This window comes from Hydra vulgaris, chromosome 09 (genome assembly GCF_038396675.1).
Source record: "Hydra vulgaris chromosome 09, alternate assembly HydraT2T_AEP".
Classification (NCBI taxonomy): Eukaryota; Metazoa; Cnidaria; class Hydrozoa; order Anthoathecata; family Hydridae; genus Hydra; species Hydra vulgaris.
The window spans coordinates 64,383,770-64,455,858 of record NC_088928.1 but is presented as its reverse complement, the minus strand read 5'-3'; the positions used below and the strand labels follow the sequence as shown (position 1 = coordinate 64,455,858).

Below are 72,089 nucleotides of genomic sequence, written 5' to 3'. Positions count from 1 at the left end.
CCCGGAATACGGGTTATGAGTTATTAAACCATTAATAACAATAAAAACACATTAATAACTTGATATATTATCTAAAATATCAAATACAAATTTATCTATAAATATTTTCACTTTGACTCCCTATCAGCAACGTCATTGCTTATAGTTAACGACGAAGACCGCATTAACATCAGTTGAGTTCTTTTTAAAATCTGTCACAACACAGGTACCAGAAATGGAAAGTCAAGTAAAGCCTGCAAATACCTAAAAAATGAAATTAAAAAAAAAATTACAATTTTTAATTACAAAAGTACTATTTGCATTTTATTGTTAGTAGAATTAGGATAATAATAACAGAAAATATTTATTCCGTGACTACAGAATAATTAAAAAAGGTTATAAAAGGCTAGACAAAACAATGTAGTAACACCGGCAAATAACACCACAACTTAATAAGATATTTTATTAACTTAAATACTTGAAGTAAAAAGATTTTATTTATTACAATATTTGAACAATCAAGGGACAATTATAGTTAAACAATTTGAGCATCTATATCATAAAATAGCAAGCAACTCGTAAAATATTTCTTATAAATGGTCATTATCATTTGTGGTATTAAGAAATACGTAAGAGCTCAGTAATTACATAAGTTTTATTAAATCTCCCTCTCATCTAAGAGAGAGAGAGAGAGAGAGAGAGAGAGAGAGAGAGAGAGAGAGAGAGAGAGAGAAAGAGAGAGAGAGAAAGTGTTTCCATAGCAGCATGTTAACAAATGTAAAAAAGCACGGAATAAATACTAGTAACTGGTTTTATTATGTTACCAGTAAACAAAATTATTTTTACCTTGATTAAAAGTTAATTTCCAGCATTTCTTAATTAAGCACCAGCTTCTCTCTAACTGTTGACTAATGATTAATAGAGTAAATTTCACATCATACTAAATTTAAAAAATTAAAACCATGTTTTAACAGTTAGCTAACTAATCAAAAGATGACAAAGGGAAGACAAACTAAAAAAAAAAATGAAAAAAAGAACATTATGACAGAAATTATGATAGAAATTATAAAAAAAAATTATTTAGATTTAAAAGTGTTAATTGTTACTATAAATAGTTAAACTCATACTTTGCTTTGTTCTGAAGTGTCTAAAGTAAAATCAAATTAACAGACATTACCACTGCTTGACACTGACTTCTGTCAAGTAAGTTTTCTGCACGCCGAGTTGCATTTCTTACATTTCAACAACGATTAATTTCATCCTGCCTAGATCTATTTTTTTCATTTGACAACTATTTTCAAGTTGCCTATTAGCATTTTACATTAATAACTTCGTTGAGCCTAATACTATCTATTTCAATTTCACTGTTTTCATTAAACATATTACCAGTAATCTTACTATTGTTACAATTGAATAAATGAATGTAAAAAAATCTTACAAATTGTAATCTTTTCTAATCAAAGACTTTATTAAAACTTAAGATTTATTAAAATCCATATCTTTTTATATGTTTATATACATAAGTCGTTTATCAAAAATATTAGGCAATATTTATTTACATCAATTATTTTTAATTTAACAAAGAATCTACAATGCACAAAATTATTTTTACCTTAATGAACAAAAATAATAAATGCACAATCTTGTATAAAAAATTGAAGCAATTTCAGTCAGTATATTTTTCTCTAAAGTAATTATTTTTATATATATATATATATATATATATATATATATATATATATATATATATATATATAAATTAGTAAAAAACACTTATCTAACTTTTTTCTTCTACTTGAAGTTTCACCATTGCTGGATCATCAGGAGGAGTTCAATCAGATCGATCCAGCAATGGTCAAATTGATCCAGCAATGGTGAAACTTCAAGTAGAAGAAAAAAGTTAGATAAGTGTTTTTTACTAATTTGTTATTGCTCTATTCTTTAAGAACATTGAGCACTCTATTTGTAAAATACACTAATGTAATTTATATATATATATATATATATACATATATATATATATATATATATATATATATATATATATATATATATATATATATATATATATATATATATATATATATATATATATATACATATATGTATATATACATATATATATATATATATGCATATATATATATATATATATATATATATATATTTACATATATATATATATTTACATATATATATATATATATATATATATATATATATATATATATATATATATATATATTTACATTTATATATATATTTACATATATATATATATATATATATATATATATATATATATATATATATATATATATATATAAATATACTGAAATATAGGCAGATTTAAGTTTATAAACTTTCGTGTCAACAAATTACAGTCAGTTTTCCATGTTAAATACACAAAATATATATCTAATATAATATATATCAAATATAAAATAAATCCAATATAAAATAAAACAAAATAGTAAACTTACTCAAACCAGTATCAGTTACACCGTGTGAAGTAACTAAAAAACACTTCAGTTCTTTTCAATCACTCTAAAAAATAACTTTCAGCTCTTTCCAATAGCACTAAAAAATAAAACAAAACTTGCTTAGCTGAGTTGCCTAGTTTATAAGAATCTGAAAACAGATGAGTAAAAAACCAAGAACAAAGATGTATTTGTTAGAACTACTATATTTAAACAAATTAAATTAAACAAAGAATAATGCCAATTCTCCTTAAAAGCTAAAAAAAAATTTTCAGCTCAAATTTGCTTGCAGACCTTGCTTGTAAAACCATGTTTATAAGAAACACATTTAGAAAAGCCTAAAAAAAATTCATAAAAATTTACATACCTTTGTTTATTTATATTGCATAAATCCATCATATGATAAATCTGAAATTAAAAAATTGGATAAGTAAATACAAAGAAAAACATCATATATGAATCGAAAATCAATATATCTGATAGAGATAAGATGTCATGATAAGAGAGTAGTAGTTGTTAAATATTGTTATTTCATGTTAGCTTTTAGAAAACAAATCATGTTGGTACTTCATGGTTCTAAAAATTCAAATTGAGATATAAACTAAATGTTTATATGGCAAAATGATTTTTCTTGAGTGGCTTTTAGTGAATGATTAAAAGCAGTGAGTTTCAATAATAAAACCACTTATAATTTTTAACAATAGACACCAACATAAAGGTAAGCCAAATGTAACAACATTAGTAACATAAATAACAACTTTACGCTAACTCTTGCTCAACACGTTTGCCAAGTCGCACACTTTGAAAACATGGAAACAACGTAATATAAACATATATAATAACTATAAAACACAATATGTCTATTTAACTTTATATAACATATATAAACACCTCATATAATATTTATATACACAATAGATACATTTTATACTATTTTAATGACACATTTATAAAACAATTACATAACACATATTACCACATACATATATTTATCAAAAACTTTTTAACTTTGAACATAATATAAACATATATGCAAACTATAAACATATATAACTTGAATTGTACGAACAAAAAATTTAAAAATAACATGAATAAATCTAAAAAGATTCATATATATATATTCATATATAAAAACAAAAATCTCGCAATAAAATATCAAATTATAATCATATTTAATTTAAATCAAATACTTATTGAATAAAGAGCAAAAAACAGATAGGAGAACTGCAATCCTTATAACAAAATTTAACGTTTAGCAATAATAAAATGTCAGTGTTGGCTCGAAATATTAATTTATTCTTCTAAATTTTCTAAAACAGTACAAAAAAAAGGTAATAGCATAACAGAAATGTCAATAAAATAATAATCAACATAATAAAATAAGCATGGTATGAAATGATAGGATTTATAATATATTTGAATTGTATTAATTTAGGACTTAATAAAACTAAATAAATTTACAAGTAGTAATAAATATTTTTATGATAAAGTTTTAGTAACTTTTTTAGTACAAAAAAGTACTGTAACTGTATTGGAGATATGCGATACTGCTTTAGCAGAACGATATCTCTTCATACAACTTTTCATGTATTCCTGACTATTCCTTTTCATTCAAGACAAACTTTTTTCTAAATTTCTCAAGAGAAAACTTTTTAATTTAAATTTTGCTTTCACAATTTCAGTTTAAGCATGCGCTTTAAAGCAATGATTTTCGTTTTTCCGTTTTATGTTGATATTTGATCAAAATTGGGTACGATATCGTATCCGATTTTGATCAAATATTAAATAATACGTATTTTTGATAAATAAGTGGTATTGAACTCGAATTCGAAACTTAAAACTAAATGCGTATTTTTCTGGTATCAACAGCGGTATATTATACGTGATCAATACTCCGAGTATTTTCAATACTAGATATGCCGACTGGGTATGTATATTGAGAAATTTGTGCATATAATGTGTAAAATTTCATGTTATTTCAAAACATCGTTGTTCATAAAATATTATGTAATGTAAATCTATCCCCAAAAATGCCTTTTACTAGATACTATTTAAGAGCTTCTGAAATAAAACTGAAACGCCGAAACACCCTTTTGCTGCAATCTATGTAAAAATGGCATACCCAAGTAAACTCAAGGTTTGTCACTTATAGAAAATAGGAAATGACCATAAAACTATTATATAAAACCATAAAGATAATTATTATAAAAATAAAAAAAGAATAAATAACAAAGTAAAAGGTATTATAACTAAGTAATAATTATGCCGTAGTGGTTAAAGTAAGTGGTTAAAAAAATCTCTAGCTTCCAAAGCAAAAAATCAAGAGTTTGAAGCGAGCTCCGGGCATATTTTTGCGTTATTGGTAAGAGAAAGAGGTGTGAACGCCCTAGTTAAATGCTCCCCCGTGCTCTGTGGCAAGACCGTTAGGTCTTCTTGGGGCACTAAAACAAAAATTCAACATCTGAAAAATAAAACAAAATAAAAAATATTCTATAGAGGATATATCCGTTTAGTGATGGAAAAATGCAATATTAACGAAAATTAAAAAAAAATCATATTTTTTGTGAGGGGAACCAGAGTTTTCAAAACACCAGAGCTCTGGATAATAGATTATAGCTCTGAACAATGGATATAAGCTCGGATTCCTTAACATATCCCATATATTAAAAAATTTTAGGGTTTAGCTGAAACATGGTAATAAAAAATGTTTAACAAAAATGGAATATTTTAACAACATACAAAAAAAAACTAAAAATAGGTTTTGCTCTCAATTAAAACTAAAAAAAGCGAAAACAAAAAAACTTAACTCTTGGATTTTAAAAATATAACGGATATTAAAGATTTGTTAAACGCAACATGTAGTTTATTCAAATTCCTTCTAATGAAAGAATTTCAAAAACTATACACCAGTATTTTATAAAGAGAATAAAAAATTTGTAGAGGTAGAGACTGGAATCAGAAAATGAACGTTAATAGAATCAAAAGGTGGAGAACGGACGGTAGGTAAAAGCAAATTTAGCAAACTCTAACTTTTCAATTTATTGTATTAATGGTTTTTATAAGAGGTCAGTAGCGAATAATAATCTAAGAAGAGTTTTGTTTGAGTAACAATTCACAAGGCACTACAAGCCCCAATCTGGTACAGAAGTGAGATTAGATTCGAGATCGGCTGCTTATTCTAATGGGTTGAAAAGCGTAGACTTTTTGTAAAGACAGGATTATAAAATTAAGTTTTCAGGAAAGAGAGCCACTTTAGACTTAAGATTTTCATGAAGAAAATTTATGGCCTGTAAAAAATGCTATTAACCCCAAAATTTACAACAAAAATTATCGATGAATTTGAAATAAAAAAAATATTTTGTGACACAATTTTTAGGAGTGGTTCTTTACGAGAGCATTACATGGAAACCACATTTTGATTATATACAAAATGTGGCTTAAATGATATGTTCAAAAACATCTAAAGTTAATGGAGTGATTAATAATTCCTGATTATATCAAACAAAAAAATCTTAACCTAAACTTATCACTCATTTATTCACAGCCATACAAATTATGCAAATATAGCATGGTAAAACACTGAAAAAACTAAAGTACTAAATGCCTCTACTGCCTTTAAAAGCATACGATTCGCTTGAATTATTTTGCGGATCGTTTTACTCTTTCCAAACCATTACTAATGGAGATGAAAACCAATCTTTAAAGATCTTTTTTCTCTACACTCAGTTAATAAATATACACTTAGAATTTACAGCTTTTTTAATGAAAAGTTTGCAGATCAAAGTTCAACAGATTTTGCATTAGATGATTTGCACAGATTTGCAACCACATCTCGGAAATAAAATTGTTAAATATAATTTTGATATATTTGTTAACTGTATTTACTTTCAGGGCTGTTCCGAGGAGGGGGCGTAGGGGGGTGTCTAGCCCCCCAACAAATTTCTTTAGTTCTTTAGTCGGCAAATTGGACGCTGGAGTCTGCAAAATTATTGGTCAACAAGAACAAAAATGTCGGCCAACGAGGACCCTATTTTTTTTCAGATAAGTTAGTCGAAAATTTTTTTTTGGCTTTAGTCGGCAAAAAACAGATACATCACCTCACCCCCTCACCCCCTAAAACCCACCCCACTCTTCGGGATGGCCCTGTTTACTGTATTTAATTTTTGTACGTATTTATATATTTAATTTATATGATGTTTGCGCGTTTATAGGTTCTAACAATAAGATCCTACTTTTTAACTACATATAACATTTGGTATCCTCTTAAGATTTATATTTTTAATTCGAAAAATGATTTATTGCAATTTTTATTCTTGTTTATGTTCTCATGTAAAGAAGTTTTAAACTGGTAAAAGATTCTGATGATAAGACCATTATGATCTTATTTCAGAAGCGTTTTTTTTTTTTTTTTTTTTGTAAATGATGACAAATGTAAACAAGCCAAAAGATAAAAAAAAAAAAAACTCATTTATTCTTAAAGCATCGTAAAGCTCAACTTTCTATCGTTAGGACTAAGAGATTGATAATTTATGCTATAAAAAATTTACATTGGTTAAAAAAATGGCAAAGACCGGATGCTGTGTTCAATATATTTGATGAACAATAGGTGTTAGATCCAAAAATTTGCCAACACTATTTACCTTACATATATAAAACTTTATTAAAAACTTTCTCTATTTAATCATAAATACGAAACAAGACACTCAATAAGTAATTACTACATTCAATTTTGAATTAAATATGTATATGTATATATCGATTTGTAAATTGTATATATCGACTTGTAATTTTTTATATTTACGTTATACAATACGTCATTTTTATATTTAATTTATATTGCGTTACGTATAAATAACGATTTTTATTTTTTAAACTTTAAACGATTAAATTTATTAACTTTACAACTTTTTTTTCAAACTTTTTAACTTTTAAGTTATTTTATTTCTTTGTAGATTCACTCTTTTGTATAATATTACAACTTGTCAAATTATATATTTCTCTGTTTCACGAAGGGGCTTGATGATAAGACATTTTGTCTTCAACTTGCCCAGGTTAGATTGTATTTATATATATTTATTAGATCTAAAGGACAACATTGTAAAATGTGTGCTAATTGGCGATATAAAACTAACTACTACTAGTGTTTTAAAAAATAATAAAATTTCATAGGATATGAATATGAAGTGTTATAAATTTTATAGTTTAATAGTTTAATAAATTTAAAACTATTAAAATGTCATTATGCCATGAATAAAGTAACTTAAAGCTTCTAGCGATTTCTATGATTACTTCGACGCAAAACGATAAAATATTTACCATATTGTCACCGTCATCTGCCATAACCTAAGACACCGTTTTGTAATCAAGCAAACTTCTCACGCTGTTTTAACTTTGGTTGCCTTTTAAATGCCATCTCATCAGCTTTCTATGCTATTTCAACAGCGTTATCTGCTGTTTTAATATCAATTTGCGATGATGTTAAATACTATTTATTTCATAAACAGTTTGGCAGTATTAAACCTTTTTTAAATTAAGTTTTTTTTACCTAAGTTTTCACAAATGTTGTCATATATATATTTATATTTTACGTTTTTGTGAAAGATGTTTTAAGTAGTGAACAATATTAAAACTAAATTTGCCTTTTTTCTCTAACGATTGATTTTGTTATATGTAAATAAAATATGTATAAAAATTTGTTGATAAAAATGTTTTTTATCAACAAAATAAGAATAAAAAAATCATAAAATTAACAAGTATTTATCTTATTAAAACGTTTAAAATTTTATTAAAGAATTAAAGAAAAGTTATTTAAAGTGGAAAGCGTACTAATTAATAACAATAAAGTCCCTAGCCCAGTTTTATATTAAATCATAAACGCAGCATCCAGTTAGGTTTTTTTTTGTTCAAGAATCTTATTTAGTGTATTTAAACCACAAAGGATTTTGCAGAAGTTTTTTCTCACTCTCTTATTCTTTATTTTTGACTTCACGCGATTCAAAGCATATATTGTAGTCTTACCTGTATTGTAACCCTAACCCTGACTGAAAGCATATATTGTAATCACTAGTTGGGTAATTAAAAAAACAATACGTATAAGCAATTTGTATTATATTCTTTTAGATTAAGTCAATAAGAAACTCAAAGCTCCAATATAGTAAACCATTTTCACGTGAGTAGGTAAAATGACTTACATTATTTTTAATTGAAGTGTCATATTTCATATGATGAGTTTTTTACCTTTAATAGTAAAAATCTTTATTATTATTTAATGAAAAATCAAACATACTTTGTATTTTCGACAAATAAAAACATCTAAATAAATAAAGGTTTGTTTTCAGGTATTAAATACTTCATATAGTTTCATTTTTCAAAGTTGAAAACGTTTATTTCAAATAATTTCGAATGTTGAAAAGTTTATATATATATATAGAGAGAAAGAGAGAAATTTTATATACATATATAAAGATATAAAGTTTTTTTACTCATTTTTGTTTGTGAAGATTAAAAACGGGGGATCTTTCATTTTGTTTAATACTATGTAATATTCACATTTGATATATATATATAATTTTAATTATTTATATGTTTTTTTTTTATCTAACTTTAAAATACTCATTAATACTTAATTATAACCTTTTAGAATAACGACTGTACAAATTTAAATGGAACCAAACCATTTTTTAACTCTTTCTTTCAATGATACTTAGTGATTGTAGTAGTAGTAGTAGTAGTAGTAGTAGTAGTAGTAGTAGTAGTAGTAGTAGTAGTAGTAGTAGTAGTAGTAGTAATACTTTACTACTACTACTACTACTACTACTGTCTTAATACTTTATTTTAGGGATAAATTTTGTTTTACATGGAAGATATTAATTATATAAACTAGATCTATATCCATTCAGTCTCTTAAATACGCTATTTACCCCAAAATTCAGCCAAATTTTTATTGATGATATTGAAATAAAAAGTGATGTTGTTACAAAGCATTTAGGAGTGGTTTATCGACAAGTACAATAAATGGAAACCACTCATTGAAAATATTTGCTCAAAAAAATTCAATTGTAACGGAGTCTTACACAAATCATATCATAGAAAGCAGCCGTGGCGCAGTGGTTGGAGTTCTGGCTCAGAACCCAGAGGTCCAAGGTTCAAAAGCCTCTAGCTCAATAAGCGACATTGGTAAGGAAGGAGGTGTGAATAGATATGATTTACTTTTTAATCACAAACAAGCACAGGTAAGCACAATTGCTTATTTATGTTTGCTCGTGGATATCTTTATCATTGTAAACTAGGAAATTGTCATATAAACCTCAGAGAACTTATATTGGCAGACCCAAAAGTTGCAGAGCAGATTTTATCAACTGTGGTTTCAGGCAAAGATGCATCATCGAGAAAAACAGTTCGGATCAAAATGTAAATAAGATAATTTTAACTTATAATGTAGTTTTTAGGGTCATCAGCTTCCCAGTAACTTTTTTTTGGTCCTTTGAGTGTTTAAAATATGATTTTAATCCAAGAGAACATGGGGTTTTCAAATACCGGAATTAGAAAACTTGGATTTGCTCTCAACCAGATTAGCCTGGTAAGGCTAGTTGAAACTAACTTTCAGCAAAAGGCATTAAGAGACTACTTCACCATAAGAACTTGCTGCCAGCTCAGAAGATAGCCAGTTGGTGTGGAAAAATCTTACTTTTTCCACATCAATTGCTCTCTCAGCGCCTTAATTATTGCTATCTAAGCTCGTTGTTTTTCATTTATTTCATTCGGTTATGTTTTGAAAATCAAAGATTTCTAATCCAGTTTTCAGCTTCAAATTTTTGTCACTCTAAAGGATTATGCTGTTTTTCATCATGTTCAACAGTTTATTAAGGTGAAAAAAATTAGCCTGGGACTGTATAGTAAAAAGCCACAAAAGCTTTACATTCTTGTTTCAAAACTAATTGGGAAAGATACCAAAGAGATGCTTCTCATCCCAATTACTCTCATCAGTTCCTAAACTGTGTTATTGATTACAATAGTAAAAAGGTATGAACCAACTGCGCGTAACTGGAGAAAGATGCAAAAAAGTCAAATAAGAATAATCTGACAAACGTTGGGTTGTTAGAATGCTTTATTGAAAAGAGTTTTTTTTTGCCAAAATGTTTGTCAATAAGAAAAAAGAATAATAAAATAATTCAGAAATTCTGTGTATTTCTATTTAATATTTAGACTTTTTTGAATAAAATAACTTTTTTTCGGAGAAGTCGTAAGTTGTTATAACTTGAGATAAATATCAGTTGTAGAAAAACGTTAATAACTCTGTTGGATTTCAATATAAATTTTTGAAATTTTATTATGGATACTTTATGGTATACAGTATCACCACTTCAAAGGATTTTGGTGGGATTTTCCATCAGCGTTAGGGTCTCAAATTTCCAGGGTGCCATTCTGCTTTTTTGATATAAATTAAACAAACGGTACTTCTGCAGTGTTTATGGTATTTAGCAAAAATAGGCACGATGGAAAAAAATTTTTGGCGCGCGGAAATAAAATTTTTTTTGCATTGACGTAAACAATAAGTTTGTGATAGGGATGTGCTGAGTGAACTCTCTAAGCTCAAAAAAATCGATTGAAACTCCAAAAAAGCTTTTTATAAGTACCTAAACAAAATTTAGTGTAATTAAATATCAATTTGAAAATTAAAAACTTGTAAAATGCATTTTTAAGAAATGTATCTATCATTAAATAACGGTCAAGTTTAACTTTCTGTACGAAATATTCAAATTAAAATAACACTATTGGATTTCAAACTATGATTTCAATTTTTGGGGTTATGAGAACCTTATAACATACACAATTATTAGTTAAAAGGACTTTGATGGGATATTTTTTCAGCATTAAGTCACAGATTTGCATGGTGTGTTGTATGTATATATATAGAAAAAAAAACTTTCCCCTACCATTTTTTTATAATACCTGAAACATTACAACAAATACGATATTAGAAACATTACTTTTTGCCATTTTGAGCCATTTAGTCAAATAAATATTATTCAATTATTCAATGCTTATAGTGGACCCTTCTATGGAATAATACTGTTTTGCGGAATTTTTATCTAAATACCTTTCACATTTTTAAACTCAACCTTAGAAAAAAAAAGAATTCTTTAACTTGATATGTGCTCAGATACTTCTAATATTATGAAAGTTGTTATACAACTAGGGTTTTAGTAATTTTTTTTTAATATACTTTTCTTCTCTTTATTTCATTTGTTTATAATTTATAAGGTTCGGACTTTTATATTTATAAAGCTCAAGATCTTATAATTGTCTTTCAGATCCTAATACTTAGATAGTTAAAAATATTTATCTAAATATCTTCAACAGTCGGTTTCCCCATCAGCATGTTCATTAGGAAGCTGCTAAACCTGTTGAAAGGAAACAGACCGTAGAAGATATCTTGATAAGTGTTTTTACTAAATTATTATTTTTTCTGTTCTTTAAGAACATTCAGTACTCTATTTGTTTCAATACTATATAGGGAAAAAATTAAAATTAAATAGTTAAATAACTATAGTATTTTTTTTAGTCAAATTTACTTTTTTGGAAATATTTTTATTTTATTTTTCAATTAATAAGAAAAAATTATTACTTTCGTGGTAGTAATAAATGCTACAAAACAGTTACTTTTGAACAGCTATTAACGTTTTGTACGTTTTATTTGCATAATCACAACTATGACTTTCTAAGAGATAAATTCCACACGAAGGAATTCTCAAAAGATTTTTTTACTGTGCGACACAGTTATAAGCAAAGTAAACCAATCACCTTCAAGATGAAGGTGAGGCCTAAAAATCAATCGGGTGCAATCTGTTATCATACATGTTATAACATGAAATAACATCTAAAAATTCTTTTGTTTTGATTGTGCAGATAAAACACACAATTTACCACACATACCACATTGCGCAAAGCTCTGTCTATTCTGAGCCTGTATATATACAGGCTCAGAATAGACAGAGCTTTGCGCAATGTGGTTATTTGATTTTGAAATAGAGGCATGCGCGCGTTTATTGAAACTAAAACAAATGTCAAAGATTCTATTGAATAACAAAAGAGAATTAAAATAATTAAACAATGTTTATACCCGTTGGCCACTTTATTAATCCAGCTCTGAGCTATACAATAAAAATGTGCTTACCTAGGGCCACCTCGTAAAAAAAAAATCTATCGATGTGGTATGTATGTTAGCCATTTTAGCGTATCGAACACGCATTAGAAATATGCATTAGATGCGTATAAAGACAAATATACAATACGACGCCAACTGAGTATCAAACTCGCATTTGAAACTCTTGTAAATACTTGTTATTAAATATTTAATAACTCACAACCCGTAATACGGGTTATGAGTTATTAAATCATTAATAACAATAAAAACACATTATTAACTTGATATATTATCTAAAAAAATAAATACAAATTTATCTATAAATATTTTAACTTTGACTCCCTATCAGCAACGTCATTGCTTATAGTTAACGACATAAAGACCGCATTAACATCAGTTGAGTTCTTTTTAAAATCTGTCACAACACAGGTACCAGAAAAGGAAAGTCAAGTAAAGCCTTCAAATACCTAAAAAATGAAATTAAAAAAAAAATTACAACTTTTAATTACAAAAGTACTATTTGCATTTTATTTTTAGTAGAATTAGGATAATAATAACAGAAAATATATATTCTGTGACTACAGAATAATTAAAAAACTGGCAAATAATATCACAACTTAATAAAATATTTTATTAACTTAAATACTTGGACTGAAAAGATTTTATTTATTACAATATTTGAACAATCGAGGGACAATTATAGTTAAACAATTTAAACAATTATACCATAAAATAGCAAGCAAATCGTAAAATATTTCTTAGAAATGGTCATTATCAATTGTGGTATTAAGAAATACGTAAGAGCTCAGTAATTACATAGGTTTTATTGAATCTCCCGCTCATCTAAGAGAGAAAGGGAGAGAAAGAAAGTGTTTCCAACGCAGCATGTTAACAAAAGTAAAAAAAACACGGAATAAATAGTAGTAATTGATTTTTTTATGTTACCATTAAACAAAATTATTTTTACCTCGATTAAAAGCTAATTTCCAGCATTTCTTAATTAAGCTCCAGCTCTCTAACTGTTGACTAATGAGTAGTAGAGTAAAATTAAAACCATGTTTCAACTGTAAGCTAATTAATCAAGAGATGACAAAGGGAAAACTAACTAAAAAAAAAAAAAATGAAAAAAAGAACATAATTATGGTAGAAATTATAAAAAAAATTAAAATTATTTAAATTTAAAAGTGTTAATTGATACTATAAATAGTTAAACTCATACTTTGCTTTGTTCTAAAGTAAAATCAAATTAACAGACATTAACACTGCTTGACACTGAATTCTGTCAAATTTTCTGCTTGCTGAGCAACATTTCTAACATTTCAACAATGATTAATTTTATCCTGCCTAGATCTATTTTTTTCATTTAACTACTATTTTCAAGTTGCCTGTAAGCATTTACATTAATAACTTCGTTGAGCCTAATACTATCAATTTCAATTTAACTATTATCATTAAACATATTACAAGTAATCTTACTATTGCTACAACTGAATAAATGAACGTAAAAGAATCTTACAAATTGTGATCTTTTCTAATCAAAGACTTTATTTAAACATAAGATTTATTGAAATCCATATCTTTTTATATGTTTACATACATTAGCCGTTTATCAAAAATATTAAACAATATTTATTTACATCAATTATTTTTTATTGAAAAAGAATCTAGACTACAATGCACAAAATTATTTTTACCTTAATGCACAAAAATAATAAATGCACTATCTTGCATAAAAAAGCAATGTCAGTCAGTATATTTTACTCTAAATTAATTATTTAAATATATATATATATATATATATATATATATATATATATATATATATATATATATATATATATATATATATATATATATATATATATATATATATATATATATATACAGTATTGGCCAATAATAACATTCCATCATGTTATTTAAGTATGGATATAAGTTTGAAATTACATATTTTAAGAATTAAAAGAGATTTTTTATTCAATTTTTTTTTATTCAAATAAATCAAATAATTACTATATAAATTTATTATAAAGTAATAATAAATTTAAAAAATTAAAAACTGAAATATTGAAATGAAAACAAGTGTTCATATGCATCAAAAAAAAAATGTGGCCGAAATAAACAAACCACATCAATAAAATTAACTAACTATAAGAACAAAAAAAATTATAATACACAAAAAATGAAAAAAAAACAAAATTAATATTTTGTTGAAAATCCTCTAGCTTTTATGCATTCATTGATCCGTTTCGGCATGGAATTCACTAAATTCTTAGTAATATCTTTTGGAACATTATTTAGTAATTTTGTTACTTCTTCTTTCAGCTGGTCCAGATCTTTTATTTCAATTTTACCAAGATTGTGGTCTAACCAAGACCACAAATTCTCTATGCAATTGAGATCTGGGCTATTGGCAGGCCAAGACATGACTTTAATGTTGTTTTCTTTAAACCATTGCTTGAAAATCTTAGCAGTATGACATGGAGCGTTATCTTGTTGGAAGATAATTCCAGTGTCTTTTCGGAAAATGTCAATAGAAGGCATCAAATAATTATCCAATATGTCTAAATATCTTTGAGAATCAAGCCTGCCATCAAATAGTTTGAAGCAACCAACACCCTCGTAGTTCATGCAGGCCCAGATGCCTATACTGCCACTACCTTGTTTTTTTCTATACATAGAACAATCTGGGCGCATTCTTTCATGTGGCATTCTTCTCAGCATTACTCGGTTTTTTCTGGAATCAACCTCAATGTTCATTTTATCGCTAAAAAGAACGTTGTGCCACATGCACTTAGGGGTCGTCCATAAAGTACGTACGCCAAAAATTTTGAAATTTGACCCCCCCCCTCCCCCTGTTGTTATGCGTACTTTTATGTCCCCACCCCCCCTTAAAAGTACGTACGTTTCTCAAATACCCCCCCCCCTCAAATATTCCCCCCATCCCTCCTTTTTTTTTTTTTCTTAATTAAAAAGTTTAATTAAAAAAAAAAAAGACGGAGGGTACCTTAGATACTTTATACTACCCCAAAGCTTTTTGCTTACGCATTTTAAAAACGTCTTTAAGTATAAATGCAAACAATAATTTAAATAAATTTAAAATTGGTAAATGTAAGTGTGTATTTGGGCGAAAGGTTTGTGCGGCCTCAATAGTCCACGGAGATCTAGGTTCGATTCTCGGTGAAATCTAGGAAAACTTTTTTTGTTTTTTAACGAATCAAATGTAAATAAACTATACTTAAGGTGGACGTTTTTTTCAGGCACCCCTCTTTAGTAGGTAAAAAACGAGTCTAAGGTGAGATCAGTAATATTGAAAACAAAGGGTAAAACCCAGTGGGAGGGAGCAACAGCAAATTTTGTGCCCTTTTGCTATTTTAAGAAGCTTTTTATTTTAGCAAAACCTAGCGGTCTTTGAGACGCCATTGACACGTTTTTTTTGGGGTGACTCCGTCCCATCAACCACGGCCCTCAGGTCTTACTCAGGGCCAGTATATAAGGGCGGGCATGTGTGCATGGGCCCCCTCAGGATTTTTTGATGTTTTGATTTTTGATGATAGAACACTTTCACACAACGTGCAAACTTAAGTTTGTTAATATGCCAAATGAGGTGGCCTTGCAAAAAATTTGGATGGCGGAGGCCATCCAAATTTTTTTCCAAATCTAAAAGTTATAACCATGCAAAATTTACACCCCTCTCATTTTGGGGGTCGGGAGGGTAAGCGTTTTAAGGCTTTTTGTTCACAGGCCTCCGCCATCCCGATATTTTGCAAGGCCTCCTCATTTGGCATAGGTATAAACAAACTTAAGTTATGAGTTTGCACGATGTGTGAAAGTGTCCTATTTGGAACATCAAAAAATTCTGAGGGCGCCCATACATGTGTGTGCGTAGAGGAAAACTATACCCTCTACTTCATATACCATACATCTTTTTATGTTGGCAAACTAGAATCTTTAGTCAGAATGTAACTTTTCTATTGATTAGATGGTTAATTGTGATAAATTAGAAAATCGAAGTACGTACTTTTAAATTGAACCCTCCCCCCCCCCCCTCCCATACGCTTTCGTACGCTTTTTGAAGACCCCCCCCCTCCCCCCTATGAGCGTACGTACTTTATGGACAACCCCTTAGACCAAATTTTATGAGCTAAGCACCAGTTTTTCCTTGCTTTCTGATGTTTTTTTGATAGACGGGGTTTTTTGCAAGCAGCTTGCCACATGTAATTATGTTTTTGTAGTACTCTTCTAATTGTTCGAGCACTAGCAACAACACCAGAAGCTTCCTGCCATTTTCGACTAAGATCAGTAGATGAACTTTCTATTTTTTTTCACTATGCGAATAAGTGAACGTTCATTTCTTTCATTTGAATTCCAGGATGCAGAATATTTTCAATTGTATTGTATCGGTTGATTATTCAATTTTTAAAAAAAACTCTCTAACAATAATTATTAATTTGCAAATAACTTCAAAGTTTTACTCAAAGACAAACGCAATTTTGAAGGAATTTTGAAATAATAGAGTGGATAGTTAATTTTGGCCATTATAATTATTTTAGATTATGAGGTAAGTGTTTAAAAAACCAGATGATTAGCGCATCGATTGATACTTTTATGAATATCTATATTTATTTAAAAGAAAATATGATACTCATCAATTTACACTTTTTATATTTGAAATGAGTCAAACAATCATTGATTTATTATCAATCAAAGTCAAATAATATCAAAAAAATCATGGTGGATTGTTATTACCCAGACGGCACATCTGGTTTTAATCTCGGAATTAAAACCCGTATAAACACGTGTTTGTTACGATCCAGGCGTAAACCAAAAACACGTGCATTTCACGGGAAGTTTAACTGGAGTTTTACACGTGTTTTCTAAGGTTTCAAACACGAGTTTTTTTATGTTTTAAATACGTGTTTTAAGAGGTTTTAAACTCGTGTTTTAAGAGGTTTTAAATTCGTGTTTTTTATAGTTTAAAACGGACTTATGGCATTAAATAAAGTTTCCAAACGGAAACTTTATTTAATGCCATATTTAAATAAAGCCATATTTAATGCCATATTTAAATAATGCCTTTATTTAAATACAGTTTCCAAACGGAAACTTTATTTAATGCCTTAAGTTAGTTCAGGCATAAGTTTTCCAAACTTATGCCTGAACCAACAGCTGTTCAGCACGGTTTAATGATAAACCAAAAATACGCAGGTTTTGTTAGACACGTTTATAGCTTTAAACATGTAAACCTTTTTTTATATATACTACATTATATTTACGACAATTTTGTTGTATTATTTTTGTTTTTTAAGGTAAATTATTTTACAATAATACTACGAAGAAAAAATAAACAAAGAAATAAAAAACCAAATCATTAAAAATAAGCTAATAAAAGACGCTTGGCACATGGTTACCATACATAATATTTAATTTCGATTGATCGCCTCTTCCGTCATTATAAAATCTAAAATCGTATAACAATACGGTTTCGCATTTTTACAAACAATTCCAGTAGCATCGAATGTTCTTTTTAATTTTTCTTAAAAGTCGGGTCTCGAACTTTACTAATTCCTCAATTGAGGTAACCTGTTCAAATTTAATTTCATTCAAATCTTTATCTAAAAACTATTGCAGTAGCCCAAATTTCTTTTTATGTAATGGTGTGACACAATCATTTTACGCTAAAACATGGCATCATCCATGGGAGAGGTTTCGTTTGTCTTATTTTTGGTCGATCTGTATTGGAATGGTTTTTGATGATTCGCCTTAATCTATTTAAAAAAAAAACAAGTTTTATAATAAATAAAAAAATAAATGATTATCTTAGTCTATTGTTTTGTATTGTACCTAAGTAAATGCACGATAAAAAAATGCTGTTTGGAAAAACCAGAGTGATGATTTGATGGAAGAGTAAAATTGCTTTTTTCCTTATTAATCACGCTTGCTTGTGTATGTACATTCAAACGGAATCGACCCTTCATTCTTCTTTTCAAATTGTTTTTTAGAGCCACCTACTTCAACCTAAATAAGAGACGCCCTTAAAGAATTTATGAAACCCATTAAGAAACATAATTCATCAAATATACTATTGTACTTTATAAATATTATAAACTTTTAAATTAAATGCAAATAATTTATTACTTTGGAAAGACCCAGAAGCCCGAGTATTCACAAGTATTTTCATTAGCATTTGTACCAGGATGTAAATCCTCTCTTAATTGATTTTTGCTTATAAATATAGAAACCTTTAAAGGTTGATTCGAAACCATCTCATTTAGGCTTTGTTGCTTGTTAAAGTGCAAATATCCTGTTTTAAGATAAATTAGACTAATATACACTCAAATATAGGTAATAAATATAAACATAAGTTATACATAATATTTAAAAAAACCAAATGCACACATGCCCCCTGTTCATTAATAGTCACCTACCTTAATCAACATTAATATTATTATCTTCATTAAGTTTCTGAAGTCTTCTATAAATATATTGTCTTCATCTAGATTATGTGATAACAGTAAAACTCCTAAAAGATAAAATTTGCTAAAACAAAATTTACCAGAAATATTAGTGTCATTTTAAATTTTTTGAAGTTAAAGATAAATAACTAGAGTTTCAATACAAGTATTTTAATTAACAGTTGTACCACCATTAATATTTTTTCTCATTCTCTTTTTCGTTGAACATGTGAAAAACTTAGTAGTTGACTTTTAGTAGAATTAGTAAGATTATTTTAGTAAACTATAAGTAAGTAGAAGACTTATAGTAGAATCTTTTCAATTTATGCTTTGTTGCTTATTAAAACCCACATATTCTGGTTTAAAAATGTTATATATATATATATATATATATATATATATATATATAATATATATATATATATATATATATATATATATATATATATATATATATATATATACACACACAAATAAAACAAAAAAAGTTCACCCTTACCTTAATCAGCAAAAAAATATCATTTCTGCAATCAGATAGACTATGCAAAAACTTTTCTAGCTGGCTTCGGCTCATGCCATATTTTTTATACTGCTGACTCATTTTTGTATCTTCTCAAACAATTAAAAATTAATTTAATATTTACATAATAATTTTCAAATATAAACAATTGATTTACAGATAAGTAAAGTTACTTACGGACAGTATTTTGCAACAAAGTATTACTAGATTTTGCTGTCAATATTGGTAGAGAAAGTTTTTATTGAAGCATAGGTAGTATTGGTGCAGCCTCGCAGCTCGAAGACGAATTTAAACATTCAGGAAATAAATTTCCAGCTAAGGCTGATTGATATTTTTTCATATATTCTTTCTACTATGCTGAACTTGTTCTTTTCATTTTTGTTAAATAATTATTATTAATAGGATATCCTATAGCATTTAGTACACACACATTTATATAGGAATATATATACACATGCTAACACTTAACAAAAACTGAATTTATTTAACATATAAATTTTCTCGACAAATGTTTTCCTGAATGTTCTTGTTACACACTCAAAAATCTTCTGAATAATAAAAATGCAATAAATTTGAAAAATCGCGTGCTTTTAGTAATGGTTTCACATTCGTTGCGAAAACTTTAGATAATTTAATACTCCATTTTTGTAACTGAAAAACCATCATTAAAAACTTAAAATCCAAACTGGTTTTTTGGTAAAATATAGTAGTAAATTTCACGGAATCAAAACCTTATTCTTGACACGTGTTATTCTTAGTGTTTTCGGGAGTTTTAAACACGCAACAGAAACCACGCGTAACTTTTAAACGAGTTGTGCCGTCTGGGTAATGGCCAATACTGTATATATATATATATATATATATATATATATATATATATATATATATATATATATATATATATATATATATATATATATATATATATATATATAGAGGAACATGGGGTAAAATGACAAAAGGGGCAAGATAACAACTTACAGTTATCTCTAAAGCAAAGCTAAATATAACAGTTGACTTTAGCTGAAAGGAAGTAGATTAATTTTACTAGATTTATCAATGGTTTCTTTTTAAATATTATTTTTGTGACAAAAGCTAAGTTTTAAAAAATTTTTTTCGACATTGAGAAAAAAATTTTTATCCTCGTTTGACTTCATTTATTACATAGCTACATCACCAGCTAAAGGTAAGTTCTAATTTTTCGGACAGATATTGACTAAGATACAGACGTTTTTCGAAACCTTCATCATCTTGCCCCATGTTCCCCTATATATCTGTTCACATACCTTTAAAAAGTGGTATTACACTTTACACAATGAAATATGGAAAAACATCATCATTTTTTTCTAAGAAAGATCTTTCTTCAAATCTTTTTTAGAATATTTATCTATATAAATATTCTAAAAAAGAATATTTATATAGTTACAGAGAAATATAAAATATACTGAAATATAGGCAGATTTATGTTTATAAACTTTTGTGTCAACAAATTACAGTCAGTTTTCCATGTTAAATACATAAAATATATATCTAATATAACATATACCAAATATCAAATAAATCCAATATAAAATAAAACAAAATAGTAAACTTACTCAAATCAGTATCAGTTATACCGTGTGAAGTAACTAAAAAACACTTCAGTTCTTTTCAATTGCTCTAAAAAATAACTTTCAGCTTTTTCCAATTGCACTAAAAAGAAAAAAAAAAACTTATTTAGATAAGTTGCCAAGTTCCTAAGAATCTGAAAACAAATAAGTAAAAAAACAAAGAACAAACAAACGTTTATTTGTTAAAACTACTATATTTAAAAAAATTAAATTTAAAAAAGTGTAACGCCAATTCTCCTTAAAGGCTAAAAAAAAAATTTTCAGCTCAAATTTGCTTGCATACCTTGCTTGTAAAACCATGTGAATAAGAAACACATTTAGAAAAGCCTAGAAACTACTTAAAGATGACATATGCAAAATTGAAGTTTGAAAGTTGACTGACTGGACTTTGAAAGTTGACTGTTAAATGTTTTTAAAAAATTCATAAAAATTTACACGTATTCGTTCTTTTATATCGCATAAATCCATCATATGATAAATCTGAAATGAAAAAATGTAATGGATAAGTAAATACAAAGAAAAACATCACATATGAATCAAAAATCAATATATCAGATAGAGACAAGATGTCATCATAAGAGAGTATTAGTTGTTAAATATTGTTATTTAATGTTAGCTTTTAGACAACAATTCATATTGGTACGTCATGGTTCTAAAAATTCAAATTAAGATATAAATAAAATATATATATGGCAAAATGATTTTTCTTGAGTAGCTTTTAGTGAATGACTAAAAACAGTGAGTTTCAATAATAAAACCACTTGTAATTTTTAACAATAGACACCAACATAAAGGTAAGCCAAATGTAATGAGTAACATAAATAACCACTTTATGCAAAATCTTGCTCAACACGTTTGCCAAGTCACACACTTTGAAAACATGGAAACAACATAATATACACATATATACTAACTATAAAACACAATATATTTATCTAAATTTATATAACATATATAAACACTTCTTATAATATTTATATACACAATAGATACATTTTATACTATTTTAAAAATACATTTATAAAACAATTTTTAACACATATTACCACATACAGATATTTATCAAAAACATTTTAATTTTGAACATAATATAAACATATATGCAAACTATAAAAATATATAACTTAAATTGCGTGAACAAAAAATTTAAAAATAACATAAAAAGATCTAAAAAGATTCATATATATTTATATATAAAGACATATATCTCGTAATAAAATATCAAATTATAATCATATTTAATTTAAATCAAGTACTTATTGAATAAAGAACAAAAAACATATAATAGAACTGCAATCCTAATAACAAAATTAAATGTTTAGCAACAATTAAAATGTCAGTGTTGGCTCAAAATTTTAACTTATTTTTCTAAATTTTCTAAAACAGAACAAAAAAAGGTAATAGCATAACAGAAATGTCAATAAAATAATAATCAACATAATAAAATAAGCAAGGTATGAAATGATAGGATTTATAATATATTTGAATTATATTAATTTAGGACTTCATAAAACTAAATTAATAAATTTAAAAGTAGTAATAAATACTCTTATGATAAAGTTTTAGTAACTCTTTTAGTGCAAAAAGTACTGTAACTGTACTGGAGATAATTTACTAAATTTCTCAAAAAAAACCTTTTTAATTTAAATTTTGTTTTCGCAATTTCAGTTTATGCATGCGCTTTAAAAGCAAAGATTTTCGTTTTTCCATTATTTGTTAATATTTGATCAAAATCGGGTTCGACATCATATCCGATTTTGATCAAATATTATAAATACGCATTTTTGATAAATAAGTGGTATATATAACTCGAATTCGAAACTTAAAACTAAATGCGTATTTTTCTGGTATCAATGGCGGTATGTTATACGTGATCAATACTCAAAGTATTTACAATACTAGATATGCCGACTGGGAATTCATTAAAATAAAGGAATTATTACGCTAGACGGCTTTTCCTGCTTTGGTAAAATAAAGAATATACTACGTCATCGTATTGAATAATTTATTATTCCCTTTATTAAAATCAGAAAGGAATTAAGCTAGATAGAACTGAGATTTCATTACAAAATAGTCTCTATTTTTAATATATAAATTTTTTTATTATGATATTCAACATCTCATACAAGCAGTACTACTTATACAAACTAACTAGATGATAACTCGGGAGAGAGCTTTTAGCGAGCTTTAAAAACGTTTAACTTTTAAATTAAAAACTAATTAAATATTTATAATAATTTAATTTAATATAAAAACTTAAAACTACAATGAAAATTAAAAAATTAAAATAAATTTATAAAAAGTTTTTTATTACATATTTTAATAATGCAGTTATTATTATTATTATTCATGTATATATATATATATATATATATATATATATATATATATATATATATATATATATATATATATATATATATATATATATATATATATGTATATATATATATATATATATATATATATATATATATATATATATATATTATTTTTCAAGGTCAAAAAACATTTATATAAAAAACACAAACATGTATACAATTGTTACTATACTAGGTTTTACTTTTTAATACTGTTGTAAGTTCATGTGTGTGCATATTTCAATTCCAGCAAACTGTTGTTGATAATTTAAACATAAACAAACATTAAAATACAATAAAGAAATTATTGAATATAAATGATATACCATAATACAAAATGGAAATAAATTTTTACTAATAACCCTGTAAGAAACATTTGTTACTAGTTCTTTATTTCTAAATTGCTAATGAAATTTATGTTATTTTATTAGTTTGACATTTAATGTGTTAAACAAAAATAAAATGCACTATAAAAGATAATCTTACCTGCTAAGTGAAAGGTTCTAAAAATATTACACACATTAGTAGTTGTAAAACATCAAGAACAAAATAAAAGTGTCTCACTTTTTTATTTAATAATAATCAACACGTTAAAAGTATTAATATTAGAATATAAATTTGATACCTCATGCCTGAATGCAAGAATGTCTAAATTTCAAAGGTAAACAATTGCATAAACATAAGAAGTCATTAAAATGTCAAAGAGTTGTTCTTGTGTCTTAAGGTGATTTTTTATTCATATATACGTGAAAGTATAAATAATATAATATATTATATATATATACATATATATATATATATATATATATATATATATATATATATATATATATATATATATATATATATATATATATATATATATTATATATATATATATATACACATATATATATGTATATATATATATATATATATATATATATATATATATATATATATATATATATATATATATATATATATATATATTTAAACAATTTCTAAATGTATTCTACAAATAGAGTGCTCGATGTTCTTAAAAGAACAGAGCAATTAGATTTTAGATAATTTGATATAAACGAAATGACATATCAGTTAACAAATTTGAATACAAGGATATTTTAGGATAACTGATTCTAGTTTTATAATTTTTTATAGGAATTGGAAATTAAAAATTTATTTGTTAGCAATTTTTAGAAATTGTTAGCAATTGTTGGAAATTAAAAATTTTTTAGCAATGAAAAAATATGTGGTTAATCATCAAAATCTGTGTTCAATCTGTAATAAGAAATCATCAAACATTAATTGGAAGATGTACCTACAAATAACCTATGTTTCCATTGAGTTAAATAAATCAATATAAAGAGTTTGTAATTATATCCGAAAAATCAAAAAATGTAAATTGTAAAATAATTATGGGTGATTTTAACGATCATGACATTAATTAGAGTAAGACTTGAATGGTCTGGTGAACTATAGTACTGTTACATTCAAGTATTTGATTGATCAATATATATAATCGATTGGTTGTATATATTGATAGCTACCTCATACAAAATATAATTGAGTCAACGTTTTCAAAATCTATCTACAATATCAAAATTTAAACCACCACACTTGGTCCAATTTTAGGTATATGGTAACCATTTAAATTCTTAAGTAAATTTTAGAACTTTAGTTTAGTAACAGAAACAAGATTTATCTTGACGATGCAAAACAAACAAGTTTTATTGTAGAAAAACAAGATCTTTCTCAGTTTGTCAAAATCAATTAAAACCCAATGAAAAACAGATGTTTTTTGCATGTAGGAAATGCTAACAAATATTTTAAAAGCCCAAATAAGGTTAAAAAAGCATAGTTTTTAATTATTTCCAGTCTCAAATAAACAAGATTGCATTAAAAAACTATATTCATATACTTAATTATGTTACTTCCATATCTTTGTGATTGCCTATTAATCATCTTTTTAAGGGGGAAAAGTTGAATAAACGCCTTATTAAAGCGTTATGTACAATATAAAATGGATTATTAATGTGGGTAGGTTCAATGTTTTCCCCTTACAATTATGGTTATGACGCTATTGCAAAACTAATGATACAGAGTTTGAAAGATTAAGAAATTTTAAAATTTACATAAAATTATTATTTTTTAATAATTAATTTGAAAAAGTAATAAATTCTTACATAATTAATATTCCACATAATAGCTTTTTTTGTATTTATATAAATTAGTGACTATATTGAGATTAAATCAAGTGTTAAAAATATTATAAAAAATACTAAATAAATAAAACGCTATTAAAAATTACATAATAATTATAGTTATCAAAAGTTATAAATCTGGAAAATTGTTGAAATTATACAATGGAATGCAAAGTCCTATGGCAGGCTTGGACAGGAAGGCGTGCGATTTCAAGTCTTTATATGACCACGCAAATAATATTTTGTTTTGATGATTTAACCACGGTTTTAAACAAATGCGCTGAAATAATTAGTTTTTAATTACTTTGAAAATAAATAATTTCGACGCGTTTATCTTTACTTATGTTTTTTTATTAGCAAAACGCTTTTAAATAAAGTAGCTAATGATTTTAATTAAAGTATCATTGAAAGTTGTATAATTTTTTATTGATATTATTTAATTATATAAGATTTTTTTATAAGTAAAACAAAAGTAAAAATTTAAAAAAAAAAATTTTATAAGCAACGACATTAAACAGCAAAGGTCTCTTTAATAAACTTTATATTAGAATCATTAAAGTTTTGCTAAGAAAAAAAAATAGACAAATTTTTTTGAAAGCCGTTTGAATTAAATAACTTTGATCTTTACTTACGTTTTTATATTATTGAAACGCATTTAAATAAAGTAACAAATCACTGCTAATGATTTTTTATAAAAACGTTAATGAATAATATATGTTTTTTTATATTTATTTAAGCATTTATTTTTATTATAAATGTTTTTAAATAAAAAAAAATTATAAGAATTTTTTAAATAAACGCTTTAATTATTTTTAGTTTTTTTACTTTTTGCGCGAAGAATTGTCAAGAATTTTTTTTTTAACTTTTAAATGTTTATTAAACAATTGTCTGTTTAAAACTTAAATTTCGCTTAATATGAAATTATAAAAACATTAGTAAAGATAAACGACGATTCAAAGTTATTTATTCCAAACGTAATTTAGATAATCTTATCGTTATAGCTTCTTATTTATTTTAGTCAAGTTTTAATTTTATTTTTGCTATTTTAGCTTTAGTAAAGTTATTTTTATTTTGTTTTTCGCTATTTTTTTTACGAAAATTTATTTACTTCTTTAACGATAATTTTTTTTTAAGTTTCTTTATAGTTGAGTTAAGATTTTTATAGCGCGTTTTTTAAACGCATACAAATTTTTAAAACTTTTTAACAGCCGTGGTCAAGTTAAGTAAAATTAAATAGTATTTGTGTGGTCATATTATGACGTAAAATCGCACGCCTTCCTGGCCAAGCCTGCTATGGTTTACCTTCTTGTGGTGCATTTCGTTAAATAAGTTAGATGAGTTTAATACTTTTCTAATTTATGAACTAAAAACCAAGGCAATATTAGCTTATAAAAGATATTATTAGTAGTCTAGTCCAGCGGTATGTCACTGGGGCTTCGATGTCAGCCACCTGGGTTCAATACCCGGCTGGATCAAAGTGAATTTTTATTCCAGTTTACCATATTTGTTTAAATTGGAGCCTTACATTGAAATTCTACCTGAGAACAGGTCCTTATTGTAAAGCAGCAATTCTAATTTTTAACATGGTTATCCTTTATAAATATTCAGAATCATTATTATTATTTATAAAGTAAGTCCATTGAGTCAATTCACTAATTTATTCAATGGACTGAAAAATTACATTAAACAGGTAATTTTTGATTTTATTATTATTATATCAATAAATACTCAATAGCTTAATGAAATGCAAAGGAGGTTTTATTAATGATATACAATAACCCTAACTTTTAGGTGTCATCCATTAAAAACATTTATTCAATATTTTAATTGCTTTCATATGTGTATCTGGTATATGGGGAGGGTCAATTATAGAAGTACATACCAGGGTGTCCCAAAAAAACACTTTTTTAAAAATTTTAATGTTTCTCTACTGATTCCAAATCTATAGGCCTTAAATGACTCCTTAATTATGATTATTACTATTATGTCTTGGCCTGTCCTCAAGAAAGAACAATTATAAAGTTTTAATTTATAAAGATAAAAAAAAACATTGTTTGCTCTGCACCAACACATAGTTTTTAAAATTCTAATAAATTTTGTCTTTTTTATATAAATTGATTTTTGCTGAAAAATTATTTTTTACATATTATTTTATATACCATGCAAAAAGCAGGCAAGTTTCCTAATGCATTGCAAAAAAGTGTAGGCTCCTTAACTTATTTTCTACCAAAAAAAAAAAATATGAAAAACTTTATTCCAAAACACTATTTAAATGAATGAAAAGAAGTTATCTTAGGTGGTTAGGGTAACTAAAACTCCACACCTCCCTCAGCTACTGTGTGTCTATTGCTATTCTACTGCCCAAATGCTGCTTTTAATTTTTCATTTACCATCGATTGCTGTTATTTTAATTATAATTGTTTTAAAATTGGTAAAAAATTGATAGAGCAACTAAAAAAAAAAATGTGTACTTATCTGTTGCAGTAACCACTATAATTTTCAAGAAATAATTGTAGAAAAACATTAGGTACTATGTACATTATACAATAATGTATATAGTACATTAATGTATAATGTACTTATACATTAGGTACCTATGTAGTACTGTTCCAAAACACTTTAATTTAAATATATAAGTAAAAAGTAGTTTAAATATATAGGAGATTTTTAGTGCATTTCAATTATGAATCATCTCATACTTCATTTTGATAACTATTAGAACAGATTACCACAGGGCTAAATATTAGTTAAAGCATTGAGCAAATTACAGACTCAGTGAGATGCATACTATTTAGAGAACGAGGGTCTAAATTTTAGGTGTGCGAACTTTATGGAAGACCCCATACTTGTGTCTATTACCAGTGATGTTATCCAGAAGTGATTTGGGACCACTGGTTCAAAGATAACTTTTTGAAACAATAAAATACGTTGAACGCTTCTGAAAACATTCAAGAACAGTCACTGTATGTAATGAAAATAGCTTATAATTATACTTATTATTAACTAATACAAACTGTAGTTAAGATGAAACATTTAAACGCCTGTATACTGGTAGAGAAAGGTACAAAAAGAAGTAACAAAATTACCAGTAAGGATCTACTTTGTAATATTACCAGTAAACTAAACTTCTTACCTTATTGTTTAGTTCAAATTTTCTGTAACTGTTAGCTAATGATTAACAAAGTAAATTTCAAATAATGAAAATTTACTAAATTAAACCATATTTCAACAAAAAGCCAACTCAAACTGGAATTAGAAGAACTAGAGAAAAGGGAAAAACAGAATATAATAAAAAGTACTTGTTTAAACTTGTAACAAAATAATAATACAATAACAAATTTAAACTTCGGATTAAAAATTATATAAAGTTCAAAAAATTCTAAAATTATATGTTAATTTTTCTATGGAAGATGTTAACCATAAAATAAATTATTTACCTATCTTTAAATAACATATATTTAAGAATAAAATGACAACTATTTTACTTTGAAAGTTTTATTTGTTTTACTCATGAACTTTGAAAAATGAAACATGAAATTCTAAATCTAAAATCTAAATCTGAAATTTAAAAAATCTAAAGCTCTGAAAATTCTAGTGAAAATTACTTTCGGCTAAAAACAAAAAGAAAAAACTCTAAACTATTTTAAAATTTTATAGATAAATCTGAAATTAATAAAATCTAAAGCTCTAAAAATTTTAGTGAAAATTATTTGTTGTTAAAAACTCTAAACTATCTAAAGCTCTAAAAATTTTAGTGAAAATTATTTGTTGTTAAAAACTCTAAACTATTTAAAGCTCTAAAAATTTTAGTGAAAATTAATTGTTGTTGAAAACTCTAAACTATCTAAAGCTCTAAAAATTTTAGTGAAAATTATTTGTTGTTAAAAACTCTAAACTATCTAAAGCTCTAAAAATTTCAGGGAAAATTATTTGTTGTTAAAAACTCTAAACTATCTAAAGTTCTAAAAATTTCAGTGAAAATTATTTTTTGTTAAAAACTCTAAACTATCTAAAGCTCTAAAAATTCTAGTGAAAATTATTTTTTGTTAAAAACTCTAAACTATCAAAAGCTCTAAAAATTCTAGTGAAAATTATTTGTGTCTGTAAAAGAAAAAACTCTTAACTACCTAAAGCTCTAAAAATTCTAATGATTCTAATTCTAGATATACTAGCTATACTTTTTATGTAAGTATTTTGTTTTCGCCCTGGTGTTAAATGTTAAGCGGCCTATTTATATTTAAATTACGTAAATTTAGTTGAATATAAGATCAAAGAATAAATGGAGAAAACAGTTTACCTGCAAAACCTGGAAAATAACATACAGCCTGAGGACTCTCAGTATACGATTTGTAACTATGAATGAGTAAAAAAACTTAAAAAATCCAGTAGACTTAAAATATAATAGTAAAATAAAACATATGATGCTAATTATAATATATAAGTTAAGCACTTGATACCAAATATAGTATAGCCAAGTATAACTACATTTTATTAATAAAAAAACATTCTAACAAGAATGACAAAACCAGTATTTTGATTTTAGAAGATACCCCTCTTTCTGACCAACACATTTTTTGTGAAACCACAAAAGGCATAAATCACATCCTACTGAGTCCCCAATGTCATTACCCAAGCAAGTGCTTTTCTGGCACACAGCACAAGGCCAAATTTTTTTGACGAGATTTGGCATCAATTAGTTCATGGAGCACTTTTCATCCATCTGGGGTAAAATACCCTTGTAGCGATAAAAGAGCTCCTACAGCATTTCATCAAGAATAGCAGATGATATATGATTGACTCTTTTTTCAATACAACTACCTTCAATGAGAATGCCAGAAAGAGCTTTATGGACATCATCTGGTTTTAAAAACCAACCCAGCATCACTAAATGCAAAGTTTGTATATATATGGTTAGTAAAAAATGATTAATTAACAAGTAAATTATATTATAGAAATACTAATGAAAAAATAAACATCTGCATCTTTTATACATACTAGCATGTCTTTTTGATGGATGTAATTTCAAAAAAGGTACTCTTCTTTCATGTAAATTAGGTTGTCGCTTTCTTGTCAAACCAATAGTGGTCAGAGTAGAACCTTTAGGTCGTCCACATCGAGAAACATGTTTCGGCATGCGAATCCTGTTCAGGTTAGACTCTACAAGAAATTTATGGTTTTTAAAGTGTGAAAATACTAAATTTGTTGATTTATTTGTATTTTAATGAGGAAATATTTTAAAGGGGAGAAACAGTTTAAACATGCACCTGCATAGTTCTTCACAGATGTTAACTCTTCTTGTTGAGATAGCGTTTTTTCAGAAATTATAGCTTGCTCGAATAAAATGCTGTCGTTATCAATTGCATACTCTGTAGCTAATTGTGAAACATTTTTTTTAGTGCTTAAAACATTTTCTTCACTGACTATTAACGGTGCTACTGAAGTGTTTACACCATTAACTACAGATACACATCCCAATGAATTTATTGGAGAATCTGTAATTATAGTTAATGCACTAGGTAATGTACTTTCTGGTTGTGATGAACAAATATCCTCATCAATAAGTTCATTAACTAACAGACCTTACCATCAGTCCAACCTTTTTTTATAGCTTGTAAAAGACTGAGACGTTCCAAAGTCTGTCCAGTGGATTCAGAAATAAGGGTAGCAAGAAATGAAGTTTCCTGTAGAGCAAGTTTAAATTTCTCATGCTGAGAAAGTAGTTTTCTTTTTGGAGCTACATGAAACTCTACAGATCTCGACTCATCAGCCATTACAGGACTATTAAAAGCTCGTTGATGCTGACGATAGTACTTTAATATCCACCATTCAGCACACAAGTCAATATTGAATAAATTTATTCTAAGGAACTGGCGAGCAGCAAAAGTATGTCTACAAGGTAAGTGCATTGACTTTCTAAACATACATAAACAAAAATTTGAAGTCACTGTATGCAGACCTTCAGTGGTGTTTACCATAAAGTATTCATTTTCTCTTTGTAACAAATTAATGTCTCCACACAAGCTCATTTGCTTTAAAACATGTTGAGCTGCATACAATGTTAGAACTTTCTTATATGCTGCCTCAGCTGAGTTGGGATCGAACATGTCAACCAGAACTTTTTGCATTTGAAAAACAGTCTTATGATCTCTCTCGTTACGCATCGATGCTAAAACAACATAGAATTTATCCAGAAAATTTTCTAATGAGCTGTTGCAGTCAATCACTTCTTTTAATTTGCCATTGAAATTTTCAAGACGGTTGTTGGTGCTGTTCATGAAGTTTCCACTAGCAAAATTTAAACCAAAAACCCAATCAGAATGAATATTATGCCAGTTCTTGTTATAAAATAATCTACAACAGTAGTTGGAGAAGATGAAATAAATAATCTATATAATTCATCATAAACCTCCTCTGATGTAGCATAGGCCAATTTCTAAATAAGTTCTAAAGATGAAGTTCGTTCACCGCTTGTTATCCCGAGTTTGGAAGTTGTAATCTCACGATTGAAAGTTCTGTAAACAAAAGTGTGATGTTGGCTTATAAAAAAAATTAGAAAGAAAGTTTATAAGATTTTATATGATCCGTACTTACAGATAAAAATTAACAATCATGATAAAAATCAGAAGGATTCATTATCCAGTAATCAACTAGCGCTGTCACTTCTGGGTATTTAATATTACCTCATGGTGTGAAATAAGCAGAGTAATAGAGAAACCCCTGGAAAAGCACTACGTAAAATCTCTCTCTCTGTTAAGTCTTCGTCTGTCATGAAGACATTTGTCTTTGGCCAAGCAATATTGAAACTCTTAAATCTTTCAACAAACCAACTTTAAAACAAATAATAAAAAAATAATATATAGAGAAATATATATATATACAGAGACGAGATGGTCTTTCAACAACTTCAAAATATTATTCTGACTAGTCATTATTGTGGCGGTTTATAAATGTAACATATACATTTTTGAAATGCCACTTAAGAATATAAAATATCAGTTTGATTAATTTAATATTAGTTTTGTCTGTTATTATGCATATACATCAAAGCCAGACACAGCAAAGAAATTATACCTAAGAGATGCAGCATCTTCATGCGTAAGCAAACCTACAGCAGCTATTTCACTTTCACCTATACAAAAAAGTGAATGTAAATTAGGCATAACTAAATACGATGTTTAAGGTTATTAATTATTTATAAATATCAAAACTTTGATAAATAAACAATTCAAACCAACCAGCTCCATCTTCGCATAGCAGAATACAAACGGGTAGACAAATTTCTAATAACTTATATGTCGCATCCATGCATAAAAACTCAGGATATGCATTGTAGGCACTGTGCATAAAAAAATCTTGAAAAAAAAGCCCTTGCAAATTATTGTCTGTATCCGTCAAAACTTCAACATTAGCATCTAAAATACATTTTATATTGTATACTGATAAGAAAATAAACTATAATTATACAAATAAATTAAATATATATGTATGAATACATATAAGCAGGAGAAATATTTTATAAATTTTGAAATTTTCTTTTTTTAGATCATCACTGCTTTTCTGGTCACACTACACATCCATCTAATCATCATCCTTTCTGTTTTTTCCAAACGCTGAACATCATCAACCTTCATTGCCCATGTTTCACTGCCATACATCATAACACTCTGGAAGTATATGCTGTATAACTTTTCCATAATCTTTAATAAAAAACCTCTTGCTGTTAAAAGTGGAAATTCTTTGAACTTGGCCCAAGCAGACCTTACTCTCGCCCTAGATGCTTCTTCCGCTCCTACAAGCTGATCTAATTGTATCTCAAAGATAATAAAGTTACTGATTTATTTTTAAATTTAACACACTCTATCTTTCCTACACTTTTTTATGTCAATCTCAATTTTAATTTCTTTTCCATACTCACCATAAATACATTTTACACTCAAAACCAAAAATCTCAAGAGAACCTTGTATACCACTAAATCTGTTATGAACCCTTTGCTCACAAACTGTACAAACAATATAATTTGCTCCAATTCCCTTTCTATAAACTCCACATGTCCACTTCCTAGTATTTTCTGCTCATTTTTGACTTTACAATGCATAACTTTAGACTTAATCATGTTTATCAAGCCCTTTTGCTTCAATTCAATCTTTTCAAGTCTCAAATCTGAATACTAATTCTTCTTCTGTTTCTGCTATCAGGCACAAATCATCTGCATAGAATAACTGCCATGGTAAACCAACTCTGAACTCTTCGTAGTGAGCTTCCAAAATAATAATAAAAAGCACAGGACTAAGCACTGAGCCCTGGTGCACACCAACCTTCCTTAAAAACTATCACTTTCTCCGTCTCTTGTTTTGATTGTTGTGACATTTTCATACATAGCCATGATATCTGTCACTATCCATTTTCAACATCTAAACACCTTAAAGCCCACCCCACCACCTAATTTGGAACTCTGTCAAAAGCTTGTTCTTGGTCAATAAATGCCATCCACAGATCTTCTTTCCTTTCCAAAAACCTTTCTTAAATGGCCTTACAATAAATACGGCATCTGTTGTTCCCTTTCCTGGTCTTAAACCAACTGCATGTTATTGATAAATACTCTGCTCCTTATTTTGCTTTCAATAATTTTTTTGTAAAACCATCATTACCTTGTCTGGCAATTTGATTCCTCTATAAGAACCACATTATAATTTGTCTGCGCCTCCTTTATGAATCTTTACCATCCAACTTTATTTCTAATTTTTTGGGATTTTACCTTCATTTCCAATTGGATTGCAGAGATCCGACACCCATTGAAAACTTACATCCTCTGAAGCTTTAAACACCTCTGCCAATACACCAGAAGGACCAGCATAAACTTCTTACAGGAAATGAAATTGTAATGATACTAACCACTGAAGAAGAAGAAGATACTATTGAGTATGTGCGCTGTTAAAATCGAAATTACCAAGGTGTGAACAGAAAAAAACTAAAAAATCTTATTATGGATGTGTTAAAAATTCAAGATCATGCTAACAAAAAGATAAAAGGAGGAAGAAAGTTTATTGCTTTGACTGCAAAACTCGTTTGAAGAAAAGGTAAAAAATTTTCTATTGTATTATTAAATATAGAAAGTTTGTGTCCATGTCAGTTTAAAACAAATTTACAGAAAAAAGAACATAACAAATAAGTACAGTGCTCTATCATCTAAATTGTTTATATATAATACTGTATTGTACTTCTAAATTTTTTTTAGAAGTACAATTTTGTTTAGAAGTACAAATTTTGTTTGGGGTTTAGATATTCAATATCTAAACCCCAAACAAAATTTGATCTATAAAACTGTTATTTATTATCTGTGCAAACTCTTAATTGTATTGACAAATGTAATTCTTTACTACATCATTAAAAAGTTAGTTTTATTATTATTATATTTTTATTTCTAGCCTGAGATAGTTGTTCTGGAGATAATGGGATGCCAAAAATGTCAATGTTTTTTTAAAAAACAAGGATTTGTAAGTATGAGTAGAGCAATAAATTGTACTCGTGAAATGGCCTGCTCTAGTTTAGGCAATAACAAATTTGAATATCACAAAAGTTAACAGTATGTTTTTACTGGGATGTGGAACTACATTAAATGACTTCATTAAAATAAATCAGAAATGCTAATATAGATTTAAAACTATAAAATGTGTTCCAATTTAGTTTTTTATAGGAAAATTTGATAGTGTTCACTATGTTTTAGATGATCTTACAAAAGAATCGGTGATTTGTGGCATCATGATTGAAGACAATCAAGAAGCAACTGGTCATTGGACTGGTCAAATTGACAGACCAGTTCAATGACCAGTTGCTTCTTGATTGTCTTCAATCAATGAAACACCACAGTTTGTTAACCATAGTGTTAATGGTTCAGGTAGCGGATTAGTAGATGATGGCCGTTATGAAAACTGTCAAAAAATGATTAGACATTATCATGAATGTGTTACAAAAAATCCAATGAGGTTGTTATCTGGTACATTATACTAAAAATAGTTTTAAACTTTAAATTATTATATTATGCTATATAGTACTAGATATTAAAACCTATTTCATAACTTTTATTTTCTATATATTAACATTTTACTATAAGTGCTTATTAGTATAAGTGGATATTGTCAAAAAAATGACAAGTTTGAAAATAGATATATTTTAGGACAAGACATGTAATTTATATTTTGAAATTTCACACACATTTTCACTGCTTAAATTATTATTTAGGTGAAAAATGGACCTGCCATGTAATATTTGGTATTTAAGGAATTATTAGTCAAATGGCTCCACATAATGCTGTTCAAAGTATTTCAAACTTATTGATTTTGATAACAGAGAATGGATCACAAGATCAGAAATCCTTACCTACATTTAATAAATTATTTGATAGACACCTTATTGCAAAAGACATACTTTGCCCTGTTGTTTTACTGAGAGATGGTCACAGTTGTCATTACCATAATACCATACTTCGATTTCTTAGAGAGAAAGAAATACATTTGTATATATAACCTCCAGACACTACTGGGTAACGCAACTTTTTGATCAAATCAACAAGGGGCTTCAAGAACATGAAAATGTAAAAGAAAATTTGTTTAGTCAATATGAAACAATTAATAGAGAGGCTTTTATGTTATCTCTTGCAAGTATGTGGGAGAAGTGGGTCACACCAGAGTCGATACAAAAAGCTGGAATAAAAGTCAGTATTAGTAATGAAAGCTTAAACCTTAAATAGCCAAATATGTAGGAAAAAGAAAGCTTCAAACTGAAAAGAAAAATGTTTGTGACTACAAACAATGACTAGGGGCTTACATGAAAGAAAAAGTATAGTATGCAAAAAGCATATTAGATATTAGTCAATTTTAGTACTAAAATTTTTTAAAATACTATCTTCTGATACAAAATTAGAAAAATGTTTGAACTTCTGCACTATAACCTAACTTTTTTCTAAAGGTTATATGGGTTGTTTATATTTTGGAATATCCAAATTTTTGTTTGGTTTTGGTTAGCAATAGTCATCTGCAATATAAATTTTTTGTCTTTTTAAGGGCACTGTTTTTTTAAGGGTACTATACCTGTATATGAAACTTGTCAATCGTGAATTTTTTCAAAATTTATGTAAAAGTAATTACAATAAATAAATGATGAACTTATATTTAAGGAATATTATTTATTGTTAACACAAAAAAAAAGAGTAATTGAAATTGAAAGATCAAAAGTTAACAGTTTACTTTACAGAAGATAAAATAACTTGATAACTTTCTTACTGTATTTTTCTTTTAAAGTTTTAATAAAGGTTGTTAAATCATTTCAGGTGTCACTTTTGTGTGCAGAAGCAGCAATATTTGATAAATCTCGGAGCGTTATCATTTTCCCAGTCTCATTTAGCAATTCTCGTTGAAGTAATTTTTTGTTAGCTTTCAAACCTAACAAGGTTTCTGCTTTAGCAATAGCATAATCAGGTAGTCTTCTTTGATTAGATAAGTGTTTATAGAAAATCTATTATTAACATAAATATATTAAAAAATATTATTTATTCTTCATAATACATTAAAAATAGGAATTTACAGGAGATAATATTTCATAAAAATTAATGATACAGTGAACTCTTGATATCTCAAACCTCCAAGGGACCAAGAAAAATAGTTTGAGTTGACAAATGTTTGAGTTATGGAGACATTCTTTAACACAAACCTTTGTCAATAGGTAAAAAAGATTAAGTTAATAAAGTAAAAATAATAACTTTTACTTAAATTGTTTTATTTATTTGTCTTCTAAAGTTCGAGTTATTAGAAGAATATTAGCCATGGGAACAGATAAAAAGGTTTGACTTAGCAAGTTGGAGCTATGCAAGTTCTTAGCAAGCTATGTTCAAGCTAACAAAGTTTGAGTTATAGAGTGATTTTTATAAAAACGACAACTATATTTACTTTTAAGAACTCTGTTTGATACGTACTATTTTACAATTTAAATACAATTTTGCGTAATCAACAAAACTCCCTTGGGATAAATATGGACAATAAACTGTTTTAATGGACAATTCAGACAATGAAATTATGAAAAATAAACTGTTTGCATGTGTTGTTTTTGTTGATCTCCAGATCAACTAAAATACCACATTGAATGGTCAAAAAGTAGATCCTCTGGATTTTATCAAATATCTTGGTATCAAAGTTGATTCAAAATTTTCTATACCATCTTCAAGATCTAGCTCTGAAACTAAGTTGTTTTTAAATCTCATCTCAGATATGCTTGTCAAATATGGGAACAAACCTGGTCCAAAACCTTTTTAAGATTATCTCACATTTCAACTCAGACCCTAACATCCTCTACTACATATCAAAAATAATTAAATTAAAGGACTTCATTTAACACTCAAGCTGTTTGTGTGTCTGGAAACAACTACATAAAACCCTACCTCTTCCATTTACTAACTTTTTAACTTTTTTATAATAAAAGTACACCGAACTGTTTATTATGGACATAAATGAATTAAATACCAGAGCATACACACCTGGTATAGTCTTCCCTCCCAGGTGAAATGTCTCCCAACAATTTCCAAATTCAAATATAATCTATTTATTTTTTTGTTAATTAAGTATTCTTCTTAATTTAATTCTCCTCTACTGCTAATTATCTATTACATTCTTAACTTTGTGTACATCTGCTTACTCTAATATATAATCAATTCTGGTTAAATTCTGATTTAATACTTCTGGGTACTTGTCCTTTTTAATTTTTTTTTTTTATATTATTATTCTCTTTATTACTAACACTCAACTATTTTCAGAATATATTTGATTTGATTTATTCAAAAAATAGTTTATGACATTTATACACTAGCGATTTGTAAAGGTTATTAAATTATAATAATGTATTCTAACAAGCTATTACCAATTTTTATGAGTATTAGTGAGGGTTCAAAGGAAACTCAAAAGTACTACGAGTTAATGAAAGTTCAAATTATCCGGAGGTAAAGATGTCGGGAATTCACTGTATTTATTCATGAAAACAAAAACATCACACTTAGTTACAAAAAACTAAAGAATATATAAGCTTATATGGCCACAATCTATAATTCAATCATACCCACAAATCAATTCAAATCAAAAAGTTTATAAAAACTCCCAATAACGAAGAATTTTTAATGTGATTATAAACTAAAAAGAAACTATTTGACAACAATTTCTCTTTATAGCAGCAGATTCACACTAAATCAAATACATTTTGAAGTAAGTTGTTTAAAAATTTCAAGGTTATGGTTTTAAATAATAGTCTATAAATATATATAATATTCAAATTATGTTAATAACCCAGAGTAGTTTTGACAACTATAATTTTCATAACATAAAATAAAGAAATCCCAAAAAAACAAAGTTAAAAAAGTGTAATGGATTTCATAACTTTTTTCCAACTATATAAGCAAATTGTAAAATAATGCTCTTTATAAAACATATTTTAAGTATAAAAAATAATAATTTACTTCAGATACTTCGTGATTATGTATATTATGTATATATATTATAATTACCGGCAATTTATGTTCGGAATTTTGTTACCATGGCTACGCGTTTGTACTCGACTCGTTGAATTGAAATTAAAAAGTCTTTCATATGCCAATAGATCTAGTCAATTTTATTATCTAACTTAATCATTTTAATTAAACTACCACGCTTTCATCCTTATTTCAAACTTGTCAAATTTCTCACTATCTGGCTGTCATTATAAGCACGATTTTTAATTGTTGTTGAAATCCTCGTCGTACAATGTGGGACATGGTTTAAAGCATTTGTATCATTAAGTAAATAAAGAAACCAAATATTATAAGTGTGTACAAACAGAAATTTTTTATTATTGCACAATTGTTTCGTTGTCGAAATGATTAAAATATTCGCGAAAGCATTTCGATGTCGCAGTGGGCTTAAAACAACAATAATCAACATGCTGTTTTGATTTCAAATTAGTTAACAGTAAATAATCGCAATTCCCAAATTTTTCATGTTCCTCTTTTCCATAATATTATGCAGTACTATAAATATACTACAATGCACATACAGTATTGGTACAGTATTCTTTATCATTACACATTTGTATTTGATATTTCTTAATAAAAAAATTCACAACGATTTTACATTTATCATTATAAATATATATATAAATCGATTTATATATATATTTATAATGATAAATATATATATAAACTGGACTTGAGAAGATTCAAAAATGTTTCAAGAATCAGAGGCACCTTCTCTCATACCACCCACAAAAAAACGTTAATTTAATCATACTCTAAAATTGTTACTTTATTGGGATAATAAAGAAGCTTCTTTTATTTAATAAAAGATTCCAAATATTTTCTAGCCCTCTCTCCTTAAATTTAAAAATATACAAAAAAAGAAACAACAATGACAAACAGTAATTATTTCTTTTCCTTAAATGTTTATACACTAACACATAAAAATACAAGCATAAAAATGAGTTAGTTGTGTTCTTTTTAAATCTTTAGAACTCATTAACTTTTTCAAAGCCTTATGCATTTTAAAAAGCCTTTTCAAAGTCTTGGTTGAACAATTTTGCATTTTTTAATTGTTAGCTCAATCGCATCTAAATTTAATAGAAGATTAAATTACAAATTAAAAAGCTAAAAAAAATAATGAAAATAAAGAATACAAAAAATTGTAAATTTAATACAAGCTTTGTAAATAAACATAAATTGTATACATATATATCTCATATATTTTTAAACATATTCCAACAAATCTAAAAGAAATAAAAAAGTGCTACCACTATTTCAGTATATGTGGTGACTAATTATCACAACAAGAAGCTGAAATTCCTACGTAAAATATCACATCCGCCTTATCTATGCTTCTAGAATATTTCATCTCCCTATGTAATATTTTAAATACTGCAAAGTATTAGTATTTGGTATCTAAAATATCACATCCCCCATGTGTAATCTGTATATATATCACAATAAGAAGCTGAAATTCCTACGTAAAATATCACATCCCCCTTATTCAGGCTTCTAAAATATTACATCCCCCTATGTAACATTTAAAATAATGAAAAGTATTAGTATTTGGTATCTAAAATATTACATCCCCCATGTGTAATCTGTATATATATCACAATAAGAAGCTGAAATTCCTACGTAAAATATCACATCCCCCTTACTCAGGCTTCTAAAATATTACACCCCCCTATGTAACATTTAAAATAATGAAAAGTATTAGTATTTGGTATCTAAAATAACACATCCCCCATGTGTAATCTATATAATTATTGTTACGCAATATTTTAAGATCAAAATTTCATAAGTATGAATTTAAAATATATTACCATTTAATGCTAACTTCATTTATAGTAGATTATTTACAAACCGCTTTATGAATCTTGATCGTTGCGTTTTTAATTTTATTGTTTTTGTACATAAATATTTCGGACGTACTAGATACACATCTAAGTGCAATAACTTGAAAACGCATTCTCGATTTCGGTTTTTCTATGGGGGATGTGTTATTTTGAGGCGGATGTGATATTTTATTACAATTCTCGTGCTTTATTATCTCAAGTAATCATTTGTTTTCCCCCATCCAAGATGGTAACAACTTGCACTACTGTTATTTTGCTTAACCACGCGACTTTCCGACTGCGAGGATTCAAATATAAACAAGCAATATATAAACTAATTTGTAACTAACATAAGAAAATTGAAAATAAAAAAAAAGAAGTAAAAACTAATTAAAAATATTGCAAATAAAACCTAATTAAAAAAATTGCAAATATAAAAAAATAGTAAAAACTAATTTTTTTTTTTTTCTTTCTTTTTTTTTTTTTTAAACATCTTTGCTTCTAACAAGGCTGCAGGCAGCCACTAATTAAAGTTGGAAGTTACTGAAAGAAAAAAGATGAAGATTGTAGAGCAAGATAACGATTGACAGACAACTTAAAGGATTGCAAACTATATGAATCAGGAAAGCAAGATGAAGGATGCGAATTCCAAAGAGCTGATGTTCGAGGAAAAAAACTAGCCGAATAAGCGTTTTTGGAGCACTTAGAAACAGTCACAGAAAAAGGATGACACTTTTTTTTTTTTTTTTTTTTTTTGTTACTTCACCTCCCCAAGGCCGATAGGGCCACTACAGACGAGGAGGCTACTTGTGGTTATAACCCTCTCTCAACTCTATAATTCCGAAACACGAACCTTGACGAACAAGGCCGCTGCGCGGAGAAACAAGTTGAGCGCGGTACTACCAGGGACGTGGTGGGGATCGAACTCGGAACCTCTCGCTTATAAAGCGAGCGCTCTACCACGACACCACACCGCTCTACCACAACACCACTACCACGACACCACTACCGCACTTAATTGAATGACGAGTAACACGAGAATGAACTTAAGTAGATTGCCCATTATAGCATTTGTAGAAAAGAGAAAGAGAAGCAACATTAAGACGATGTGACAATGGTTGGAGGTTGGCTGCAAGAGCAGGTCCAACAATGTTTCTAATGCGTTTTTGCACCTTGTCTAAAAGAGAAAGGGCATCGTTAGAAGATCCGCCCCAGATATGGCAACAGTATTCAATACAAGGCCGGATTTGAGATTTATAGAGATAGAGAATAGAAACCGAAGTAAGAAAGTGACGAGCTCAATAAAGAGACGCAACCTTAGCAGATGCTAATTTTGCAACTGATTTGATATAGGGCTTCCAAGGAAGATTGGAAGTAAGAGTTAATCCTACAAGATGAGGAGTATATGACTAATTGAGTACATCACCGTTCATAAATATGGGAAGATCTAAATTATTGCGAAAACGATTGACTGAAAAAAATTGAGTTTTATCTGAATTAAAGTTCACTAGCCACTGTGAGCCCCATGCTGTAGCAGAAGTGAGATCCTTTTCAAGCTTAAATGCCCCTTCCAAGCAATCAGAGAGTGTTGGTTTCTTATCAAGACAAGAATAAATGGTAGTATCACCTGCAAACAATGCCACCTTAGAGGGTGAGAATATCTGGAAGATCGTTAATATAAATTAAAAACAGTATAGGGCCAAAGATAGAACCTTGAAGTACAGAATAAGAAGAAGAGTGCTGTCCATCAAGGACAACTTTTATACTACAAATGGAAAGGAAGGATTTAATAATCTTAAAGATGTTGCCAGATACACCAAAAGAAAAAAGCTTATGGAGAAGACCAGCATGCCAAACTTTATCAAAAGCTTTTGAAATGTCAAGAGCGATAGCCTTAACCTGTCTAACTTTATCTAATACACGATAAAACCTATTGGTTATTACTGTTAGGAAATCAGCTGTTTCAAGAAGATCGAAATCCATATTGATAGTCAGAAAGTAAGTTATTAGATTCAAGATGAGAGAATAAGAGTTTGTTAATTAAAGACTCAAAAACCTTGCTTATAATAGGAAGAAGACTAATGGGACGGTAGTTAGACGAATCAGATTGCTCTCCAGAATTTTTGAAGATAGGGATAATAGATGCCGCCTTCCAGCAGGCTGGAAAACAAGACTCTGATAAGCACTTGTTGAATATTTTTGAGAGTATAGATGACAGCTCCGGAGAACACTTCTGTGAGACAATAACAGGTATGTTGTCCGGGCCTCAAGCTGTAGACGAGTCTAGGCAGGAAATCATTTTGGATACAAAAGCTAGAGTGATACCAATGTCAAGCAATGGATCAACCTGTTTGTTGGCAATATCAGGTAGAACGCATTTAGTGGAATCAAGAGATGGTATTGATGAAAAGTTTTTAGCAAACAATTCAGCTTTGTCTTTAGGTGAGGTGACAAAGTCTGAACCATACAAGAGAGGTGGAATCATAGATTTGCCCTTATTATTGATATTAATAAAGATTCTCCAGAAGTCAGGAGAGCCTAATTTTTAAGATGATATACGAGTTTTCGTGACCTGAGAATAGCGGGTTTTGGCGTTAGACAAAACTTTTTTACAATTGTTTCTGGCAGTAATAAACAAACGTCTGTTTTCTGAAGAATTGTTTTGCTGATAAATATGGAAGTGACGGTTTCGATTAGCAATCGCAGCAGCACAGCGTGAGGAAAACCATGGAGGAGAGTGAGGCTTGACCTGGAATTGTCGAGAGGGAACAAAAGATTCAATTTCAGCCTGAATCTACAAAGTTATGTAAGAAGCACATTTGTCGACAGGAAGACGAAAGATTTCTACCCAAGGGCCATCACGAAGAAAATCACGGAAAGAATCCCACTCAGCTTTACTGTAGTTGTAAAAGGTTCAACTATAGGGGGATTCAGGTGATGAAGAAAAATGAGATATTAGTTTTAAAGAGATCAAACTGTGAAACTAGAATCAGAAACAAGACATAAGTCGAGTAGAGAAGTTAAATGATTCGGGTAGTAATGAAAGCGAGTTGGAAAGTTGACTATTTGAGTTAGGGATTGAGAAAGCCAAAAGTTGCGGGCTTTAATGCCTGCCGAATCACTGACACTAGATCCAAGTCATTCAGAGTGGTGAGCATTAAAGTCACCCACAATAACTATATTAGCTTATGGATAAAGAGAAAGGGCATGGTCAATATGATCAGAAATAACATCAAAAAGAGTGCAATCTTGAGATGAAGGAGAGCGATATAGAACAAAGAGAAAGGCAATAGAGTGAAATGGTGCTAAACGAAAGCAAATAAAAGAATAGTCTGTGGATTCAAACCTAGTTTCACGACAAATTCTTGACGACGGGTAAATTCTTACGAATGTAAATGCCCAGGCCAAGCATGTGACTATTGGAGTCTTTACGAATTAAAGGAAGATAACCATCAACACTAAGATCACAAGATGAGACAGCTGAACTCAAATTAGTCTCACAAAGAGCAAGTAGGTCTGGTGAATTTTGCAAGAGATAAGACTCAACAAAAGAAAAGTTACTTCGAAGACCACGAATATTAGTAAATGATAGGTTTAGAGAACTTGGTGATGATGATGGTTTTTTGTGTTTTATAGTTTTTGTGACTTTATTCATTTATATATTAGATTGAAGAACTTGACTCAAAGCATAGATAGAACTCAGAACACTGTTTAACAGCCCAAGCAATTGCCTCATTACTACTAATAAACCCTAAGCCGTAACAAAGGGCTCCAAATGTAGCCTCCGCAATGCACACCAAATGTACAAACAGGGACACCATCCATGCGCAACATGGCACTGTTAATACTTTGATATTTTTCAGCTGTTGATGGAATCAGCCTCTCTGAGAGCTACCACAGAGTTCGGGAAACCTGACTACCAGCTGGCCTCAGAACCATAAAACTGTGTTTTAGAGCTGTACCCTCATTAGGAGATAATAGAATGAGTTGCCTAGTCATAAAAACAGAGACACAAGCAAAGCCCATGCATTAAGTCAAGAAGATCCAGCATTCAACATCCTAAACTGGAAACAATGAATTAAAAATACATCTGCGCCAGCCTAATAGATGAAGAAGTGGTGCGAAGCTGGTCAACAGATAGAATCTATTTACTCCTTAAGTCTTTGCCTTGGAGGCCTTCTACGAGACAGTAACCGGGTGCATTTAACATCTGCCCAAGATGAGTATTTTTATCGAGACACCATCTCTAGACTTTACTCAATCAAGAGTTCCAAGGCAGGGGGTGTTTTAAGTTGGAGTTGGCATCTCCTTTTTAATTTTACAGTTTGATATAGCATGACACGAGTCTAAAATAGCAAATTATAAAACTTAAATATACAAATTATAACAATTAATATATAAACTTTGCTCTAACTAGCCTAAATAAATACCCATAAAAAAAATGCAAGTAAACATTTAACAACTGATTATTTTACAACTGATGAAACTTACAGTGAGATATTGCATGCCATATGTCTAAAATTGATATTTAAATCTAGCTCTATGTAAACATAGCTGCAACTAACCTAAATAATGATAACTATCAAAAGAAATGTTAATATCTTTAACTTTACAACTGATTTAAATTTATATCGTAAGTTACAGCATGTCACGTTTAAAATAGAAAAAATAAGAATATATACAAGTCATATAGGCTATATTATAGAAACAATTGTTCAACTAACCTTTTAGTTTATCATATAAAGCAAATGGATAAACACAGTTTAAATTACACTCCGTTATTTGTAATTTTGAAGGTTGTTAAACTTATTTTAAACTTTCTATATGAAGTTTATATTAAAAATTTAAAATAAAAAGTTTATATAAAAAAATTAAAATATAAAGTTTAGGTAAAAAATTTAAATAAATTTAAGAACCTTCGAAATTACAAATAACGGAGTGTAATTTAAACTGTAATTATTTATTTGCTTTCTCTACTAAAATTTAGTAAAAGAAAAGCAAGTGGATAAACACAGTTTAAATTACGCTTTATTTAAATAGCTTCACATTTAGTCGAAATGTGAAGCTATTTAAAAAATTACAAATTAAACTTTCTTTAACAAATGTTTTATATACGACTTAAATGTGGTTTGAAATAAAGCCTTTTAAAACTTTATCATTTATAAATAAAGAACTATAATATATTGACAAATCTAAAACAAACAAACAAGGTTTAAAAATATAATCTACAGAAGCAGCACTTTATAATTTCTTATGGAAACACTTTTTAATAAAAACTTAGTTGCTTTTCAAAGGGTTTGAATATTTAATCCGATGAATTAACGAAATTTCGAAGAATCCGTTAATAGTTTACCCCGTTGGTTTTGTGATTTTTGGTTACGAATTACTTCGTTAAATTAACAGAAAAAAGCAATCCGTTGTTCTAACGGATTATTTTTAGAGTGTAAAACTAGAGATAAAATTTCTGTGATTAGTGGACTCACTGCTCGTAGCCATTCAAGAAATTTTTGCTAAATTATTTTTTTGTGGGAATATTAAAAACTGTTTGAGCCAGAAATCAAAAGTGCCTGCTCCCATTTTTTTGCATAAATATTCATGTGACGAGACTGAAAATGAACTGACGTAAGAAATGCTTCAATTAGTTCAAAATATGGACTTCATAATGTGATTAAAGAGTTTGTTAAAAAAAAAGGCAAGAAAAATAACATTATAAGACATAAAAGCTGGACTACTTAATTATACTTATAAAGCAACAGTATAATCAAACAATTTGAGCAGGTTTTTTTTTTTTTGGAAAAGAAGGTGGAACCAAATTGAAGGATGCTCGGGGCCCCTAAATCCTGTGCACGGCCCTGGGTTAAAATCAGGTTAATTAATCAACATTTTAAATTTGACGTGAAAAATAAGTAGAACTTTAAAAAATGGCTTCATAATATTGACCTAATTTTAACATTGAAAAAACGGAAAATGCTTGTTGGGTACGTGATCACTTATGACAATAAGAAAAAGGTTCATCAAAAAAAATTTATAGAAATATTGGCTATAGCTTTAAGATTATTTATCGTAGCCTGCGCAAGCAATCTTTCAACCTGATAATTAAATCTACCACTACTTTGGTTCTTTTCCTTAATATAATTCAAAAATATATATATTGCATTTATTAATTAAATAATTTGTACAAAATTTTAGAATTCGTAATGAAATAAACAAGCAAACATAAAATAGAAATAAAAATTTTATGAAAGTCCAAACATTTGCATTACGGGTTGGTAGAGCACAGACTTTAAAGAAATATTTTTTTTTATGAATTTTAAACTCCAAAACTCAGTTAAAATTTAAATTTAGTAAAATTTGAATTAAAAAAAAAATCGTTCTTTTGGTTGTATTCTCTAGAGTAATTACTTGATGTTTTTCAAATGGTTAAGTTTACAAAGTATATTAAGTTTTGTTTACAAAAACGCTCTCTTATTATATAAAAATACTGTAACATGAGACTTAATTCAAAAACATTTTAAAAGTAGTATAATTTTATAATTTTTTTTATATTAAAACTGGACTTAATACGCTAATAATAAGGCGTGGCGTTTAAAAAAAAATTGAAAAAATTTAGTAAAAAATTCAAACTTTCTACAAAAATAAATGATATTAAATTTATTTTAGTTGAGAGAATAAGTTTTTATAAACTAACCATGCGTTCATTTTTAGAAGTTCAACCGTTTTCAGAAAATTTATTTTCACGCGAAAAACTACTTCGTGAAATTCGACGTTTTTTACATGGAGCAAACAAGTCAACTTTAATATTATGTGGAATGTCCGGTGTTGGGAAGACACAAATTGCAAGAAAGTATTGCGAAATTTATTATAACTTCTACAAAAACTTTGTTTGGATAGACGCAGCATTCGGAAAGTTACAAAGCTCAATGAGAAACCAATGTCAAATAATAGGATTCGAAGTTCATGATTCGAAAGGTGATTATTTGAATATAGAAGTGATTGTTGAAAAAATTCACAACCATTATAAAAATGAAAAAACTTTGTATATTTTTGACAATGTCGACGATGAAAGTGTTAAAAACCTGACCATGTATATTTCAAGAAAACCGAATTCATTTACGTTGATTACCTCCCAATGGAGAGCGTGGTCGAATAACGTAAACAAAATGCTAGTTGATGTTTTTACTTCAGAAGAAGCATTCGCTTATGTAAATAATAATATTAAAGAAAACGCCGATGAAAATATAAGAAACCTAATAAAAGAACTTGGTTATCATCCGTTCGCTATTACTCAGGCAATAAAGTATATAAATATTCATAGAATTTCGATAGAAAAATATGTAGATCGATATAGATCGAAACCAGAAATATTAGACAATAACTTTCCAACCGAAGAAGAACGAAAGTCTGCAATAAAAGCAATTAACTTAGTTTTAATAAAATTAGAAAAAAGTAAACTTTTTCCATTTAAAATATTAAACTGTTTATCTCATTGCGACTGTCAAAACATAAGTAAACAGTTTATAATCCAAATTTCAAAACAAATGGAAATAAACGAAGAATATGTAATAGATGAAGCCGTTGGGTTACTAATGAGTTATTCTTTACTAAACTTTGATGATAACAAATATTCAATGCACGAACTGACACAGCTGACGTGTAGATGTTTTCAAAATAGAAATTCAACTACAAATACGTATCTTATTTTAATTGAAAATTTATTTATATTTGAATTGAACGAAGTAAAAGATCACGTGGATTACGGAAACTATTTTGTTTTCCATTTTATCTGTATGTTTCGCACTAACGGAATAAAAATTTCAAAAACATTCCATAATATGACGACATCTATTAAAAAATTATTAGTATCTAAAGGTTTATTTGAAGAAGCAATCGAAATATTAAAAAGTATTCAAAGTTTTAATACAGAAACTTATGGCGAAAATAATAAATTTACGCTTGATACAAAACATAATATCGCAAACTGTTTGGGCGCTATGGGAAAATATAACGAAGCTTTAGAAATTCATTATTCTGTTGATAAAATACGAACTGATATTTTAGGTATGAACCATCCAGATACAATGACAACAAAACAAAATATCGCAAACTGTTTAAACGCTATGGGAAAATATAACGAAGCTTTAGAAATTTATTATTCTGTTGAGAAAATAAAAACTGAAATTTTAGGTATCAACCATCCAGATACAATGTCAACAAAAAATAAGATCGCAAACTGTTTGTACTACATGGGAAAATATAACGAAGCTTTAGAAATTTATTATTCTGTTGATAAAATACGAACTGAAATTTTAGGTATCAACCATCCAGATACAATGTTAACAAAAAATAATATCGCAGGCTGTTTGAACGTTATGGGAAAATATAACGAAGCTTTAGAAATTCATTATTCTGTTGATAAAATACAAACTGAAATTTTAGGTATCAACCATCCAGATACAATGACAACAAAACATAATATCGCAAGCTGTTTGTACGCTATGGGAAAATATAACGAAGCTTTAGAAATTTATTATTCTGTTGATAAATTACAAACTGAAATTTTAGGTATCAACCATCCAGATACAATGACAACAAAAAATAATATTGTAATCTGTTTGAAAAATAAAGGAAAACAGCAAACAAGTTGTTTAATTACTTGATTATTATTTTAGTTTTAATATATGTAAAGTGGTATACTTAACTTATAATTGACAAACATTTTTCCTTAAAAGCTGTAGAACTCCGTTCTTAATTCTTATAAAAATTCTCTTAATTTTTGTTATCATTCGTAACGGGTGATAAGGAAGTTATCTGACAAAATAAAAACGTCAATAACTTATTTATAAATAAAAAAACAAACTACTATTATATTTTTTTTAAATAAAGCATTTATCTTTTAATAAAAATATATTATTTTTTATATGAAAAAACACCACCATCTGCAATTGATCTCAATTTTGCTCTGACGCCTTTCATATGCAACTGTAAAAAGTTTAAATCAACTTCTTGTAGTTTTAGTTTAATGGGATCAATCAAAACTTGCTCTGTTGAATCTCTCTCGTAAACCTTCTGTGCCAAATGTCCCCAAAAATTTTCAATTGGTCGTGCTTGTGGCACATTTGGGGGATTGGATTCTTTATCAACGTAATAGGCATATTGGTCCATCCAATTTAGAGAATCTTTAGAATAATGAGAACTTGCTAAATCTGGCCACAATAAATAGTTAAAGTCTCCATGATACTTGTGAATAAATGGAAGAAGTCGTTTTTCTAAACATTCATTAACATAGATTGATGAATTGATCGCTACAGCCTTGGAAATGCGAAACAATGGCTCGGACATACCACGGTCAGATATGGCTACCACATTATTAATTTTTTTGAAAATTTCTCTTTTCCTATAAAACGAACACTTTCTGGGCATGTCTTTTTGTTGTTTGTGTAATATCCAGAATTTTCAGGCATGTTGTCCCCTGCAAAACAAAAGTATTTTTCGTCATCGATGACTAGTAGCGATTTTGTGTTATGGAGTTGGTTAGCTAGTTTCCTGCTTCTTTTCTTTGTCTTCATTTGTTGTTCTATAGTGTATTTTGGAGTCTTTTCACGTTTTCCATATTTAATATTCATTTTTTTTAACTGACGACCAATTGTCGATTGATTTACACCGAACTTAATACCTATTTTTCTCTGACTGACCCCTTTTCGATTGTTGACAAGTCTCGTTAATTCGGCTCTCTTTTCTCTAGTCCAGGATGTCGGACGACCAGGGTGTTTTTTATCAGAAAACGATTGAACAGTTTCAAGTCTTTTTAGGTTATCATATATTGTACTTCGAGCAAATCCTTCCTTTTCAAAATGATTTACGGTAATTTTTTTTTTTTATATTAGGTTTATTTACAAAAAACATTTTTAGTCGCTTTCGAAAAGATTTTTGTTCGGCTGCATTTAACCTCATTTTAAATAATTGTGTTTCAATTAATAAAGTTTATATTTTATAGAACGTTTATGCCTACGCATAAAACTACAAAAACTAATTATTATGCTCAAATAATGAAATTAGGATTTGTCTGATAATTTCCGCATCACCCGTTATAACGCATTTTTTAAAAATAAAACGAAAGCTCATTTACTTTATCCTTTATTTACATGTTATAAATTGTATTTATTATTGATTATAAATTGAAAAATGAAACTAATTTATTGTTTTTACTAATTTTAGTTATTTACTCAAATAATTAAAGTATTTAAATTGGTTTAGTTAATTTATAAAAGTGTGTTATTGCGATATATATATATATATATATATATATATATATATATATATATATATATATATATATATATAAATAATGCGTAGTATCATTGTCTAACCAAGTCAGTGCGTATCACAATCACGGACGCGTTTCGCCCTCTGGGGCTTATCAGCGTGATGATGTGATACCGAAGGAGTGTAAACACACCAGCTCAGATTCTTGGCAGATCAATGATACTTGTGGTGCTAACAATCCTACACAGAATTGTATAAATTTTAATGACTTAAAAATAGATTGTTTTTATCATTACGGTAGTGACTTAAAAGAATTTCTTTCTAAAAATGGCGATGAAAACAAAAAAATCAGAATCGTCCACATAAATATAAGAAGTATGAACAAAAATTTTGAATATCTTTGACATTTTATAGAAGAAACTAAAAACTATTTTGATATTATTTGTTTAACGGAAACTTGGTGTTCACAAAATGAGCTTAATAATAACTCTAACTTTCATCTTCCTAGTTTTGAAACAATTTTATTAGAAAGACAATTGAATAAACGCGGCGGAGGAATTCTGATTTACGTAAAACAAAACATTGCGCATAACGTTAGGAATGATTTGTGTGTTTCTGATGGCGATAAAGAAATCGTTACAATTGAAATTTTAAATAATAAAAGCAATAAGTTTAAAAGCAAAAGCATTCTACTAAGTTGTTGTTATAGACCACCTGGTGGTGCGTCAGAAAATTTAAGCTTATACTTAAAACAAAATATTTTTCATAAAGGTAACAAAGAAAAGAAAAAAAACTTTGTAATTGGCGATTTAAATATGGATTGCTTACGATATAGTGAAAACAAAAAAATAAAAAAATTTTATGATGAAATATTTGTATCAGGAGCAATACCGCTTATCAACCGGCCTACTCGAATAACAGAAAACTCAATCACCCTAATAGACAATATTTTAACAACAGATGTATATAACAATAACATACAAAAAGGCATTATAAAATCAGATATATCAGACCACTTTCCCATTTTTCTAACAATCAACACAATTTCAACTCCTAACACTATCAAAAGTCAAACTATAAGAAAACGTATTTTAGTATCAGTTATCAATGTTAAACTGGAAGCATATAAATTTTAATGAAGACATAAATGTAATCTATAATAAGTTCTTTAATAAATTCTTCTCGGTGTACGATGCAAATTTTCCCGTTTTCGAAATAACCTTAAAACCAAAAACCTTAAAAAGTCCTTGGATTACCAAGGGTCTTAAAAAATCTTCAAAAATTAAACAAAATTTGTATATAAAATATTTAAAAACAAAATCTCATGCTAATTTACGCATATATAAAAACTACAAAACTCTATTTGAAAAAATTCGTAAAAACCTGAAAAAAAATTTTCCCTCTAATCTTATTACTAAATATAAAAATGACTCAAAACAAATATGGAAAATATTAAAAGAAATAACGGGGAATCAGAAAACCTGTTCAAATTTTCTTCCGAAAATGATTAAAATAAACAATTTATGTGTACCAAATGAAATAGCAGAAAAATATAATAAATACTTTTCTGATGTCGGAAGTAGGCTGGCTGATAGGATTCCTTCTACGAATATTTCCTTTAATGATTTTTTGACAACTTCTAATAATTTACTTTCTCCCCATGGCTTATTCCTAGATTTATCAATTGAAGAGTTTGAAAGAGCCTTCAAATCTCTAAAAAGACACAAAGCAATCGGAGCCGATGGAATAAACGGGAACATAATTATAGATTGCTTTGAAAGTTTGAAAAATATTCTATTTAAAGTTTTTAAAACATCTATACAACAAGGGGTTTTCTCTGACCTATTAAAAATTGCTAAAGTTATCCCGATTTATAAAGACGGAGAAAAATAAAACGTCAATAATTATCGCCCTATTTCTATCCTTCCTACGTTTTATTTTAGAAAAAATCGTCTTTGAAAAGACATACAACTACCTGATTTCAAATAATTTACTATATAAAAATCAATTCGGCTTTAAAAAAAATAGTTTAACTGAACAAGTCATTATTCAGTTTACACGTGAAGTCTCAAATTCTTTTGCTAAATCACAATATACACTTGGTGTTTTTGTCGATTTATCAAAGGCTTTTGATGCAGTGATATCTTACTTAAAAAACTTGAGTTCTACGGAATAACTGGTAAATTGATCAAATGGTATAAAAGCTACTTGTCAAATAGAAAGCAATTCGTCTCCCACGGAGAAGATATGCTTCCTATTGATTTTCAAAATAAAACATTAATTGAAATAAAATGTGGTGTTCCACAGGGTTCTATACTTGGTCCACTTCTCTTTTTAGTATACATCAACGATCTAAATAAGGCCTCGAACCTTATGAGCATCATGTTTGCAGACGATACAAATTTATTTTTATCAAACAAAGACTTTAACAAATTTTTTTTAAATATGAACAAAGAACTTATAAAAATTTCGACTTGGTTTAAATGCAACAAACTAACCTTAAATATTGACAAAACAAAGTGGATCCTTTTCCACTCCTCAACAAAAAAGCGTTTTTTGCCTAATGATTTACCAAAACTTTATATTGATGAAGTAGAAATAAAAAAAGATTCCGTTTTAAAATTCCTAGGTATTTATCTTGACGAAAATATGACATGGAAAACTCATATTGATTATATATCAACAAAAGTTGCAAAAAGTATTGGAATCCTCTATAAGGCCAGAAATTATTTAAATAAAAATAATTTAAAACAACTATACTACTCATTTATTCATAGCTATATTAACTATGCAAATATTGCCTGGGGAAGTACAGGTAAAAGTAAATTGCAATGTCTTTACCGCCATCAGAGACATGCAATGCGAATAATACATTTTTTAAATCGTTTTTCAAATACAAAACCTTTATTCAAAAATATGAATGTATTAAACGTTTTTGAACTTAATTTGTATAATACTTTATGTTTTACGTTTTGTTATATGAACAACCCTTTATTACATGTTTTTAAAGACCTATTTGCCTTTAAAGAAAAGAATAAATATAGTTTGCGAAATAAAAACTATTTAAAAGACCGCTTTTGTCAAACAAAGTTTAATCAATTTTGTATAGATTATCGAGCACCTTATCTCTGGAATAAAATTGTCCAGCCTAATTTTGATTCATCTCTTTTTCTGTTTTTAAAAACAAATTAAAAAATATTATTTTTTCAACGGATCATATATTGAAATATTTTTGAGACATTATTTTAACGATTTATTATTTGAAATGTTTTGGATTGTTATTTTGTCGTAATCTACTTGTATTATTTTATATTATATTTATATTGTAATTTTTATATGGTTCTGGCGACAAGATCGTTTTTTTTTTTTTTTTTTTTTTTATTTCAGTTTACAAAGTCAGTCGTTATACAATTAAATAAACTGTTAAAATACTTTTACAAATATATAAATATAGCAGACTAACAATATAAACTAGGTTTCCGAAAGAAGATCACAAGGATCTTGTCATCGGGACCTTATAAAGTATAATAAAATATATAGTTTTTTACATCTTTTTTAATATATTTTTATTTACAATAATTGTGAAGTGCAAGGTATTATGAAGAATACATATATATTAATCTTTGACACGAGTTAAACTGTAAATAATATAAACCAGCAAGATATAAAATACAAAACGTGAGAAAAAAAAATTATAAAAAAAAAAAAAAAAAGTTCACAAGTTAAGTTAAAATAACAAGAAATTAAATTTTTTTCAAGTGATTAGTAATATTGTATAATGTTATCTTGAGAAAGAATAAAATTTTTTGCTTTGTTTTTAAAAAGATGAAGAGAATTAGTTAGATCAAAATCAAAATTTGGCAAAACAAGTTTATTCCACAGGTGTGGCGCACGATAGGCAAGACAGAATTGATTAAAATTTGTGTGACAAAAAGGTTTTTCTAAAAAGTTTATGTTTCTAAGTTCGTATTTGTTGGTTGGTTTTAAATTGAAGAGATCTTTAAAGACTGGAGGAGATAGATTGTTTTTCCACATATAAACAAAACATAAAATTTTCAAGACGTTGAGTTCATATATATTTAAAATTCTCATTTCAATAAAGTAAGGTTTACAATGAGAAAAACGATCAGCAAAGTTAATTATGCGAATTGCCCGTTTCTGACAGCGATAAAGACGTTGTAGTTTACTTTTTTCAGTACTTCCCAGGCAATATTTGCATAGTTTAAGTAACAATTAATAAATGAGAAATAGAGTTGTCTTAAATTTATCTTCTTGAGATAATTTCGAGCTTTGTATAAGACTCCAATGTTTTTAGAGACTTTAGAGCATATATAATTAATGTGTTGATTCCAAGTAATGTTCTCATCGAGATAAACACCTAGAAATTTGGTGACGGGATCTCTTTTAATTTCAATATTGTCAATAAAGATTTGAGGCAAGTTTGAGGGTAAGGAATTTTTTTTCTTAAGCGAATGAAAAAGTGTCCATTTAGTTTTTTCGGTGTTTAGTGTTAGTTTATTAGATTTGAACCAGTGGGATAAATTTTCAAGTTCTTTATTTGCTGTAGCAAAAAGTTCGTTAATATCACTCTTAGAGACAAATAAATTAGTATCATCTGCGAACATAATGCTCATCAGATTAGTTGCTTTATTTAGATCGTTTATATAGATTAAAAAAAGGAGTGGTCCAAGGATTGAACCCTGTGGAACCCCGCATGTTATATTTAGACAATTGTTTTGATAGCTCTTTATTAAACATGTCTTTATTAAACATGTCGTGTTTTGAGATTGATTTCGTTTGAAAAATATCATTATTTTATAGATCGTTATGATCTTCTTCCAGATTCCAAATTTATATATTTATATATTACATGTAAATCACGACATGTAAATAATGTAAACTAAAACTAAACTTAAAATAAACCTAAATATTTGAAAAAATGTACCAAGCACGGTACGGCACTCACATGGCGACTAGTAACTACTAGTCCGTGATTGTGATACGCACTGACTTGGTTAGACAATGATACTACGTATTATTTATATACACCAATTTTCTAAAATAGTATTTACTCGTCTTAATGTGCGTCCCGTACCGTGGTTGGTACATTTTTTCAAATATATATATATATATATATATATATATATATATATATATATATATATATATATATATATATATATATATATATATATATATTTGTTAAAAGTATATTTAAATTGTGAACCAAAGAATTCGATTCCCATAGGAATTATAGTATAGAATGTTTAAAGCGGTATATGATACATTTGTAAACTTTCGCGATAATAATTTTCTTTACATTAGTGATGATGATTTAATTCTTTTATTCTTATAAGTTTAAATTAGATAGATGTTAAAAAAGTTTTTCCATCGTTTAAAAAATTAATAACACTAAAAATATTGTGATCTTAATAGATAGGTTACACGAATAAGATCCCTACAAAGTCCCTACAAAGCGGGAAGAGTCTTTATTAAACATGTCGTGATTTGAGATTGATTTCGTTTGAAAAATATCATTATTTTATAGACATATTTTGCTGACATAATGTACTTATTCTGAATAAGTGTTGCAGTATGTTAATTTCATATATGTGTGTATATATATATATATATATAAATATATATATATATATATATATATATATATATATATATATATATATATATATATATATATGTATATACATATATATATATATATATATATATATATATATATATATATATATATATATATATATATATATATATATATATATATATATATATTAGTAGTAGAAAATCACTTAACAAAATTTTTTTCCATTTAACACTGTGTTTCATCAACAAAGATTCATCAGAAATGCATTTTTGATGAATCTTTGTTGATGAAACACAGTGTTAAATGGAAAAAAGTTTTGTTAAGTGATTTTCTACTACTAATATAATTGCTCTGTTCTGTTAAGAACATTGAGCACTCTATTGTGTAGAATACTTTTTAAAGTTGTTTAAATATATATATATATATATATATATATATATATATATATATATATATATATATATATATATATATATATATATATATATATATATATATATAATTCCATTTTTAACTTAGAGTAAAATAGGGCAATATGAGCACCTTGGTAATATGAGCATACTTAAAGATTTTCTTATATGTAAGCGGTGAAATTAAAGCTGCTTTGTATCTTTTGAGTCAACTTTATGTGGTGATAATAGGAATCAGTACACTTAGCGAAAAATTATATGCAGTGATTAGCGGCCGGTGGCGTCACGAAGAGAAAGGATAATTAGGAAACTAATGTCTATAAACAATAAATTAGCTTTATACATCAAAACTTCTTCACTTAGCTAACATATGTAACATGAATTGGGTAGTTATAATTTTCACATTAAATGCTATGCACTTATTTTTATATTTGTAGTTATTGCTATTATGTTTATATACTAAGTTTTATATTTATTTATAATATATACTACAAATTTAAAAGTTAATAAAAATATAGTATAAATAAAAATAGTTTCTTTAAAAAAATAAAAAATGTCTATATATTTTCATTCAGTAAATAACGCACGACAATCTGCGGTTGGAAGTGAAATGTTAAAACTCAAAATATTTTTACGATACCTTCTGCGAGTTACACACGTTCTAAATAAGATTTAATTTTAAAAAACTAGAGGAAGTATATATTGCTACGTTTTGCTGTTGATCTAAAATGAGATTTATAACAAAAAAACAAACACTTTGCATAACATTTTTTAAGTCAGGAATATTTATTATATTTTAAATTTCAAAGTTCTATAAATAAAAATTATTATCTTAAGGGTTACCAAACATAAGGGGCCCCATAATAAAATTGCGCACCCGGTGCAGGGTGTGCCGATAATACGTAACTAATGGTATATTTGATTGCTTTTTTATCACAGTAGTTGTTTTATTACGGTATATATATAAGTATTTAGTAATAGAATCGTAACAAATATTTTGGCTTTATCTAAAGTATTAAGCTATATTTTTTTGGAAAGAAGTTGAACATTCTGAGAAACAGAAATTATTTTCTGACATACCATCAAATAAAAAGCATAAAAATAAAATATTCATTTCATTATTGACTTTCTATAAATAATATAAACGAGATCAAAGCACCAGTACCGCTTTATTTTTATTTTCACAGATATGGCTGGAAAAAAAGATAAAGACAGAAGATTATTTAAAAGATCTCTATTTGGAACGCAAGCCTTTATCAACATACATTGTCAAAAAAGTTTTTCTTTATCTCAAAAAAGCATAGAAACTGAAGAATCTAGAGGTCAACCTGACGGCAGTATTACATATTCAGGTATGTTCGCAAACATATTTTGTATAATAAAATTTGAACATGTCTAGCTTATGAAAACAGAGTGTAGTAATAATAATATTAAAAACTTATAACCGGCAAAAATACTCTTGTACAGTTATGCGTTTGAAATCGGTCTTAAAATTGCGTTAGTAGGTGAAATATATTCTAACAAGGTTTTTTTATAATATAGGTTCGAACTCTGATACTGGCGATGATCAAATTATAAAACCAGTCTGTAAAATGAAGGCATTACTCATTAAGTCACTATTTTCATATGTTCCGAAGCATATCTGTTTGATGCGTCCAGAAAATGGAAGGCTTGTATCCACATACATAGGCCTGAGCCAAATCTGCTGAAACATATTTTTCATGTTCACAAAAAACCGGAGTACCTTAAAAATTGCTCAAGGTCATTTCTTTGGAACGAAGAACAGAGATAACATAGATGAGGCCATAATAAATTGCATTATTCACGATAGCCGCCCTTTCAATGATTTTCATAAATCTGGTATGCAACTTTTAAACACTTTTGCTCCGCATTACTAGCCGCCGCGGATTTTTTTTCCGTACACCATTGGCAGTATCATTCGTCGTTGGCAGTATCATTTTAACCGTGACAATAAATAGCCGATTATTTTGTAGTCGAAACATTAACCCTAACCCTAACCCTGGTGGTTTTAATTAACAGGATAAAAACAGAATTTGCAATTAAATTAAAACCGATATAAGTTGAAGTTAAAATTTACATATAAACACTTTTCTAGACAACCTTATATAATAATAATATAAATTAAAGTTTAGAATATTTATTAGTTGATTAATTTACTTAAATTTTTTATTAAAATTTCTATTCCAGTTTGGTCTCCGTAATGTGATGCTATTGAAAGAGTGCAACATAGAGCAACAAAACTTGTACCTTCAAACATTAACATTACATATGAGGATCGACATGTTTCTTTAGGCTCAACCAATTTAAATGTAAGAAGAAAAAGAGGTGACTTGGTTCAATTATATAAATTTGTTCATGGCATTAAAAAATAGATTTCAACATAAGTTTTTCATTTGTAAATAACAACTTGAGAAGTAACTGTTGTAAATATTACAAAGAATTTGCTCGACTTCCATCAAGAGAATGTTTCTTTTTCAACAGAATTGCGAATCTGTGGAACTCGCTTCCAAATAAAGTGGTAACAGCACATTTGTTTGAACATTTTAAAGTTGTTCTTGATTGCTGGTTGAGGAGCAATCAAGCATAACAGCTGTCAAAGTGTGCATGACAGCACACTCACTGGCTTTCCCAGCACAGCAAAATCTACTACTACTACTACTACTACTACTACTACTACTACTACTACTACTACTACTACTACTACTACTACTACTACTACTACTACTACTACTACTACTACTACCACTACTACTACTACTACTACTACTACTACTACTACTACTACTACTACTACTACTACTACTACTACTACTACTACTACTACTACTACCACTACTACTACTACTACTACTACTACTACTACTACTACTACTACTACTACTACTACTACTACTACTACTACTACTACTACTACTACTACAACTACTACATACTGTATGACAGTATAATACTGTAATAAAGTATGTATGTAACATATAAGTTATATACATACAGTCTGTATGTATGAGCATATTGTATGTATATAACTATATGTATGTATGTATGTATGTATGTATGTATGTATGTATGTATGTATGTATGTATGTATGTATGTATGTATGTATGTATGTATGTATGTATGTATGTATGTATGTATGTATGTATGTATGTATGTATGTATGTATGTATGTATGTATGTATGTATGTATGTATGTATGTATGTATGTATGTATGTATGTATGTATGTATGTATGTATGTATGCATGTATGTATGTTTGTAACCTTTTTATATGGTTTTTTCATATATGGTTATAATTTAAACTTTATGGTTATAAATTATAATACAACTTATATTGTTAATATAAATTATATTATATTATATTTTATAACCATAAAGTTTAAAGTTATATTATAAGCATATATGAAAAAACCATATAAAAACGTTATACTTAAGTGTAACCTCTTTATATGGTTAAACATATTTTTAAATAAAAAGTAATCCTATAATATGTACAATTGCTATTATAAATATTGTTTAATACTATATTGATATATTAAGAATATTTAAAATAATTTCATCAATGGTTGCATCTTTCTGCACTTGATTTAATAATATCAATCAACAATGAATGCCATTAAAGTATTTAAAAAAAAATCTGAGCCAAGGATTTAAAATTACTGATTGTCCATTTAAGATGTAGTTTGATATTAAGGTTTGTTAGGTTCAATAAAGCCAAATATTGACTATTATAGATCTTGAATGGACAGATAATCACCCCAAAAATTCCTTTCAAGCATTACCTTTCAAGGACACTCAAAAAAATATCTCATCTCATCTTGTATATATATTTATATATACATATATATTTATATATATATATATATATATATATATATATATATATATATATATGTATATATAAATATATATATATATATAAAATGTTACATACATACATACATACATACATACATACATACATACATACATACATACATACATACATACATACATACATACATACATACATACATACATACATACATACATACATACATACATACATACATACATACATACATACATACATACATACATACATTCATACATACACACACACATATATATATATATATATATATATATATATATATATACATATATATATATATATATATATATATATATATATACATATACATTTATATATATATATATATACACACACATAGTCTATGTATATTATAATTTGTAATCCTATAAATTATGGCATAATCTTCGTCGTTTTTTTTTATGTTATACAATATTTGTTATCTATTATATATTAAGATTATTCATAATGACATCAATCCTTGAATCTTTCCGAGCTCGTTTTATAAATGTTGAAAATACAGAGGAGTTAAAAAAAGGGTCAAGGACATAATAACGTTAAAAAATGATGCATTCTGTATATAAAATGTAAAAGGTTTGGTAGAAAAGTTTAAAGTACTTATGGAAACCAATTTGTTAGCTGAAGAAGAAGATAGATTTATTCAAAAGTATTGCGATCGAACAAATGAAACGTTGCGTAAATCAACTCCAAAAATTCCAAAGAAAGGAGTTTTCGACAAATGTGCCTACTATAGGTGTCATCATAACACAAGATATCAGGCAACAATGAATGCTAGCGAAATAATAAAAAAATTCAACCCAACGATTTAAAAATACTGATTGCCCATTTAGCTTAATATTAAAGTATTGTAGGTATGATAAAATTAAAACTCATCATAGATCTTGAATGTACACACAATCATCCCATAAATTCTTTCCAATCCTTGTCATTTAAGGACATACAAACAGATATATTATCTTCAATTTATAATCTTTTTGAGAATGGTTATACACCAGGATTAGCATATTGTGAGTTTTATAAAAAGACAAAAGATAAGTGTAAAAATGAAATAGAATTTCATAAATTTATTTCTGATCGATCAGTATTTTCACGAAGAACTGACTACAATTTTTTGTATACAGATTATCATCAATCAAAGTATGGTTCAAAAGATATGAATGCTATGTTTGAAGCTTTGTGTGGTAAGAATTCATTTTTGTGTGTCAATAACTGTTTTTGTAGTTGATCTGGCCATAGTCAGCCATTAGTTTTAATTTATAACTAGTTTGTAAGTTAGTTATAATTACTAGAAATCTATTTGTTGTTTCAGCTATAATTAAATATATATGTATATATATATATAAATATATATATATATAAATATATATATATATAAATATATATATATATATATATATATATATATATATATATATATATATATATATATATATATATATATATATATATATACAAATATAGTAGAAACCAAGGATAAATAAAAACATAATCACTGGTGTCATAAAACCCTAAGAGTAATTTATTCCTGTCTGCATTTTGAAACTTACTAATTTCTTTTATTTAGTAGGTTTCCACCTTTATATGTTAAAGTTTGAAATTTTTCATATAAGCAAAGATTGCAGATTTTTGACGTTGGATTGTATGGACAACAACGTTTTACATTTTTCCACCTAATTTAGGGTGTAAATTATTTTGTCTTTAGATCCCAATTTTTAAAAAAAAGTTGGGATCTCAATTTTCTTTAGAAAGTTTAGTCCTTTTTCCTTTGTGTGAATTAAATGGATCACAGCAAGTTACGTGGATTGCGGAATAACGTTTTAAATAAACATATTTATGGTGTAGGCAAACCGTTGCATTTTCATCAAATTGAATGCTAGAACGACTAATTATCATGTCTTTTTCTACATCATTAATACTTGAAACTTTCTTGATATCATGGGATTTTACATATGTTTGTTTGTTACAAATTTCTTTCTTTATTATTCCAATTAAACATCTTTCTTCATCATTCATATTTTTTAGTTTTGTAAGAAACAATTTTAAAATAGTTATTGTTTGAAGATTTGAAAATAGAAAATCCTTTAGCTATTAAACATAATGATCTTAGATGTGTAATGCAAACAAGTTTTTATGTTAGAACTGAACCTGAGACAGCAAGATTCTAAAAATCTTTAAAAAAATGCAAATAATATTTTTTCATTATAAAATAACAATTTTTTGCTATTTTTTTAATAAAACTTTGAATGGAAATAAATCTGATTTAAAAATAAAACCCCTGCAGTTTTTTTTGCGGTGTATCAAAAATCTTATAAAAAGTGTTACACCATTTTGAAATTAAATTTTCATATAGAAGCTTAAATTTTTGTGTGTTTTAGCCATCATTTTTAAGTTCCTCACCCTAAAAAATAGGAAGGTAGAAATTTTTACCACTATTAAACAAGTATTTCATAAGTTAAAGCTAATTGTGTCGTGCAATGAGCCTAAAAAATGCACTATTTGGTTACTAAATTTTCTATTGCCATTAGAGGTCCTAAATTATGGAACACTTTGTTAAATAACATGCTGAAAAATTGTTCTTCGCTTTCTCTATTCAAACAAAAACTAAAACAAAAACTTCTTAACGATGTTAATGAATTAAATTCTTTTTAAGATTCTTTTTTTCGTCTTTTTTTTTATTTTTAATTTTTAATTTTTCTTTTTTACCAACTATCTTATTAACTGGTCTTTAATTTGAATTTTCCTCAAATTCTTCTATTAACTTATTTTTAGTTTTTATGTGTAACTATTATTATTTTTTTTTTTTTTTGTTTTTTTTTTTTTTATTTTTTTTTACGATTTCCTTTTGATTATAAATTAGTTACTAATCTTAATAGACATGTAAAATTTGTATTTATTTTTTATCTGTATTTGTATTTATTTTACTTGTATTTATTGTACAAAGTAATTTTATGTTTACATTTTAATGATTGTACATGCTTGCTGATGAAAGCACGTCGGGGTGTAGTGATAAGGCAAGTATTTTCTTCTTTTAGCCACGGTCATGTAAATTTTATTTATATGAAACAGCATTGTATTCTTTTTTTAATGACGAAATAAATAAAAAAAAAGATTGAACATTTATTAACTCAAAACAAAAATTTTAATTAACTCAAAACAAAGATTTTAATATTTGTCTTTTTTTTAAATTATTGAAATAAAGAGAAGTTTTTAAAATGGTCGGTGTGGAATAGACTTACCATGGCCTGTATTATACGAATCGTGGTAAGTCCGTTGTTCCACACATTTTTAGTCATCTCATACTTTTTGAAACTTTTTATACTGATGTTAATTAATTATCTCATTTCAAGCAGGTGTTCCAAATATTATTTAGACTGGTACTAATATTCAATCCTTTGGAAAAAGGCAAAACGGGTAAAGTTTTTTAAAATTATTTATAATAAAAATGTTTTTTAAAGTTTTAAAATGTAAACAAGTATTTCTATACAAAAGTTTTTCTTTTTTTATTTAGTTATTTTTCTACCGCTTACTCAAAAATATTGAACTAAGAATTAAGTATAGAAAAGGTCAGTTTGGAATACATTCCCAAGACCCGTATTTTACAGCTAGTTATGTAATAATTGCAGTTACTTTGCAACCAGGATGTTGCATCAACTACATTAAAAAAAATTTATAAAAAGATTTCTTTAAAATTAGGATAATTTAGTTCTGGCCCTTTGTTTTTATAATTTTTTTTAAATGTACTTGTTTTCATGTCGGCATTTAGAAATTGATTTAAGTTTTTTGTTTAGGAAATTTTCTGGTTCCAAATGAGTAATAATTTAACATTTTCTTGTAAACATAATATACATTTTTCGGAAATGTTATTGGAAGGTGCAGTTTTTAGAATAGACTAGCATAGTCTCTTCCGAGAATATGTTATGTTTAAACAATTGTTTGTGGTTGGCATAACGTTTTTGCCATTTGCCCTTGGTTAAGCCTTGGTTAAGCATTGTTTACCAGGGTTTTTTTGTGAAAAAACAATCCATTTGTAAATAATATTTTTTGATAAGCATTTTCCATTCATAAAGCAGTCATTTTTTTGCTTGCAACTACAATTTTCAGTATATTTTTCTTTAAGAAATTTATTTTTATTAATCAATGCAAAATTTTGTGGAAGTTGGTTGATCGAAATTCCGCAGGACAATATTATTCCATAGGTGGGGTCCACGAGAAGCAATGCAAAATTGATTAAATTTTGTGTGACAAAACGGCTTATTTAAAAAATTTATGTTCCTCATATCGTATTTGTTCTTAGGTTTGAGTTTGAAAATATTATTAAAAGCGGTAGGGGATTATTTTATCCATAAATATACAAAACATAAAACTTTAAAAACATTGAGTTCAAATAAATTTAATAATCTCATTTCAGTAAAAATAGGTTTTGTATGTGTAAAATGATAAGCATTTAATTATGCGAATCGCATGTTTTTGACGACGATAAAGTAGTTTTAACTTACTTTTTACAGTACTCCCCCAAACAGTGTTAGCATAATTTATGTAACTGTAGATAAAAGAGTAACAAAGTTGGCTTAAGCAATTTTTATTAAGGTAGTTACGAGCTTTAAATAGAATCCCGATGTTTTTTGAAATTTTAGTAGATACATTATTAATATGTTGATTCCAGGAGATGTTTTCATTGAGAGAAACGCCTAAGAATTTTGTAACGGAATTGTTTTTTATTTCAATTTCGTCTATATAAAGTTGCGGCAAGTTTGTTGGTAAAAATCGCTTTTTTGCATCCGAATGGAATAGAGTCCATTTGGTTTTATTAATATTTAAAGTTAGCTTGTTACAATTAAACCAATTTGATATATGTTTTAATTCTTTATTTATAGTGGTAAAGAGTTCATAAATATTATTGCTTGAGAGGAATAGATTGGTATCATCTGCATACATGATACTTATAAGGTTAGAAGCTTTATTCAAGTCATTTATATATATCAAAAAAAGTAGAGGTCCGAGGATTGAACCTTGAGGAACACCACATACGATTTCAAGATAATTATTTTGATAACCGTCGTTACTAATTCCAAATTATTTTCTTTTTGTTAAGTAGCTTCTAAACCATTTTAAACCTTGAATTCCATAATATTTAAGTTTATGTAGTAAAATATAATGATTTTTTGTGTCGAGGGCTTTTGATAGGTCAATGAAGATACCTAACAAATACTGTGATTTTTTAAAAGATTTCGAGATTTCATGCACAAACATGATTATTGCATGTTCTCTTGAGTTACCTTTTTTAAAGCCGAATTGTTTGCTATATAGTAAGTTATTTTTGTTGAAATGTTTGTAAATTCTATTAGACATTATTCTTTCCAAAATTTTTGAAAATACCGAAAGAACAAAGATGGACGATAGTTGCTAATATTTGATCTGTCACCCTTTTTCAAGATAGGAGTAATTTTAGCAACTTTTAATTGGTCTAGAAATATTCCTCGATTAATAGAAGCTTTAAAAACTTTAAAAAAGACATGATTTAATATACCGAGACAGTCTATAATAACATTTCCATTAATTTCATCTGCTCCTGTTGCTTTGTTTCTTTTCAAAGAATTCAGAACTACATCAAATTCCTCAAAAGATAATTCTGAGGTTAACTCATCAGAACAAATGCAATTATCCATTGGTACGAGGAAATCATTAAAGGAAGCCATCGTATTTGGAACCTTATTTGATAGGGAAGGACCTATCCCAATAAAAGATTTATTAAATTGATGGGATATGGCTCTTGGGTCATATAAACGTATGTTATCAACTTTAATCATTTGCGTAATGAAAATTTTATTCTTTGACCAGTTTTCAAAACTAATTTTGGTAAATTTTGTACTTCATTTAGAGGAGCATTTTTATGGAACAAAATAGTGTTAAAACTTTTTGATTTCTCTCATGAATGGAACTTTTTCTTATTTAAAAGAAAATTGAAAGAAATTCTTTTCTCAGTTGAAAACATTCTGATATATTTTTAAGTTTGTTTTGTTTTTTATTAATACTCTTAGGAAATATTTTATCGTAATTTATATATACGAAATCTTTTATCTTAACTTATATATATATATATATATATATATATATATATATATATATATATATATATATATATATATATATATATATATATATATATTATATATATATATATATATATATATATACGTATATATGTATGTGTATTTGTGCGTATTATTTGTATGTGTATATATATATTGATGTGTAAGTATATTTATTTACATGTTTGTATGTTTAAATATGTATAAATAATTATATTTGTATTTATGTGTGAATATTTGTCTATGAATTATTAAAGGATTATTTATTATTTAAAATCTGTTTAGGCGGTTCTCGATGACAAGATCTTATGATCTTCTGCGAGTATCCGCGTTCTTGTTGTAACGTTAACAAAATTGTAATTTTGACTATACGTATTTTATTCATTCTTATATTGTAAAACTTATTTTGAATAAATAAAAATAACAAAAAAAAAAAAAAAAAATCATCTGCGGCAGAAAACCTAAGCATGATTTTTGTTTTCCAGTAATTTCTTTCATAATTTGCCATGTTCGTTTCAAGTCGTTTTTACATTTATTAATTAGTTCTGAATAGTAATTTCTTTTTAGGCTTTTACGTATTTTTCAATGAGATATTTGTTGTTTTTATATACTTTTTCGCTAACAGGTGTTTTATGTTTTTAGATATTTAATATATAACGTCTGTTTAATTTTAGACGATTTTTTAATCCCTTCGTAATCCAGGGACTTTTTAAGCTTTTGTTTATGTAATATTAATACTACAGAAACGTTTAATGTTTAATGTTTAATGTCGTTTTATTAGTTATGCTTTGAAAGAACGCGTTTTCAAAATGCATGCGGTCATCGGAGAAAGATCCCTTATGCGAGTTGAAACTTTTTTCCTTATAAAATTTAATTATTAGTTTAAATATATTACATAAAAAATCGTACTAAGATAAATAATCATCGTTAAGATCATATTATAATTGAAGTAAGTATATAAAATAGTCGTATATACATTTTTATTAGATAAAGTAGAAAGGATTTAAATTTTTTTTAGATGAAGTATTAAGGATTTTAAGTAGCAAGGATTTTAATTTTTTAAATCGTTTATATTTTTTAGCTTGTTTTAGCTTTTCTTTTAGCAGTTTTACTATTTAATTTTTTAGAAGGAAAATAGGGGTATGGATGTTATTTAAAGTTATACTAATGCTATTTCCATAAAATGGTTATTACTACTTTAAAATTTCTGTGTTGCTATTAACTATTTTTGTTCTTTTTTAGAAAATTTAGAAAAATTACATTAAAATTTTGAAGTAATTAAAGAGGTTTAAGAAAGAATAGGCTTCAATATTTGTTTGCTTCTCTGTTTAGATGACAACATTATTATGGGAGAAAGTAAGTTAAAAAGCATTTTTACTTTTTAAAAAGGAAAAGAATTACTTTTTAATATTTCTATTTTTTTTGAAGTAGGTTTAAAATTTCAGGTTTTTAAAATCTTATATATTATAATCTTAAATATTTTTAATTACTTAATAGATATATCTATGTTAAATTACACCAGGTTGTAGAAAATAGTTATAGTTTAATGATAAGGTTGTAGACTGTTAGAGCAGATTAAATAAATCAATGATCTATTTAATCTATTCAATAAACTACTACCAAAGTGAAAATTTACTATAGTTGTTTTGTTTTTTTTCTGTTTAGTTGACAACAATGAAGAGAGAGGTAGTAAGTTTAAAACGATTTTTATTTTTTTATAAAGTAACTAAAATATTTTTAAAAATTTTGTTGTTGACTTTAAAGTAAAACAGTAGGTTTTTATAATTTTATAAAATAAGCCCAAGAACTTAGATCCTACTTAAAATTATATCGTCAATAATAAAGAGAAGAAATGGAAAATTTCCATTAAGACTTTTTATTATTTTACATCAAGTTAGTTTAATTAAGATTTATTTTCTTTAGTTAATCAAGAGAGAGCTAATAAAGGTATAAGTTACATTAGTTAAGTGAATTTATTTTTAAAAAGTTAAGGAGATATTTTAATGTCTATACATTTAAGTTCTTTTATTGTTTAGACAAAGAATTGAAGACTGAAATAAGTCAGTGTTTTTGCTATTAGATATATTTTAATAGGAATTTGTTTATTTGTACTGTAACTGGAATTTTAAAACTTCAAGTACAAAAGCTTTATTTTATTTTTTTCTTTTAGGAGAGTTGGAAAAAAAACTAAGTATAAATTATATGATTAGTATAGTTAAATAAATAAAGCATTTATATCTGTACCTCGAAAGTCAAAGTCAGTTGTCACATTTTAGAAATTGTCCAGGAGAGAGTAAATAGTAAAATAATTAGTCTTCATTGGCTTATTCTTGATGGTTAAATTTATGTTATTTTTTTTGTGTTTTATTTAATTTGCCTTGAGGCACATGAAATATAATTTTGACAAAAATAAAAAGTTAAATAAAAAAAAGTGAAAATTCATTTCTGAGCTACAGACGTTTTATCTTTGAACATTGTAGGGAAACCAGACCCTTTATATTGACCAAACTTTGTTTCACATTGTTGTAGGAAAACAGTCTTTATACCTATGTAGATATTGAAAAAACTAAAAAAGTCTCATACATAACTCATTTTCAAAAAAATGAGTTATGTATGAGATATACATAACTCATTTTCAAATGGAGGGCTAATCCATACCGGGGTGTTGGGAGACACCGAAGAAAAAACAGCAACCAAAAGGTTGTAAATGTTGTCTTCTATTAGTGAAGATATTTATAACTTTTTTGTTGCCGTTTTTTCTTCAGTGATTTTTTTTTTTTAATTTTGTAATTTTTTTTTTAATTAGTAATTTTTTATAATATACTGTTGTATATTTGGTTTGTTTTTGTCTTTTTTAATTGAAATTTTATTTGTTTTTCACCAATTAAACTTAAATATAGTTAAATTGATTCATTACCCAATCATCATAATATGATGCTACAATCTATTTGTTGAAAATAATTAATTGGAAATTTAATTTATTGAAAACACTGCTTTTAAAATTTACTATAAGCCAAGACTATTTAGCTATATAAATGCAATTTATTTATACCTCTATTTGATTTTTTATCTCTAATGTTTTTAGTTTGGCTCCTTAAAGCATTTGCTTTTTTGCTTTTTAATTAAAATATTTTAAATCTATTGTAATGTTTTTTAAATTTAACTAAAGTTTACTAAATGCCAACGTGAAATAAAGTCATAAAACAACACTGACAAGCTGCATCATGACAACAGTTTAAGTATGACAACAGGCTACCGAAAAGCAGGAAAATTGTTTTTCAAGTTTTGTTTTTTTTTATTTATTTTTTTTATTTTATGTCTACTTATCTGTTACAATTTTTATTTTAGGCTTGTCATATGACGCATTAATGCATTATAAAAGATCAAAGTTTACATATTTTTTACAATTTGTTATACGCATTTTTGATTGTGAATTAACTTTTTTTTTTGTTTGAAACGTATTTGTACTCAACTGCTTTGTTATTTATAAAAAATTTATTTAGATGTGCGCATTTAACGTTTTAAAGACAATTTCCTTTTTTAAAGAAACATGTATCAAGGGGATATCAAAAAATTAATAACTCATTAATAATTTACGTTCACTTCATATTAATTTTATTAATTAAAGTTCATGTTATATAAAATATAACAAGAATTTAGCTTTAATTTTTCGTCAATTTAAAGCATGATGAAGTGTTATTTTGTGTCAGTAACTAAAAACGTATTGTGTTGAACTTAGTAATGTCTAGGAAAATGGTTCTGCCATACACTGATATGACCTATATCAGTTGTAAATTACTCAAATAACGTTAAATAATTGGTTAAATTAATTTATCTTAGTCTTTCAAATGGTTTAATTTTTTAATTTGAAGGCGTTTTTCTTACAGGGTATTAGTTAAGGTTTCGCAACTTTAAATTGTGGAAAACAGTCACTATAAATTAAGTAACAGACCGACCGTAACCCGTATTACGGGTTGCATTCTGCTAGTTTTTATTATTTTTTCAACAATTGGAAAATTAACGTCGTAAACAGAAAACAAAGTTTTATAAAATGTTTCGTAGATGTTATTTGCATTGTCATTAAAATCAATATGATTCCAATGGAGTAAAGATAGCTGATCTTTAAATAGTTCAAGATTTTTTTGTTTGAAAATATGTTTTTTTACAACTATTGGGGTGCTAATATTTTTTCTAAATTTGAGTTTAAAATAAGGAATATAGGAAAATGATCGGATTTATCAATTTTTATGATACCTTTATGAATATCTTTATTAAAAATGTCTGTTGTAATGATATTATCTATTAGGTTAGCCGAGTTTATTGTTACCCTAATAGGGCGATTAATTAAGGGTATAGATCCTGTTTCAAAATTTGTGTCATAAAAATTTTTAACTTTATTGTCATCGTTATAAAGAAAACAATTCATATAAAAGTCCTCAATTACAAAACTTTTTTTCTGCCTCACTTGTTTTCACAATACGTTGTACAAACATGCTTAGGGTTTTGCTCGCGCCGTCAGGTGGTCGACAACAACAGCTTAGAATAATATTTTTTATTTTTTCAAGTAAAAGTTTAATTGTTAAAACTTCTTTATCGCCATCGGAGACGCTTAAATCATTTCTCATTTAAAATCATTTTATAAAGCAGGCATATCAAAGATCAAAAATACTTCTCTCAAACTTTTATTTACGTAAAGCTGAGCAATTCTTTTCAAAAACGCTGAGTAAATGC

The 72,089-nt window shown here is 27.1% G+C and overlaps 2 protein-coding genes and 5 long non-coding RNA genes across 10 annotated transcripts; 2 read left to right on the top strand and 5 right to left on the bottom strand.

Moving 5' to 3' along the window:
* Positions 1-101: 101 nt before the first annotated feature.
* On the bottom strand, positions 102-22,459 carry LOC136084929 (uncharacterized). The gene is made up of 4 exons (XR_010640950.1): positions 21,475-22,459; positions 21,177-21,273; positions 826-919; positions 102-243 (listed from the first exon to the last, which is right to left on the bottom strand). It is a non-coding gene; the product is annotated as an uncharacterized LOC136084929 (long non-coding RNA).
* LOC136084930 (uncharacterized) lies at positions 2,463-3,694 on the bottom strand. The gene is made up of 2 exons (XR_010640951.1): positions 2,827-3,694; positions 2,463-2,559 (listed from the first exon to the last, which is right to left on the bottom strand). It is a non-coding gene; the product is annotated as an uncharacterized LOC136084930 (long non-coding RNA).
* LOC136085157 (uncharacterized) lies at positions 12,880-13,655 on the bottom strand. Its single transcript, XR_010641132.1, has 2 exons — positions 13,574-13,655; positions 12,880-13,073 (listed from the first exon to the last, which is right to left on the bottom strand). It is a non-coding gene; the product is annotated as an uncharacterized LOC136085157 (long non-coding RNA).
* LOC136085156 (uncharacterized) lies at positions 17,903-20,010 on the bottom strand. Of its 4 annotated transcripts, none has more exons than XR_010641131.1 (4): positions 19,561-20,010; positions 18,745-19,129; positions 18,451-18,640; positions 17,903-18,374 (listed from the first exon to the last, which is right to left on the bottom strand). It is a non-coding gene; the product is annotated as an uncharacterized LOC136085156 (long non-coding RNA). The 4 variants fall into 4 exon arrangements; XR_010641130.1 differs by having other exon boundaries at positions 18,451-18,624; XR_010641129.1 differs by having other exon boundaries at positions 18,451-18,910; positions 19,035-19,129.
* Positions 22,460-32,084: 9,625 nt separating the features above from the next.
* LOC136084928 (uncharacterized) lies at positions 32,085-33,223 on the bottom strand. Its single transcript, XM_065806324.1, has 4 exons — positions 32,970-33,223; positions 32,806-32,863; positions 32,415-32,561; positions 32,085-32,246 (listed from the first exon to the last, which is right to left on the bottom strand). Exons 1-4 carry the CDS (start codon positions 33,076-33,078, stop codon positions 32,168-32,170), a joined length of 393 nt encoding a protein of 130 aa, XP_065662396.1. The 5' UTR covers positions 33,079-33,223; the 3' UTR covers positions 32,085-32,167.
* A 13,086-nt stretch (positions 33,224-46,309) lies between these two features.
* Positions 46,310-49,871, top strand: LOC136084926 (uncharacterized). Its single transcript, XM_065806323.1, has 2 exons — positions 46,310-46,856; positions 46,969-49,871. Exon 2 carries the CDS (start codon positions 47,791-47,793, stop codon positions 49,756-49,758), a length of 1,968 nt encoding a protein of 655 aa, XP_065662395.1. The 5' UTR covers positions 46,310-46,856; positions 46,969-47,790; the 3' UTR covers positions 49,759-49,871.
* Positions 49,872-68,130: 18,259 nt separating this feature from the next.
* LOC136085155 (uncharacterized) lies at positions 68,131-69,084 on the top strand. The gene is made up of 3 exons (XR_010641127.1): positions 68,131-68,307; positions 68,486-68,714; positions 69,024-69,084. It is a non-coding gene; the product is annotated as an uncharacterized LOC136085155 (long non-coding RNA).
* Positions 69,085-72,089: the final 3,005 nt, after the last annotated feature.

Bases quoted from the DNA above. Each gene is read 5' to 3' on its own strand.
- LOC136084928 (XM_065806324.1), bottom strand. From the start codon at position 33,078: ATGCACAGTGCCTACAATGCATATCCTGAGTTTTTATGCATGGATGCG. The intron at 32,864-32,969 runs GTTGGTTTGAAT...TTTTTTGTATAG, and splicing joins GCTATGCGAAGATGGAGCTG to GTGAAAGTGAAATAGCTGCT. The intron at 32,247-32,414 runs GTAATATTAAAT...TTTTGTTTACAG, and splicing joins TGCTTATTTCACACCATGAG to AACTTTCAATCGTGAGATTA.
- LOC136084926 (XM_065806323.1), top strand. From the start codon at position 47,791: ATGCGTTCATTTTTAGAAGTTCAACCGTTTTCAGAAAATTTATTTTCA.